This window comes from Micrasema longulum, unplaced genomic scaffold (genome assembly GCF_059751315.1).
Source record: "Micrasema longulum isolate JH-2025_06_02 unplaced genomic scaffold, ASM5975131v1 h1tg000952l, whole genome shotgun sequence".
Classification (NCBI taxonomy): domain Eukaryota; kingdom Metazoa; phylum Arthropoda; class Insecta; order Trichoptera; family Brachycentridae; genus Micrasema; species Micrasema longulum.
Window position 1 is genome coordinate 85,975 of NW_028278143.1, and position 52,642 is coordinate 138,616.

The 52,642-nt window shown below is 31.4% G+C and overlaps 3 protein-coding genes across 5 annotated transcripts; 2 read left to right on the forward strand and 1 right to left on the reverse strand.

Annotated features, from left to right (window-relative positions):
- Positions 1 to 6,406: 6,406 nt before the first annotated feature.
- LOC148277942 (glutathione S-transferase-like) lies at positions 6,407 to 39,852 on the reverse strand. Its single transcript, XM_088232141.1, has 4 exons — positions 39,293 to 39,852; positions 11,806 to 11,976; positions 8,955 to 9,073; positions 6,407 to 6,661 (listed from the first exon to the last, which is right to left on the reverse strand). The coding sequence occupies exons 1-4, from the start codon at positions 39,423 to 39,425 to the stop codon at positions 6,494 to 6,496; spliced, it is 591 nt and encodes a 196-aa protein (XP_088088267.1). The 5' UTR covers positions 39,426 to 39,852; the 3' UTR covers positions 6,407 to 6,493.
- On the forward strand, positions 19,512 to 24,605 carry LOC148277943 (hematopoietic prostaglandin D synthase-like). Of its 2 annotated transcripts, XM_088232143.1 has the most exons (5): positions 19,512 to 19,577; positions 19,835 to 19,990; positions 22,740 to 22,907; positions 22,992 to 23,113; positions 23,716 to 24,605. In XM_088232143.1, the coding sequence occupies exons 2-5, from the start codon at positions 19,855 to 19,857 to the stop codon at positions 23,878 to 23,880; spliced, it is 591 nt and encodes a 196-aa protein (XP_088088269.1). In that variant the 5' UTR covers positions 19,512 to 19,577; positions 19,835 to 19,854; the 3' UTR covers positions 23,881 to 24,605. The 2 variants fall into 2 exon arrangements, with proteins under 2 accessions (XP_088088269.1, XP_088088270.1); XM_088232144.1 differs by lacking the exon at positions 19,512 to 19,577 and having other exon boundaries at positions 19,680 to 19,990.
- Positions 29,853 to 35,475, forward strand: LOC148277944 (glutathione S-transferase-like). 2 transcript variants are annotated; one of them, XM_088232139.1, is made up of 5 exons: positions 29,853 to 29,996; positions 30,714 to 30,861; positions 33,545 to 33,712; positions 34,299 to 34,420; positions 34,818 to 35,475. In XM_088232139.1, the coding sequence occupies exons 2-5, from the start codon at positions 30,723 to 30,725 to the stop codon at positions 34,989 to 34,991; spliced, it is 603 nt and encodes a 200-aa protein (XP_088088265.1). In that variant the 5' UTR covers positions 29,853 to 29,996; positions 30,714 to 30,722; the 3' UTR covers positions 34,992 to 35,475. The 2 variants fall into 2 exon arrangements, with proteins under 2 accessions (XP_088088265.1, XP_088088266.1); XM_088232140.1 differs by lacking the exon at positions 29,853 to 29,996 and adding an exon at positions 30,430 to 30,588.
- Positions 39,853 to 52,642: the final 12,790 nt, after the last annotated feature.

Here is a 52,642-nt window from a genome sequence, read left to right on the forward strand (position 1 = left end):
TCAACAAACCACTCCAACACATCACCTTGGGAAAAAGGACGTTCCGTTAAGCTAAACGTAGGTTTTTTAATGATACCTTATTACGAATGGATAATTTATGTAGCGCCGTTTTTGTGAAAATCACCTCAAGGGCGCTGTAAAATAAATAAATATCCCAGCTTGCAGCTACAGAGCGCATAGACTATTGAGAGTATAGTTTTTCCTTTCCAATTGTGATATATTTCAATTATAACATATAGGATCTAGATTACAGCACGTCTTTCAGCTACAGAGCGCATGAAGGTTAAGCAATCTAGCCCACATTTACATCATTTTTTAATTTGACAGTGAAGTTTAGAGTTTGAATGATATGAAAATAAATATACTGAAAAACTCATTTTATAAAATAACAATTAGATTATAACAAGTCTTGCAGCTACTGAGCGTATGGACTGTTGAAATGCTAGACCCCATTTACAAAATTAAGTATTTTATGGTTGACAACATTTACACATGAAGAAATATTACCAATCGTCTTGCAGCTATAAAGCGCATGGACAAGTGAAATTCTAGCAACTTAAAATTATACCAATAAATTTACAAAAAAATAAACACTGAGCAGAGTAGACCATTAGTCAAGTTTTAATGCTAAAAACTAAACAATAAAAAATATAAAAAAAGCACCGGTTCAACATTATGGTTCACGAAATAAAGAAAGGTAACCGAAGGGTAGCTTTTGTAGATTGTAGGTAACATGTAGCTAACAGACTGCTTGCTGATTCCCGAAATTGCCGTTACCGAAGGATGGTGCGCATTATTCTAATGACTTGGTGTCTGTTTTGGTCTGAATTGTTTCGGTTTATGATAGGTACGTCACATTCCGGCTCAATTTATTTATTTACACTAATATTTTAGACAAATGCATGTATGAGAGTGGTATAAGGATTCATTTATCATTGTGTATGTTATAAGAACGTAGGTATTTAATAAATTATGTATTTAAAAAAAAACATAAGTTCATTTTAAGAAGCATTGTAATTTATTATGGACATAATGTTGTAGTTTATTATGGGGAGTAGTGTACCAGATAGAATTTAGGTACTTTCGATTCACAAATGAATACATTCTTAAACGGTTTCAATAATTTTATATACTTTTTTTGTAATTTTTAAGTAACAGGCGCACTGTTGTATGAAATTTACATTGTTCACTACTTGTCACATATTTTGGTTAGAATTAAGTGTAAAAAAATGCAATAAAATGAATAGTCTTACCTTAGTTAGCTGGCTCCTCTGGAATCTCGGAAATGTCTTAAGACACTACGGTTATTAAAATCATAAGATGCCACAAATACTTATTTTCACGTTAATATCAAAAACAATCATTTTTCAAACCTCGTATCCAACTTTGAAGTTTTATTTTAATACAACATAAGATCTCATATAGAATTTTTCCCGCTACTCAACTGTCAACCACTTTCATTCCCGCCTCAGAAACAGAAATAAACAAAGTTATCTCTAAAATCAGTAACATATCAAGAATTCAGTCCAGAATATTTTACAAATAAACAATTTATACACAAATTACATTGTAATATTATGATATTAACCAATCCATATAATTTGCTTATAAGATTCTAATTTGAACTTGTGGGTAGGTAGGTTAGTTATGCATGTAATATTTCATAGTTGTATGAGCATGAAATATTCTTAGGTTTTTGTGCACTGTTTCCTGTTTTCAGATCCGAAGTTATGGTTTGGAATTGCAAATACAGATACTTCGACATTTTTTTAAGATTGTCTCCTTTTTCAGTTTTTTTTTTTTAAAATAAATATTAATTATTTGCGTTCTCGTATTTCAAGTGAACATTTCATTTTCAGGTGCCATTTCAAAGAGTTATATTAGAAAATGAAATGAAGTTGTAGTTGAGTGACGTTTGAACCTCGGACTTCTGATCCGCATGTGGAGAGGAAACCACTCAAAACTCTTCAGGAAAAGCAGACTACTGTCAACAGGCCTTCCGCTCCACTTGAAGAGTGTTCGGCATTTCGTTCCCTACTTTAGTTTATTTTACCAATTGCCTGCACTATTTTGACCATGTATGATACTACCTCTGGGCCCCGATTACAATGGGAAGTTAACAGAGTTATCTTCGACTGTCTATAAATAAAAATCGGTATTTGTGTACGAAAATGAGAATATTTGCATTAACATTTGAAGTACCTTCATCGATAACATATAATTGAACATTTTTAGAAGAAAAAATTGTATGCATATTCTGCTTTTCATACAGAAAACTTCATTTTAATTTGTGGATAAAATTTAAGACAAACGTTAATTTCCCATTGAAATCAGGGCCCGGGTGTGAGTTCTTTACTACCTATCACAGATAGGATGTCACGTAGATAATATTAGGTGCGAATGTTAGGTAACTTCATTTTTTTTTATATATCGAAATCAGGACCAAAAGTTAAACAAAATGGTAAAGGTCTAAATAAGGGGGTGTTGAAAATGCTCACATTCGTTTACTTGACATTCCACTTTGAAGGCTTGCAGTCAAATAAAATAATAGAATGTGTAACGTAAAAAAAAATATCTTTTGGATAAGAAAATTTCCTTTTGAATGACGTATATATTAAACCTTCAATATTTTATTACCTTTAACACACAAAACTGTATGTACAACGTGCCACAAGGGCAGCGTTCTCGAAAAACACAATTTTTAAAAGGTCAAACCTTTGTTTTTTCACTTATAAACTCTTTTTTTTTTCAGAAGCGCGTAAAAATAGCTCTTCGGAAGAAAAACCACTTATATCGCTCTGAGACATTTTTAAACTTACGAAGATCACGAAGCGTGACCTCTCTGGACAAAAATTAAACTGCAAGTCAAAAAAATATTACCATATTACAACAGAAATGAAGAACATTTGAGAAAAGGTAATATGGAGTTCTAGGGCTTATGACCTGTCGTTGGCTGGTTTAAGTGGCCACTTTACACACTATGTAATATTTACCATTCTGCCCATATTTGAAAATCTATATTCCTTCAATTTTTGCATCTGTTGATGTTTGTGAAGTTATAAATCTGTTATAAGTTTGTTGATAAATCCGCCTGGTCTATGAAGAAGTATAAAAATTGAAAATCAAAAATTTCAGGCATTGCCTAGTATGCAGCTGAAATAATTTAATCACACGAATCTCAGCCGCATAAATAAAGGTTTCAGCAGAAGGAATGTACATGTCCAAATTTGGGCAGAATGGTGAATGTTACACAGTGTGTAAATTGGCCACTTTAACCGGCCAATGACAGGTCATAATCCCTGTAGATGCCTAGACTTCTAAATTACCTTCTCTCAAATTAATGTTCTTCACCTCTGTTGTAATATGTTAATATAAACAGCTCCCCAGGGAGTTGAATCCAATGCTTGTCTACAAAAATGGTTTGGTTCTACTTAGTCGGATGTCATAGACAATCGTCTTTTGCTATACTTCCGTCATCGGATGGAAATTTCTGCCATCCGAGCTCGGGTCGTACCGTAGACAAACGCTGTTATTGGATGCATTATCACAAAATTCCATATAGTTTATCCAAATATTTAGTTTCCACAAGCAACTTTGTTAGAATATTCAGAGGGTTATTAGTAAATGTTGTATTTGTAACATGATCCAGTTATGTTACAAAATAAGCGATACCGAAAACCAATGGATGCAATGTTATCAAATTTATGGTTCAAACCTGATATATTTAGATCTTAATTTGTTGCAACAGAGAGGGAAAACATTTTTGAAAAGGGAGAATGTGGAATTAAAGGTATTAACAGGACTTTCGCTTTAACATTTTGTAAATTAACCAACTAAATAACATAAATTTTTCACTAGCACTCTTTTAACATAAACGTCAACAATAAAAAAAATGGATTCTGAAATGGATGGCAGGATTCTCCTACTACTTTGACATGAGTCTCTTTCGTGTATTTTTTTTTCTTTTTTATAATATGCACGTATTAAATATATGTTTGTAATGTAAATTTTATATTTAAATAAATGAATTTAATTTAATTGAAAAAATTGGGTCTAGATTTTTAACTGTCTATGCGTTCTGTAGCTGCAGGATACATCGTAATCGAGATTTTATCTGTTATTTTGCTAAAAACATGCCAGTGACTTTATTCGTAAAATGTAAAAGGGGGCTGGATTTCAAACCGCAATCTAGCTTTTGTGTGTTACTAAAAATTTACACAATTGGAAACGGGGAACTGAATCCCAATCGCAAATATCCTCTGTAGCTGTAAGACATGTTAGGATGTTTATCGTAAAGCGCCCTTGGGGTCATTTTTTTACTAAAATGGTGCTATAGAAGTTATACAGAATAATTATTAATTACGACCTGTTATTGGCTGTTTTAAGTGGCCACTTTACACACTGTAACATTCACTATTTTGCCTATATATAAAGATCAATGTTCCATCTGTTGACGTTTTTAAGATCTAAGTTACTTCCTAGGGAGGAAATCCAGCCTGTCTAAAAACATTTGGACGTACTCAAAACATTGTTGATTAAACTAACTGCTATAAGAAGAGGCATAAAAAATGAAAAAAATGTTTTCAGGTGTTGCCTAGTAGGTGAAATGGTACAGCCGGATGAATCTCACCCACATGATAAAGGTTTCAGCTCTTTTACTTCACAAAAATCAATGGATGAAAGAGTTGAGGAAATGCGGATGTTTAAACACAGGCAGAATGTTGAATGTAACACGGTATGTAAAATTTCCACAAATGTTGACGTACTAATTTATGAATAAAAAATACGACGTAGTAAAGAAACGTCTCAATCGGGTTTCAAAAAAACGCTATAAATGCATTTCTTGAAGCTTGGCAATCGTGATGGTAATCTTTCCCCTGAAAAAGCGTCTATGAGTTATCAAACATTATTTGTTTTTAATATTGTTGATTCCCTTTGCTGCTGTAAATATCTTAAACAATCTTCTGAACATATCCTGTGGTTTTGTCCGATACCCTCTCTTTTTGAATACCGAATGGAACTTCCTGATAGTTATCTCCGACAGCGCCAGCACACTGTTTTACCTCCCCGCTTCCAAAATCAACCTGCCCCTGGCCATGCCGATTGGAAGAGCAGTCAGACAGCTGAACATTATCACTTTGGAAATCAACATCTTTCACATCAGTGAAACTATGTTTAAGAGGCAAATACTATTGTATACTTCTGAATTACATTCTTTCAGCACAAATATGGTAAGGCTACTACATTACAAAGAGCTCCTTTGGGCAGCTTTTCTCGTTTGGCAACGAGTAATATTTTCCGTGAATGTGGGCATCGCCCAGGAGACTTATGTCCTCAGATGCAGTGTGCGGTATGTGGTGGGCAAGTTGTCAGGCAAATACTCTTGCTATTCGAGAGTAGCATAGGTACCTTAGTAATGTCGAACCGTTGCTTACGTGTTCTTGGTTTGATATTTTTTTACCAATATATCGCCTCAAATATTTTGTTATTTGTAATGTTATTTTGATAAAACAAATTCATTTGAATTTGATTTTGAATATTCTAGCTACTATATATAGCCATTTTACAGGTCCTGTCGGATGTACATAAAACATTAACATTATTATTTTACTGTCAGCATCTTATGGTTCATAGATAATAGCGTTGGTAAACCAAATGTATATAAAGTTAATAAAAAGTACTAGCAAGTAACACCACCTTAATGTCAGTTTTATTTACGTCATAAACAAACTAACACAGAGTTATATAAACTTCAATATATTATATCGATACGGTATAAAGTAAAATTAAAATTTATATGTATTAAAGTATTTTCACCGGTAACTAACCTCAAAACGTTTGAAAACGTTTAACATGACAGCGAGAGAGACAGCAATCGGACGCAAGAGAAAGACAGCGCCTAAAAAAACAATTAAGGACGCTTGTGTATTCCTTTCCAAACGATGTATGTCTTTTGATACTACTGACGTGATAAACTTTGTCGAGAACGACGAAAGAGCATTGGGTGGATTCATTAAACATTATTATTTCAATTATTAATATATCAATAGGCAGATAAAAACACGAATCAGTTCACCATGAGGTCAACTAATCTCCAGTCGATTTCTTTTGGCGAAATTTTTAACCCCCCAAGAAGAAACTAATTAAATGAAACCAAAAAGGAAAAAAATAAATATTTGTCACCCACCCTAATTTTACCGGACCGAGTGAATTTGCGCGATACGTGTGAACGAGCCCGTACATAATAGACTCAATCAATCATTTTGAATATTATAGATAACATGATGGTAAGACAATCCATAGTTAAAGACTACTATTACCTTTAGTGAATTATTTTTTTTGATAATTCAGAGCATCATGAATGGTAGACAAACACTTCTCACTAAACTACAAATAAATAAATAAATCAAAGCGTACATCAATTCAGTTTATTTAAATTCAAGATGACATATTCAGGAATTCTTCCATGGATGTTGATGTAAAGGAGTTCTCTTTACATGTCGCAGTGCGGACGCTTCGCCAGGTAGTTTTGGATTGATGGTCTAGAGTTTATGGTCATCTTAATCTTGTTCAGGTTGGGGTACCCATCCAGAATTTCTTTCTTCATCCTTGTCTCCATGGTGTCCACGAAACCAGCGAAATAGGCGTCAGCCCAAGTTGGCTAGAAGATAGATTTTGAAATGAGTTTGTGTGAAGGTATAAAATAATAATACATATTATCCACTTTCCCCACATATGCTCAGTAGGAAGACACGTAGCTAGATGGTAAGCTGTATCAGAGGGCTAAAATAATTTCAAAAAATTTAAAAAGCTTTAAAAAAGTTTCTTTTTTTGTTAAATCTAAGTTAATTTTTTTTTTTAATTGATAGGTGTAATTTTTTTCTTATTCAAATTTATTTCAACAGAGAGGGAAATCATTATTGAGAAGGGAGAATATGGACGTCTAATCTGAGAGTTGAGAAAATGTGGATGTTTAAACGTGGGCAGAATGGTGAATGTCACACAGAGTGTAAAGTGACCACTTAAACCAGCCAATGACAGGTCATAAGCCCTGTAAATGCCTAGACGTCCATATTCTGCCTTCTCAATAATGATTTCCTTCTCTGTTGAAATAAATTTGAGGATGAATAACTCCCTAGAGAGGAAATCCAGCCAGTCTGCAAGCATTTGGACATAATCAAACATTGTTATCATTTTTTTCTTTAAAATCTTATTCTGAATAAAGTTGCAAACATTTTTGTGTAAAGTCTAATTTTTAAAGAATTCGGTAAATCGTACATTTTAAAATTATTTTTGAATTTTCTTATTGTTATCAATAAGAATATTCTACCCGATGGAAAATTGGATAATAAAAATGTATTCTAACGCGTAGTAAAAATTAAAGCATTAAATTGTACGTCAAATCTTTTTGAAAATATATGAAACCAATAAATTAAAATAATTTTAATAAAAACGAACTGCTTTGCAAGACGACATTTAAACATTGTTTTGCAGAAAGCAGCCAGCCATAGAAAAGTGAAACTGAGATAATAACATTTTTTATGAAAAGAGTGAATAATCGAATCTACACAACAGTTCGAATGCAATTGACTTTGACAAATGATAAGCAATAAGTACTTATTTTTAAAAAATATTACAAACAAGAATCTAATTATAAATTTGACCAGTTTCAATGATTTTTAAAGTACCGTAAACATTTTCTTGTATTGTGGGTGTTTTTTGCAAAATCGAGAAATATCGTTTTTGTGATCGACACAATTTTCAGTAGGTGATTATTACAGTTTTTTTTATATGAAAGCGGTCTGGTTGTTTTTAGCAAATAATAGAATCGACCTTACTGTACCCGATAACACCAATATCTCATTTTTTCACAATTGTGGACTGGCTGATTTCTGCATAACTACGTTCATTCGTTCTTCCGAATCAACCAATTGTAAGAGAGTTGTAGATTTCCGATTTACGGTAGGTCAACTGACCAATTAGCAGAACTCATCGAAAAGAAGTGGAAGAGAACCTCAAAAGAGACGTCACACGCGAAGTAATTTAAAAAATACAGAACCTTAAAAAAATCTCAGCGTTATGAATACGACAATTTTTTTTTTAACAAATTCATTTTTTTAAAAAGGCATTGAACTTCCTCATTAAATTTTTAGCTTGAATTTTTTCTGTAACATCAACTTTTCTAATAGTCATTAACTTACTGCATTATCTATTTTTAAAATCTTTTTGAAATCTTTTTAAAATCAAGGGGTATTTTATTTCATTGATTAATTTTTTATGTTAAATATTTTGCATTTTTTAAATTATTTTTATTATTATTTTATTTATTTTATATTATCAACATAAACGGCAAATCTGCCTTTTACGAAAATTTATAATACTAACATATTTGGCTTAATATTTTTTTTAAACTTGAATTTCCCTACGCAAGATTTATAAAAAAAAATAAACCTAAAAATTATACAGCATATTCAGTAGAAAGTTTAAACAATTCAAGTATAAATGTAAAAAACAAAACTAAATAATCAAAAATTCTACAGTAATACAACAAAAAAATCATAAGTACTGTTTCATACAGCTGGGCAAAGTGAACGAAAAACTGTATATATTTCGAAATGCATGAATAAATAAATATAATTACCATTCACCATCTTTGAAAAAGTTCAAAAGGTTTGTTCTTCAGGAACAATACCCTACACTAAATATATCAGATACGTGGGAATAACTATTGCTGAGTTCATGAAGTCTGTTTAATACGGCATTACAAGTATACACTGTCCGTGAATTGTTGCTACAAAACGGTGGCACCTGTCTAGTCATTCTTCCAGGCACCCTGAAGTTGATGAGAGATAATAGTTCAGGGCAATCCCATATTGAATTTACAATTTGAATAAATTTAACAGGTCTATAATTTTTCTTCTATCGTAATTCTATTTTATGCTAATTTTACTTACCATTGGTCCATAGAAGAAGCCTTCTTCAGCCATCATGTTGAACTTGTTCAAGTAGAAAGCGAGGGTGGTGTTTTCAAATGCATCAGTTGATTCTCCACTCTGTATTACTTGGTAAGCTTCTGAAAATTATAATCATTCATACTTAAATATTAACGTTGCCTATCGTAACTATTATAAAAAAGAGTAAGGTTTTAAAAAATACGTAAATTAATTAAGCGCCCGTGAGGTAATCTTTAATATGGAAACCTATTTATTTATTGATTTTTGTTTTTATGTTGTAATGATTAAAAAAATCTATAACCAAAGCTCTTTTAGTTAAACTTATAATATTAGAAATCAAACACTGATTTGAGTCTACTGAACACTATATTTTATTTTTACAAATATAAAAAATATAAACACAAAAATTTCGTGGCAATTTTTTCGCCTTGTTAGGGCATTTTCAAACGAATCAAAAGGTTAGATGGATTGAATGTCCTTATATAGTTATATAATCCAAGGTACTTAAGTAGAAAATAAAAATAATTACATTAATCAAAATTGTACATTAAGTACATTAATCAAAATTGAGGGAAAAACCAATGGTTAAGGGCAAGGCTAAGTGTTTAATAGGTAATGGGGAATGTGGGTATTTATATTTGAATTTCGGAAAAGAAATAACAAAGTAAGTATTTATTGACATACATGTATGTATTGTGAGATAATTAATGAAGCTTTATAGTCTTATTACTTTAGATAATTACTGTCAAAAATATATAAATAATATTATAATAGATTGCTGTTCATCATACTCTTTTAGTAACATGCAATATGACTTAGCGGTCAAGGCAAAGTTAGAAAATTATTTTGAGTTGGTTAACTCTTGAAAGGCTTTGCTATAAAATTATTTTACGCGCGGGAATGACCTCAAGCAAAATACAGAATATTCCGAAGCTAAGAGATTTGAAAAAAAAACACATACAAACTGTTTAAACATTCCCTCTTGCTTACTGTCAATAATTGACCGAACGAATTTCCTATTTTGTTTTGTCTATTGCACACAAACACCGGCCACAGAACAGCGTCACTGTCTTCTTTATTATAAGTTCTATTCTCGTGCTCTTTCTTATACTATTAAACAGATTTATTGTGGTATTGACATTACTTTTATTCGTACAATTATTCTTCGTATAGTAAGGATAAAAAATAAATGTTTTAAAATCCAGCATATTTATACAAATTTTACTTTCCAAATCCGATGTGAAAATGTCAATTTAAAGATAACAAATCAAACAACTAAATAATTTAAATTAATTAAAGAGATATATCAAGTCTTGGATCTATTGTAGACTCAAGATACACCACAGCCACACAACTAAACTACTATTCTCTAAAAAATACGTATAATGTTATAATTTATATTTTTACTTGAACCCGTCTGATTTGAGTTATTTTTTTAAGCAGGATTAAAGTTGATGTTGAGTTGAGAGAAAAATAATATACCGCACCTTTAGGACAAAAACGACTCAACTCAAGAAATCAACTTTTTGGAAACATGCAAAAGAAGAATATAAATTGTATTCTGTTCACATTCGTATTCTTTCGTCAATTGTTTCGTTTTTTTCAAAGTAAGCACCAAATTTTGAGTTCAAAATTATTTCGAAGGCATTCAACTATGAATCTATGAAAAAAAGGCGAAATAAAAATGAATGAATGAAGTTTGAATCGGGTTGTGGTCCTGTGGCTAGCATCTCAGACTCACGGACCAAAGGTCCGTGGTTTGAATCCCACTCTAACCCAACTTGATTCCCATTTTCTAATAGTGAGTTATTTACAACTCGTTGAAAATGGCCGTCATAATTAAATATTTGGGTAAATTATAAGAACGCAAATATTTATTTTACAAAAAAAATAAATTATCATGAGTTTAAACAAGATATTTATTTAATGAGTCATCATTAGATTGAAAAAAAAACGATTAAACGAATGCGCTTTGATAAATAAGGTAGTGAAATAATTTTTATTAGGTCAGATCAGATCACCAAACGCATGTTTTTATTTATTCACGAAATGACATAAACTTACATAAGTCACTAAGATTATCGGTAAGTCAGAACGAAATAATCACAAAGCTATTGGTCGTTATCATATTTAAAAAAATAAAGTTAACGTGCCATTTGTATCGAAATAAAATCGACTCAACCGGCTCTCGGTCACTGTATATCTGCGTTGCGTCCTTCACACAGCAATGCAAACACAACACTAATTGCGTTGCTTCCGTTCTGACACGGAATCTAAATTCTCTGCGTAACAAAGAGACCGATGTAACGGTTTTGTCCTATTCCCACCCGAATGTTGCATTTTTTTAAATGCAGAAAGATGGATAGTGTTCATTGAAGTCGTTTTATGATCTTTTATTCTTATTTAACTCATTTTAAGTTTTTTTTTAGTTAAGTCGTTTTCGTTCTAAAGGTGCGATATGTAATACAATATACGTACCTCCAATATACATATATATATATATGTTTGTATATTTTTTAAACCGGAAATCTATTAAAGTTTTCTATTCTAAACAGCTGTCGACTAGAACCTACGACTAAAGTAGTTCGTTTTTATCAAAACGTATTTTTATAATTTTTTTCATATGTTTTTGAGAAACACGCCGTAAAATGAAATGCTCTAATTTTTACCACGAATAAGAAATATTTTCATATGCAATTTCCCATAGCACTGAACTTCCTCATTGGTCTTATTGATTAAAGTTGTCATCTTACACTTTGTGTTTTTCTAAGGACTGTATAATTTGCAAAATAATAAATAAACAGATGGAATTCTTTAACAGCCAACACGAAATTTCAAAGGTTTAACTTACTTTGAGCGAGGTCAGCCATATGAGCGACCACAGCATCCAGCTGAGCATTCTTCACATCATCATCAGGAACCAAATTGAATGTTTTTCCAAGATATCTGGCTATGGCGGTGGACTGCGTGAGGAGGAAAGCGTCTCCAGTATCCAAGACTGGAAGCTGGCCAAAAGGTTGTTCTGAAAAGTAGTAAAAGTTGTTAGTGTAAATATAATATTTATGAATGTGGCATTATACACTTTTATATATTAAATAACATTTAGATCGTGCTTTCGTAAACGTATTATAATTCTATACCAAATACCAAACACAAGGAGTTGTATCTATTTTGCTGTGGTATTTCAAGATGCAAAAACTTATTCTTAGAGTTATGCTTCGGTGCCCTCCGACCTACTCATCTGAACCACTATTTCAATTGTTAAAAGTTCTTGATATTCGTCAAATCTTTATCAAGAATGTATTGACAATTTCCTGGTCAGGCGACTACGGAAGGAGGTCCCAACAGAATGCCCGTGCGAGGTTTTTGCGTAACCTTAACTTCTTAATACCGAGAACGCGTACGATGTTTGCTCGGAGACACTTTTCATATATAGCTCCAAGAGTGTTCAACGTCTTGGATGAACATATTAAGTTCTCCAAAACAACGTCTTTATTTAAGATGAAGATCCATTGTTGGATTGTATCGAGGGGTAGAGACCTCTGCATGAGATGGCTTCGGGAATAAATATATAACTACATTATTATTTTTATACGTATTATTTATACACGTATATCATCACTGTCATACGTATTATTATATAACTTTTTTATATTTCATTTTTCGACATGTATAAATTTTTATTATTTATATTTTTCTGTTGTTATTTTTTATATTATTTTGATTATTTTACAAATTGTTTTGATTGCTTGCATATTTTTTTAACAAGTAAATAAATATTGTTGATTTATATATCGAAGAGTCCCGACTTAACACGGAATTTTTTAACAAGTCGGAACATAAAAAATACATAATTGTGTCTATGTAAAATTGTGTATTTTGTGCATTAAATAAATAGAAAATAAAAAAAATAAATTTCGTTTCGTTTGTTTTTGTTTTACCTTTTGCCTTAATATTTATTTCTTATGTAAAATTTTATGTCTGCTTCAATAATGAAAAATACAAAAAAAAAAAAAACGGAAAATGTTACTTTAAAAAGAAGCCCAAAAAATATTTTTTTAAATTAAAAAATGAAGCAAAATACATACAATATTTTGTTTTTTTTTTTTATTTAATTAAATTATTCTGTTTTCAAAGCGTGTACAAAACTTGTTCTCATCGTTCATATCTATTCACTACTTGGTTTGGAATATTTAAAGATATACATAGGAGGAGTACGGATAAAATATAATAGGTCAAATGTCGGATCGCACTTTTTTCAAAATACGTGAGCCTTGGGGTACTAGTATTTATTGCATTGCATGACCTCAACGATACTTACCAACTTACCAAAACACCGGCGCACTTTGTTCATTCATGCTCATACAGTAATAAAGTGCGTATTTCTGTATTTTTAAAGTTTATATTTACCGTAGTATTTACTTACAAATAAATCTATGGAAAATTATAACATTTATATTATATTATATTATATTTATTTATATAGACGCCCAGTGAGCATTTTTAAGGACATATTTATAAATAAAAAAATATTATAAAGGAAAATTGAAAGACACAATAGTATACATGGTGTTCTTTAAACCCTGTCACATCTGAAACCACGATGATCAGTATGGACAAGAAGACATATTAGCATATTAAAAATAATATTTCCAACGCAGATTTTTTTTTAAAATTAAATATTTAAAAAACAAATGGTTGCACACTTCTGCAGGGGAGAAGCGAGGGGGGCGTGGCCATGTGGTTGGCGGTGTATCAGACTTCCCCCTCCCATCTCCTCGCTTAATCCTTGCAGAAGTAAGCAACCACTTTTTTATTCAATTTTATTCGTTCTAAAATTTATTTAATGTGCCAATATGTCTTCTTGGTCATACTGATCATCGGGGTTTCGGATGTGACAGGGTTTAAAGAACACCGGTATAGTAGACTTGGTGGGAGTGGAAGCGGGAGAGATATGTTTTACAATTGAATTTGATTTGTTATCAATGAAATCAAGACTGGTATGTCATATCAAGACACATTATAACAGATAGGAGCTAGATTACAGCACGTCTTGCAGTTATAGAGCGCATGGACGGTAAGAAATCAAGCTCCCATTTACATTATGTTTTAATTTGACTGATACCTTATACCTTGTATTATACCTTACGAAATATTGAATCAATATCAATATTAATGACGCATATTTAACAAAGAATAAATGTGACATGTATTACAAAACTACACATAAATAACAATAATATATATTTTTTTACATTATGTTTTAATTTGACAATGAAGTTTAGTGGTTGAACGACATCTAAATAAATAAAAAATCTTTTTCTTTTAAAGGCGTTATATTATATCAAGTCTTGCATGTACTGACCGCATGGACAGTTGAAATTCTAGACCCCATTTACAAAATTTAGATATTTGATAGTTGATAACATTTACACAATGAAGCTAGATTACCAATCATCTAGCAGCATTGAGCATTAAGCAGGGTAGATAATTTGTCAAGTGTACCTGCTAAAAGGTAAACAATAATAAACCTAAGTAAATAAATCACTCTTTAAACATTATGCCTAACAAAATACAAGCAAATATTCAAATGGTAGCTTTTGTAGATTGTAGATATTATAGTTACTGCCGGACATGTGGTTAACAGGCTGCTCGCAGGAAGTTACCTAGGGATGGTGTGTATTGTTCCAATGACTTGGTGCCCATTTTGGTCTGAATCATTTCGTTTTATGATCAGTACGCAACGGTCCCGTTCATTTTTTTTAAGTTAGTTGATTGATTACAATTGAGTTTTCATTTTTTGTGTTATTAAAAGAAAGGTATTTAATATATTTTGTTTATAACAAAATACATAAGTTGACTTTTTGTAGCACTGTTGTAATTTATTATGGGGCGTAGTGTTCCAGATAGTTGAATTCGGGTACTTTCGAGTCACAAATTAATACATTCTTAAACGGTTTAAATGGATTCATTTACTTTTTTATGATTTTTAAGTAACAGGCGCACTGCTGTTTGAAAGTTATCGTTGTCACAAATTTTGGTAAAAATAAAGTGTTAAAACGTTTTTTTCATTTTTGGTCCACACATTGACACCTTATAAATACTAACTCAATGTTTCAAACTTATTTTTAAAATTTTAAGTTACGATTAGAAAGAGTAACTATATTTCACGCCCAGCCGTAACGATGGCTGAGCGTGAAGTAGCTATTTTTTTTTTTGAATTTATGCCATATGTAAATAATAAACCATAGATGTGTATAAAAAAAAACTACTGCAATAAATTTCCATAAAAAAACTACTGTAATACTAGTGAGAGATCCTGAATGTACTTACGGGGAGCCCCGTCAGACGGCTGAACATATCCTATGGCATTGCCCGATTTTAGATACTGAAAGGGAAAACATGCTGAACGGCTTGACGGAGGTGACGAGGCCGATGTGGAATCCAAGCTTATTGGTTAGCCAAACTAACGTTAAAGTATTTTTTCATTTTGTGAGCGAATGGGTGAAAAATTGGGAGGTACTGGGTAAAGGCCTAACCTGAGTACTAAATCAGTTTATGATAAAAGGATAGATACTGGGTACTAGCATCGGTTGTCTGAACTGAACTCTTGTCTCTCGTGTGTTGTTCTTGTCCCATAGAAGGGAAGTGGTAAATTACAAATCTAAATAGTAGACTAACTCAAGAGAACCACGCGCCGACCATTCTCTAGGACCCGTTTCGTCTGCTCTAAGGTCTGAGAGATTGTTAGGACGATTAAGGTCTTTGCATAGGATTGTTTCTACTGTTGGTATTAGGATACTGTTTTTTTCGAGGGATTTAGTATTATGACGAGAAGTAATTTCACCTGAATTCGATAGGGATCATGTTAGGATCTGTGTTAAGATTTTGCCAGTAGTATCTTGATAATTTGATGTTCCTCTGTGATTTGGTATTGTATGATACGTATTGTTTTTCTTCTGTTGCTTGAGCGCATGTTGTATAGGGCAAATTATTCTAATGTTCCCTATACGTATTTGGGTTTTGTGTCATTGTTTGATTTGTTTGTATTACTACGTTCTTCTTCCTTTCCGAGGCGGGATCTGGAGCATGCGGCCGCGGTCTCAATTAGGAACTAACACTGTATTACTTCACTGTCATACTGGGAAATTATAAAAAGGTGACATGTGTATTTGATTGATCACAAATTGACAACACTGCAGTGAGAGGTACAGTGAAAGTTTCTTTGTTTTGTTATTTTCGCGGTTTGATTGTAAAGAAATATTAAAACTTCGCTTAGTTAGTTTTTTAAAAATTGATAGTGATATGCGAAACTAAAGAAAGACACTTTAAAAGCTTTCACTGTACCCCTCACTGCAGTATTGTCAATTTATGAACAGTTTCGGGAAAGGGGGGGATGCTTTCGTCGTAATAATTTTCATAATTAAAAATCATTAATCAAAATAATTCTGTCCGTGTTTTCATAATTCAAATATTGTCAAATACAAACGTGAAATTAAGTCATATTATATTCATAATAATTATTACATAGATTTTATACATAATCGGTTAGTAATAATACATTTCCACCAAAAAAATACTTCTGATATTTAATAATTAGCGACAGACATTTTGTCTAATGTCATCCATTAGTAACTTCTATTCTAAATTCAGTGAAGGTTTTTATTATACCTTACGGAATACTGAATCAATAATCGATATCAGCCCTTAATGACGCATATTTAACGAAGAAGACAAGTGACATGCATCACAAACTACAGGTAAATAAACATTTTTATTATTTATATTTAAAACATTAGATTTATGATTAAACATTATACTAAATGTTTTTAAATATTTGTGTAAAACTGTATATGAAAAAAGGTTTTTGATTTATTTTTATAGCCTTAACAGTGCAACAACAACTACAACCAACCATCACGCCGTTTCCCCGTAAGGGTAAGCAGAGAGGATAAAACGCCACGTCACTCTATCTTTGCATACATATCTCGCTTCCTCTACATTCATACATCTTCTCATCCTCTCGCGACGATTATTCCGACTTTTAACATGTCCATCTTCAAGCATTTGTTGGATTTGGTCATGCCATGTCTTTCTCGGTCTTCCTCTATTTCTGCATCCATCAACGTTCGCATTCTTTATATTTTTAGCCGTTCTTTCGCAGTCCATTCGCTCTACATGTACAAACCAGCGCAGAGCTCTTTTCTTGATTTTGTCAGTAATGCCTTTCTCAGCCTTACATAATGTACGGATCTCGACATTTGTGCATCATGTTTGTCCTTATCAGTGCATGTGCTTATTTAAATGCATGTCGTGTTGGTTTTATATTTTTAGGCAACAGCTATGGTGAAGGTATATGGTGGGTTTTGCATGTTGGTTTAATCGGTGTCCTGACGAAGTGACGGGTACGTCTCGAAACCAGTAGACATATATAAGTCGGTGTGCGGTTTTACACATATATTTAATAACATTTAGTAAACATTGTTTTTGTCATTTGATATATATATTTTCCTTTTTTCAATCGAGAAGATGGTCCACGTTTTTTTTTTAATGAAAAAATCAAATGGAAACTTGTGATAAAATAAACATGTGATATTGACGGAAAGGTGTGCTTGACCGTTTTAACTCTTAAAAGACTGTGGTAAATAATCTCTTTGCGCGCGGTGATGTAACATCGTATTAGTAAAAGACGGAATATCCTAAAGTTCAGACATTAAAAAAAAAATAACGTGGAAACATTCTGTTTAATAATTTATTTTCCATAATTAAGGTGTATAAACATATAATTTAGATTTGTTACAGCAAAATAAATTTAAAATCACAATACGCCGCTCATGCTACGCGCGTGCGTCCCTTATCACTGACATCAACCGACTGAAGACTGAATCTGTTTTAGACAACACCTGCCTCAGAACAGCGTCTCTTTCTTCCTTGTTATGATTTCTGTATTCGTGCTCTCTCTTGTATAAGGTATCTGTATAGATGTGTTGCTGAATTAGCGGACATTCATTCTTCGAGTAGCACGGATAAATATTTTTTGTATTAATATTTAGCATAGTTTTATAAATTTTACTTTCCAAATCGGGTTTGAAAATGTCCATTTGAAGATCACAAAAAATCACGAATTCATTATTATTAAAAATAAGAGACATATATCAAGTCTTGTGTCCTTTGTCGACTAGTGTGATATCACAGCCACATAAGAGTTAAGAAACAATGCGTTTTCTCGGTTATCATTTAAAGACAAAAAAAACTAATGTGACCAGCGAAGGAAACTATTTGGTAAGATTTGTTACTTTTATTATTTAAAACGAGCTTTTTTTTACTGCCTACCCTAGTTAAAAACTCTGCGTTCACAAACACAAACAGGCATTTTCGTGTCGATTCTAAACGTCACACATTACTATTAATAATAACTATTCTTACAGTCTTCCACTGTTCTATTGTTTTGGGTGGACCTAACTGAGCCAATTCGTCAGCCAGCCGCTTCCACATCCTATTATTTTGTCGAAATCTAAGTGGACCTGTAAAACGGCCAGCAGCAAATTCTGAGTGGCCACCCATGAAAGACAAAAGCGCTTCCATTTGAGCTGGTTTAGTGCGCAATCTCTTACTGAAATTTAAATTTAACATGTAAAATGGCTCTTCCACCAAATGCCTTAAGATATATGAATGTTATATACTATAAAAAACTGCCCAGTAAAATCAAAGAAAATAAAACGTTGTGTTTGTTGTTTATCATGTACATACCTTCTTCAACATTTTTTTCGTTCAATTGCTTTCTCAATTTGATTCAAAACAAATAAATAGCATGATAAATTGTGAACAAAAAAATAAAACGAAATTATTTTACTTACAGTTTAGGAATATTCTCCATAATTACACCGGTAAAATTCAAATATGTGACGGATTGAGCGTTGCGAAAAGTAAATATTTTGAATTTTGACATAAGATATTAGGTGTTGCCAAGCATCAGGTTGAAGTATGACAATATTAAAAAATATAATAATCCCGATCGATAACTTTCGCGTATGTTTCATTTGTGACCGCGCATACGATAAACAATCACGGCGAGAAGTTGTTATCACGCCGCTAATTAGCACGTCGATAGCCATCTGTGATTGAGCTCCTGGCTGGCGGTTTAAGAACGACTAAATACGCCTTGAACATCTCTGAGTTAAGTGTCATCATCTTCGAGGGCTCGGGGCGCGTCTTTGTATTAATTGATCGATAGTGTGGAGGATATGGATAATCCACTAATCAAATGGTTCATTTTAATAAATTCCATAATTGGATTAACAATTTGGTATCGGTAACATGGTGGAATTAATTATATCATGGAAAATATAAAATAAAGGGTAGGTACATCTGTTATCCATCTATGACACTGCTTATTTTTTCATCTATATACATTATTTTTTAGTTCAATTAATTTATTTTTATTTGTATGCAAATCAACAAAATGTTTGTGATACCTGCTATGCAATTACCTCGCCAGAAATGCCGAATTTTGGTTATAAATACGCCAACTGGGGGAAATATTTTTTATTGATGCAGTTTACGGCTCCTTGTAATTTAAATACAATAAAATCATAGGGGTTTGCACACATTATCCTCGATCAAGTAAGTGAACTAACATATATTTTCAACGAGAAAAATCCAATTAAAATTTTAATAAACTTTTTCAAACGTGAAAATTTTGCTAAATCCAAATATTTAATTAATTAACAACTTGTAACATTAGACCACTGAAAAATTTATTTTACAAGTTTTGTGTTATATTTTCTTTTTTTCGGTCCCCTTTGCTAGCTAAATTTATTAAATATTTTTTAAAAAATGTAAAAAAAAACACATATTTAAGTCGTTGATTTTGATTATAGGATTTGCGCAGACAGTCAAAATGTCCCCTAAATACAAACTAACATACTTCTCTATGAGAGGAAGGGCGGAATCCATCAGGTATATATTTGCTTATGCTGGAGTGGATTTCGAAGACATAAGAATCCCCTTAGCCGAATGGCCATCCCTTATGAACTGTAAGTTTTTTTATTATTAATATTAAAAACATTCACTTCGTAGTAGAACATTTTTAGATATAACTAAATAATTTTAAACATCCACCTACCAACTTTTCTATATCTACCGGTTTCGAGACGTACCCGGCTCTTCGTCAGGACACTAATTAAACTAACATGCAAATCCCACTTTATCATAGTAGTAGGATTTGCACGTTAGTGGTTACCGATTTCAAGACGTACCTACCCATCTCTTGATCAGGACACCAAGTGATTTAACATGCAAATCAGATTTGCATGTTATTTAAATCGGAGTCCTGATGCAGAGACGGGTACGTCTCGTAACTGGTAGACACATCAAATTCAGTAAGTGGTTTTATACAATTATTTTGAAACATTCCATGTAAGCTTTTCGTATTTTTTTTGCTTTATTATTTTTTTATGTGATATTTTTATATTCTACGTTTTCACTTTTCTAATGAAGCAAAATGTTCGTATTCAGAGTTTGAAAACGTTTTTTTTTTAACCTCTTAACCCTTACATAAAAATTAAATACAATAAATATTATGGAATGCAGATATTTTAAAGGGCATTTTTAGAAATAAAACTTTTTTTTTGTAACTGCAAACATGTTTTAATCATGCAAAATGTTAAATTATTAAAGAAGGTATTAATCACACTTTTTAAAAGAATTCCAATATAGTGCTTTGACGAGTGTTTTAGCGACATAAAAAACGTTTTCTGGTCGATTAACTAGAGCTGGCGCGTTCGCAAAACTTACACAAACGCGTTTAAAATCTACATGATGTTGATTTTAAAAAGGTTACATTCAATTTCAACCAATCGTGCTATCTTTTTTTAAACCCGTGTTGGATTAAAGGGTAGTGTATATAAAAAAAACATACAACGGGTTATGAAAATGCAGTACATGAATTTATGTTTGCACATTTTAAAATATAATAACATTTCGCACTCATAATTTTCAACAAACGAAATAATAAAAAGCCAGATTATTTTTGGGAACAACACGTTATTAAATAAATATACGAAATTTCCTTAACAGATTATTTTTTTTTTGCTATAATTCAGAAGGGATTTAAAAATAATACATAGCACATTTGACTTAAATTTAATATGAAAGTTGTGAAATCACGTACATATAAATTAAAAATGTGTTATGTAAGTTTTGCAAACGGGGCAGGATTAGGTAACCAACCTATACATGATTAGATTAAATGAAAATATTTTTTCAAACCAGTGTTTTTAATCCCAATTGAAAATATATAATGATATTCTTACTATTAAAAATCCCAGCAAAATTCAGACGAACCCATAAGCATCCTGTGTATAGTTTTTTACCATAATATTGGCAACTTACAAAGCCTCATGTCACGCTCATAAGAGCGTCTGAGTGCGAGAGAGACAGAGATTATTTTCAAAATGCGTATGCCGTGCGATGTCATACCATACGCTTATTCACAGATACTACACAATGCGTTTGTGTAAGTTTTGCGAACGTGCCAACTTTAAATAATCGACTGGTAAGTAAATGTTTTTTTTCTGGAATTGAGATGTTGACTTCATCTGCCCATTCCATGCAAGTATTCAAGGTATGCAAAGTATGCAAGGTAAGCAAGCTATGCAAGGTATGCAAGGTATGCGAGGTATGCAAGGTATGCAAGTTATGCAAGGTTTGCAAGGTACGCAAGGTACGCAAGGTATGCAAGGTAAGCAAAGCTTGAGTATGTGGCATCCCTGCAACTGGTTCTGATGCCTCCAATTCTTTTTCGTTTTCGCTTTCGTGATCAATTCTCACTTTTCTTATTATGTCTTCATCAGTTGAAGGCTCCAGACAATCAATATCAGCATTGTTTATCAAGAAATTGTTAATGACTACTCCTGAAAAGCCTCTATTTCGAAAAAGGCTCTAAGACCATCGAGGCCCTGCTGTAATGCTTTTTTCAAACATTTTTGTGTATAAGTTTCCCAGATTTACATTCAGTTCTAATTTTATTATTTGCAACCCTTAAACATGGATTTATCTGAGACATCGCATTTTCTTCATTTAGATAGATTAAATGTATGTACATATATTATATAACTAGCGGACCCGACAGACGTTATCCTGCCCGAACGTTGGCAAAATACTTTTCATTGATAATTAGGTACTCAGGTTCTTGTTTGTGATTGAATTCCAAAACTAAAAATTATTTATTTAGAATTCCAGTAGGTACCTAGGTACTTGTTTATGGTTGAATTCCAAAACATTAAACAAATATTTTTTTTAATATGGCATTCTTTTTGCAAACGTCAAACTCCGATCGTCTCACCAACAAATGAATGTACTAATGTAGGAATACGATTTTTAAAAATGTATTGAATATAATATTATTTTAGTATTACCAAAAATCCAGTAAAAAGAAATAAATGGGTAGAAATTATAAGGAATTTAAGGAAAGAATCTGGTTGAGATCCACAATAAACGCTGTTAGTAAACATACACCAAAAACCAACATCTTTCCATTTTTTTGTAAATGCATTATCCTCGAATGCAACCCTGGAAGAATGATGAATAAAACATTTATGCTCTTTACTTCTTTTTTACATATTAGATTTTAAAAAATTAAAATCTACGAACCGCACAGTGCAAAGATCTATATTTTTCTGAATACCGCACGTAAATCAGTTAAGCCGTCTAGGAAGAGTACGGTGACATCACACGTACAGAGGAATTATATATATTAAGATAACTGGCCTGTTCTATTTATAGCCTATCCATATCGTAAGTTACCAGTATTAGAAATTGATGGTAAGCCTCTAAATCAATCAGTGGCCATCTGCAGATATCTTGGAAAGAAGTATGGTCTGGTGCTGGATTGCCCAATAAGGGAAGCTCATCTGGAGGCTTTTGTGGACAATCTCAAAGATGTTCAAGCAAGTGAGTGCTTATTCTATGCTAATGTTACTCGATGTTTCTTTTCGGAAAAAAATATGTCATTAACAAATATAATCTTCATTCCAGAAATAGTTGAAGCGTCGTCTTTAAAGACCCCAGAAGCCAAAAAGGATATGGATGAGGTCCTGGAGTATTTTTTAAAAAAAGCTGAAGAAATCGCTTCGAAAGGATATTTTTACGGATCCAAGGTTAATTTTATTTTTCGTACGATGTGAAGAGTGGAATCTTTTATAAATAATTCAATAGTATCTAAAACTTATATAGTAACAATACAATCGCTCGTTAGATCTTTAATTTTACTTAAAAATAAATAAAATTATTAACAAATTTCTTACTTATTGAATAATATCGTATTTGTTTATGTATTTTATAGTTTCATGTACATATTTTTTTTCATATGCTGAATTCATTTTTATAATTGTTTTTTTTTTAATTCACAGTAGATTCTTTCAAAAAAAGATAAAAACTTTATGCTTGGAAAGGGCTATTCACAAAGTATTATTTGGTAAAACATTTTTTTTTTTTAATTTTACAACGTAACAAACCTTGTCAAAAGTCAGCATATGCTTAAAATATTAATTTTATGTAATAAACATTATGTTTTGAGGATAGTCTTGAACTTATCTACTATTTATGTGCACCTATAAGAGTTTTAATTTTGTTTTGTATTTAATTGTTTCCATATCTGGCATGAGATCGTTTTAGACTTAGATAATGTATTGCTTTTAAAATAACTATTTTGTGGATTCTTGGTATTCGTAGTTAGTTTTACATTCGTGTATTTTTAAAGGTTACTTGGGTGGATCTCTTCTTTGTTGGAACAGCAGAATGGATGGAAAGCTATATCGGAGAGTTCTTATCCCCTTATCCTAATCTCACCACTCTTGTCAACAACATTAAGAATAAGGAGACTGTCAAAAAGTGGATTCAAAACAGACCGGAAGATGTTTACTAAGAAATTGGAAGCAGAAAAGTAGTCTTAATATGTTATTATAAAAATATTGCATCGATCGCCATGGTCTGAATATATCGTATGAATAAAATAACTTAACCCTAGTTGTATATTTTTTGCAATTTTCGTTTTTTTTCTTTTTAATTATTGTTTTTTTATTTCAAAGGAATAACCCGCTAAGTCTCTATTTTGAGGCTTGTCAGCAGGTAGGATAGAGGGGATATGGAAGGAGGTAACGAAAAATACGCCACAAAACCCAGACCAATTGAGAAAAAAATATTTCTTGGATTTTTTTCTTGCAACTGGCGGTAATCAAACCGGCGACGCCAGTTTCACAGTTGGCCGTCTAACCAACTGCGCCACGGCGCCTGTCGACAACATAAAGTTGCCTCACTGGGGTGTCCCGTGCCTTGGGAAACATTTTACCAACATAATATTATGATACATGCCCTAAATACAAAGCAAATAAAAAAAATACTTTTAAATTTATCCCATAAGTAATCTAATTAATATTTTTTATAATGTTCCCGTGTGTTGATTTTTTGTGAAATTAAAATGCTGATAAAGGTGTAACCTAAGTTAAAATGTGTCTGAATTTATCTTATCACTATATTGACCAAATCATTCCATCATCAAAAATACATTAAAACTAAATACAATGATTGTCTTTATGATAACATTACTGTTTTATGAATAGTAGATTTATTTCTAAATTCACCCAATCATATATCCTAATGAGTACTAGGTAGGTTCATAATCTAAATAATGAAGGGTAAAAAAGATTAATTAACACATGTCGAAAATTAAATATCTGATCTGAGGAATATGTTTCATATATAAGAATATAATATTAGTTTCTTGAAAATCCTTTTTCGTTTTATTGATGTAGGTACGTTTTAATTTTTACACAATTGATGTGAAATTATGTACAATTATGTATAAATAAATAATACACTGACATAAAAAAAAAAAAATATATATATATTGAATGTACCTACCTATTCTATAAACATTTTTGTTACCTATGTATTTGTATTTTATATTTGATTAAATAAATAAATAAAGATTTCAGCAATTGTAATAATAATTTCGAAGTGCAATTATAAACAACTTTTGACATTTATCGCAACAGACAAAGAAAACATTTTTGAAAACAAAGAACTAAAGGCATGTACAGGGCTGTTCTGTCATTGGCTAGTTTATGTGGTTACTTTACACAATGTGTAAAATACTATTTACTATTCCGACTGTTTTTATTCGCGAATTTTCATGAGCGGCCAAAACTTTAAAATGCTTTTAAATCATCATATATTATCAAAAAAAAGGTTTACTTTTTACGAATTGTCAAATTTTAAAAAAGCCAACAAATACTTACGTATTTAGGTCGTTTACGTAAATATCCTAATATCGACTAAAATACAAGTTTACCGATGATTAAACCACTTGAAATTTCCAGCGACGCGATGGCGACGGTATATTTAGTGTACAATACCTGTCGTCAGGAATAAACAGTTGTTATACAAATAAAAAATTTATTTACTTGGCGAAGTAAATACTTATATCGATTTTTTTAATCCACGAACCCAGTCTGACGATTGTGTTTTGACGATTCGGTGCTAAAAGACCGAATCGGCTTATTTTCTTTGGCAATCAAAAATTTGGAGTGATTTTCATTGAATTTAGTAAAAAGCACAACGCGTAATAATTATTTATTTATATATACGCCCAATAGGCATTTTTAAGGACATATTTATACAAATTAAATTATTATAAAGGAAATTGGAAAGACACAATAGTATATAGTAGAATCGATGGGAGTGGAACATAAAAATAAAAGTGGTTACTGTTTTAAAAAAACCTAAATAGGTATAGGTTGTCGGTCTCGTGGTGTAATGGTCAGCGCGTTTTTCCTAGCATACGAGAGGTCTCTGGTTCGATTCTCGGTATGGTTAATATTAATTTGAAATGGTGTTTTCACACCAGAATATTTCATAGTCCCTGGACTGGTACCTGAAGCGTAAGACATATCATCTTACCTTCATATAACAAGAAAAATGATCAAAATACGCTGCGATTGGTGTACTAATGCAGTGCCCTATGTACCACTACTCTCTTATGATAGAGAAAGTCTAAAAGAAGTTTCCGAGATATCTCTACATGAGAGAGTGCGTAAATTATCCTTGGCTCTACCCGACCGAGTTTCTCCAGGGTATGCTTGGCTACAAAAGTTTAGAGACCAGAAGGAATGTGTATTTGGCCACACATTTTTATCGATTGTTGCGCGGTATGATCGATAATTCTGAGATTATGATGAGCGTTGGTTTATATGTTCCTGATAATTACCTAAGACAGGGTCAGCGTAGATTGTTTTATATTCCGATATTCAGGACCGACCTGCCTATGGTTATGCCTGTTGGAAGGGCTACCGCTATGCTGAACAACATTGCTCTGGATATTGATCTGTTTCATGTATCCGAGGGGGTTTTCCGGAGCAAGATTCTCCTACTACTTTGACATGAGTCTCTTTCGTGTATTTTTTTTCTTCTTTATAATATGAACGTATTGAATGTTTGTAATGAATATGTTATATTTACAATTAATTTATTGAATTGAATTGAATTAGGTGCGAAAAGGGAATTATAATGATTATGATATAGGTATACCTATCTATCTCTACTTACCAGTCGCTCAGAAAATACATGTCAAATTTATTATATAAATCGATTCAAATGTCACGAGTTATTTTGCTAGATTTTATTTTGTATCTACCAACTAGAAATTGTGTATTTACTTATTGTTACTGGCTGAAAATTAATACCTTTTACACGCCTATACAATATTTATGATTGATTGGTGCTGTCAGTAGGTAGGTACGACATTTTTTTATTAGGGGCATTCCGTGTGTAGTGGGAAAACGACGTAAATTTTGAATTTCCATTTATCACGACTAATTTAATAATACGACATCCTGTAGCTCAATCACAAATAACTATCGACGTGCTTAAAATCATGCTAAGCATTTGAGCGATCACAATGAACAATAATAAACGTGCTTATGCTATCGCGGTCATAAGTCAACGCGTGTGTAATCTATTAGTCAACGCTCGTGTCGGTTTGTTTTTTGTTTTCCTCGTAAATAAATACAGTTCATTGGCGAAAAATCGACGTTTACTATAAAAAATAATACAATACCTATATATCGTTCGCAAAATAGTAAGAAGTATCTAATGAGATGGACCTTATATGCATTTTCAAAATACTTAACGCTTTAAGTGATGTCCTATCTCTGTTGCAATCAATTTCTTTTCATGTTCCCAACCGTGTCACCAGAAGTCAAAATCTGCTATTTATAAAATCTTCTAAGAGCAACTTTGGTTTTTATGCCCCAATGTCCAGAATGTATAGATTAGTCAATTCATCACACGAATTGGAATTTTTTGGGATAGATCTTCCGGCTTTTCGTAGATCTCTTCGTGACTGAACAGTGTGGGATGAAGTTGGATTGGCATGGTTTTGCTCAAAGTTTTACGTCTTTCGTTTTTTAAATATATTGTATACAATTATTGTTTTGCCCTTGTTTGTCTTTGCTAAATAGTTTTATGTTCTTTTTGTTCAGTTTCTTGCATTTATGTTTTTTCATGTAACTGTTGTAATTGGCTTAGGCCGTATATATAATAAATAAATACATACAAAAAAGTGAAAATTAAATTACATTTACAATGGCGACTGCTTTTCTTGACATTTGGCTTGCCAACCGCCGCCGCCGGTTAATTGCATGATCAATTATAAATAAATAAACAAAAATGGCAGTTTTGGAATATTTCCCATATTTACACCGGTGAAATTCAAACATGTGATTGCGCAGCAGGATTATACGTCGCGAAACGTAAATATTTTGACATTTAATACTAGGTGTTCACGGATGCATTGTGATCACGAATACGATATGGTGAGAAATTGTTAACACGTCGCTTATTAGCATGTCGATAGTTATTTGTGATACTGGGGTGCAATTATGAATATTCTCTATTTCTTAGGCCTTAGAGAGTGGTTATTTGAGGATATTTATTTTTTCCATGCGGCTTTTTGCTTCATATATGGCCAAACTAACGCTAAAACGTTAAATCAAACATGATGATTTTCATATTTAAATTTATTTCAACAGAGAGGGAAATTTTTTTTTGAGAAGGGAATATGGGCAGAATAGTAAAATGTTACACAGTGTGTAAAGTGGCCACTTAAACCAGCCAATGACAGGTCATAAGCCCTGTAAATGCCTAGACTTACATATTCCCTTCTCAAAAATGGTTTTCCTCTCTGTTGAAATAAATTTAAATATGAACTAGGGAGGAAATCCAGCCAGTCTGCAAGCATTTGGACATAATCAAACATTGATGATGATTTTCATTTAAAACATTATTGCGACCTTAAACATTAGGTATCCAAAACACTTAATTGTGTTAAATTGACCAAACTGCATAAGTTTTCATTCCGTTTTTAAAACAGTATTTATACCATTTGAGGTTTAATCATCAGTGTGGCTATTATATAAAGCAAAGATACATACAAAATACCCGAGAAAAACTGTTTTCTCGTGCCTCGAGAGCAGTTCAGAATAGCACCCCTGGACGTCCACAGCTGACTATTCGTCTGCAGTTTATATTAGAACTTAGGAACGAGAACCTGACATGGGAGGAAGCAAAGAGACGACAGCCGACAGAGATGCATGAAGGCTTTTGTGGATACCGTATGCTCCAACTAAGGAGCGGACATGGAATGATGATGATATCGACTGTTTGGCAATTTCTTGAAAGCGGTATAATAAAATTGTTATTTATCTAGTTTAATAATAATAATAATAATCATAGTTTATTAGCAAAATAACAATTACTTTATCTACTACATAAACACTTAGGTAAGAGATTTTTCTGGTTCATGTCTAGTCTGCCTAACTAGGTACAACCTGTTTTAAGGCAGACATTTGTATGCAAAAATAAACAATAACATTACTACCCACTAGTTAATTTACTAAACAGTTATACAATATTAATTTATACCATTTATTATTTAAGAATGTATTTTGAGTAAATTTTCCGATTTTTCTCGACCTAAACCCAGTAACTAAATTTAACAAATGTTTATAATTGAATCCGGGTCATGGTTTTACAATGTTCGGGTAACATATCAAATATTTTGGGGCTCAGAAACCTGAAATTTCTTTGCCCGAATTCAGAGTTTGTAATAGACCCCATGACCCATCCTCTAGTTTGACTTCTGGTAGTATGGAAGTGTTCCTTTTGGGATTTGATAGAATAATTTGCTTTCACAAACATTATTATTGTATAAACATATAATTGCCTTATATCTAAAATCACAAATTCCTCAAATAACTTGATGCTGGGGTACCTGAAGGTATTTTTAAAAATTATTTTAACAATTAATTTTTGAGAAGATTCGAAAGGTTTTAATTCTGATTTATTAGTGCCTCCCCATCCTATTATGCCATAAGTTATAATTGAGTTACATAAAATATAATATAGTTGTTTGAGTTTAATTAGAGATAAGATGTTACAGACTTGAAGATATGGAAAGTTTCCTAATTTTTTGTGTTATGTATTCTAAAGTTTGAAAAAGTATATTTAACCACTGTATGAATTTTAATGACATGGTTACAACTCACAGTTGCTCAAATTCTGGACACCAGTCATATTAGAATGCCTCGTATGTATGTACCTACTTATATTACGCATTTACTAAACATGCAGGCATATTAACATTTCTGCTTAGCGCTAACAAAATGTATTTTAATATATTATGTTTGATATATGTTTGATTGGTTAGCAACATAGCAACGTCTTTTTACATCAACGATGACGCATTTTACCTAATTACTTAGTACCTAGTTACTTCGTCAACACGATGTAAGCGGTAGGTACAAAGCATCGAATCCCTTCGAATCCGGCGGGCGTAAGTTGTGCGTGAAGTTAGTAGCAAGTTGCGAGCGACCAGTGAGGGGTGACGTGTGCGTAGTTCTGTAATTTAGTCGTTTTGGGTCGGGCGGGTAAACGTCAAATCTTTCTAGTTTGGACATAACATTTAATATTACATCAAAGTCTCAAGTGAGTAATTGTATTTTTGCAATTAATCATATTGTATGAACAAAAATTACTATCCCTGTTTTTATTAATTTACTGACCAACAATTAACTCAACTTCACCGGTTTACATGGAATGGAATGTGAAGTGTCAAGTGATGATCGCATAACTTGGGTCTCTTCATCCGGATGAAATAATATTGCGTATTCCATTTTATTACTGTATATTGGATTATAGAATGTTATAAAAAAGTGTAGCATCTTACTTGAAGCCAGATTATAATATATACAGGTCATTAAATCACCTCATGTATTTATAAACAAAACTTTGAGTAGGTAGGCGGTAGGTAATTCAAAATCATTTTTGCGCAGAATCTCAACGGATTCTATTTTCAAGTTAAACTAATTAACTTTAGAAAACATGTTTTTTCCCTATGGAAAAAGCCTATGCTTTTGCCTGTAAATTTATAATAAGTATAAAATATAAAAGCAGTATATTTTTTTATACCTATGCACTTCATAAGTTTAAAAAAATAATCATACAATTGAATTTTTCCTTTATTCAAAGTTAATGTTTATTGACTATTTTTTCTTGCAATTGTAGATTTATAGTTTGTGTAAGATATGTAAAACAATTTTAAAATACTCATTCAGTTTACCATCTTCACTATTAGGGAGGCTCTGAGCTTCTCTATTTTGAGAATTTGGATTGTTGAAATGTACGTACTTTGAAATATTACAGGTATTGAAAATGGCAGACTCTAAAATGAAGCTTACGTATTTCAACGTAAAAGGTTTAGCAGAGTCCATAAGATTCATATTTGCCTATGCAGATGTGGAGTTTGAAGATAATAGGATTACTAAAGCTGATTGGCCGACCTTAAAGGAATGTGAGTAATCTTTATATTAATTTCACTAAAAGATTGTAACAAGGAGCATAGAATATAGTGGGTCACATATTTTTAGACTTCCGTAGCTCTGAAGTTTATTGTTAAATTGTTGTCTCTGATAAAATCAAAAGAAGCATGTCTTGAAAGCAATGGTTCCAGTTTGCCATTTTATAGCTTATTTAATTATTATATATTCCTTGGTTTGAGATAATTTATCCACAGTGACCCCGAAGTAGGACACAGTGGATCAACCTTAAGGTTACAGCTGTCCACTGTTACCTATGTAAAATGTTTTAGTTTGAATTAAATTTATTGAAAGTACAAGGCTGAGAGAATGACAGAGTAAATATAATAAATTAGGACAATATAAGAATACAATAGTTTCAAATCCTGAGAACCTACGGCTCGTTGTATTGCTGTAAACTGTAGCTAACTTCATGATGGATTATCATGGAATGGCCGAATGGGCGACTATAAGTCGGTTCTTTTAATAGTGGTGTTTTATTAGAAAACTTCCTAATCGCTATTGAATTTATTATATAAGTACAGATTGGGAAAAAAATTTTTGGACCCTATAAAATTTTTCTACATACTTGTCATATTTGTTGCGCGGCACAAGCTTTTGTAATCCCTCTTCATAAAAAGGAACGCCTGCTTCGTTTGTCGTCGTGCACATTATCACTTCATTGAACCGTCTCACCCATCTCCTTACCGTTAAATCACTTATAATAAGTTCTCCGTACACACAAATCTGTCAATAAATGTGGACTAGCCTAATGTTTTTCGCATTGAGTAAACAGTTTTCAGGCCTTGTCTCACAAGCGGCGGGATTTTCAATTTTATTTGGCATTTCAAACAAGCACAAAGAAGCGTATGCAACACTCAGCTTACTTATAATGGCGTCAACTCCTTTTCAATAAATCAGGGAGTACAAAAAGAAGAATAAAAACCTTCTTTGTGGCACTCTGGGTTCATTCAATAAAATATGTTTTTAATTAATCTAATATAAATATATGACAATAAAACAAAAAAACAAATGCCCCATAAAACTTAACCTAATAATTAAAGATGAGCAAATCAAACAAACCGAAAATGTCAAGTACTTGGGTTTGAAAGTGGATGAAAAATTAGCGTGGACAAAACATATCAGAGCAGTTATAAAAAAACTAGGTCCAATTTTTGTAATAATGAGAAGAACAGATATCTTTGACAAAAGTACAAAATTAATGACATACAATGCTTTTATACTTCGACACTTTGTATATGGATTAATAATATGGTCGCAATCTAGTAAACAGATGCAAGAATCAATACAAAGAACAATGAATAAAGCACTTAAAGTAACATTTAATTTTAATTAATATACTTGAACCATAGATTTTTTTAGAATAACAAAAATGCTCAATCTAGAGGAATTGACCTACACAGAAAAAATATAAATGATATTTAAGATGAAAAAGAATAAAATAAAGACAAATATTAAATTAAATTTTAACTACAACATACATAAAATAAATACAAGAGTATCAAATAATTTAACTTGCGAACAACCTAGGACCAACTGAAAAAGAAACAGTTTTTTGTATACAGTAATCAATTTTTACAATTCACTTTCTAATGATCTAAAAATATACAAAACATGCACGTACTTAAAAAACACCTAAAAAAGAAGTTCTTACAGCTTGTGTGACGAGTGATATGTGATGTTATTTTATCGAATTTTTATTTAAACTATTGTGTTATTAAATCTAATATCCCCTCATACCAGCATTTTTGCTAATTGGGAATATTTCGTACAAATAAAATATGTAATATAATGTAATACGTAAAGTTTAAAAACCTTGTATTTTGTCATATATAAATAAATAAATAATAATAAATAAAATATACTGTACATACAATCAAAGAAAAGAACAAACAAAAATGTCTACTTTTTATTATTAAAAAACTTTTTTTTTTGAACTGACAATAACGAACTTGTTGCAGTAATCGTCTTATGTTAGCTGTTTTTTTCCACAGCCAGGGAGCCACATTTTGTTAGTTTTGAATATTCCTTTTTATTGAACTTGTTCGGGAGAAGAAAATGGCATTACTATCTCAAAAATTGAATAAATGCAACGAGCCTATTTTAGCCTTGTACTCTTCAAATAATGTCTACATGTGCTCATTAAAATTGCAAAAACTATTCTCACCATCTTAGAATGGGAGGCATATTCGTAAATACCTGACGCGTTATCCTTCCAGTTTTTTGGTATCCATCGGAAATTCGTCTCCCGTTTTATTTTGTAATGCCACAAAATCACCCCTGAGTAGCCCCTACTAACGTCACTCTACGTAAACATTTTTGCTGTAGTATCTCGACGTAAATGTCTTATAAATCAATGTATTTTATTTGGGTTACTATGCATCCGGTATCCCTATCCGACACGTCTGCTATTTATGAAGCCACTTCGGGTAGGTTTTGAAACAACCCGAACGGATGACGCGCCGAGTATTTACGAATATGCAAACGGGCTGAGTCTTGTTAGATAGAAACTGACCTGACCAGATGACACTATTTACATATTTATAATACATTTTTAAATGCTTTTGTATTGTACAGATTCCCCGGTAATTAATAAATTTATATAAGCAATAAATGGATATTTAATTTGAGAGTTAAACTTCATATTCTCATTTCCAGCCTACCCATTCCACAAGCTGCCCGTCCTGGAGGTGGATGGAAAGGTTCTCAACCAATCTGTAGCCATTGCCAGATACCTTGGCAAGAAGTTTAATTTGGTTACGGAAGACCCTTTTAAAGAAGCTCTTTTGGAAGCTCTCATAGACAACCTCAGGGATCTTCAAGGAAGTATGTTCACATTAATCCTCTGTTTTACTTAATTTTATTTTTTTACTATACGATTTGGTTATCTTGTAATTTAAAAATAATTATGGAATTTTAAAAACAGTTCAGTATGTTATGATAAACCAGAACTCCGCAAGAATGTTTTCAACTCTGTAACTATACTTTATTATAAAAATCTAAATATAAGAACATCAGGTGGAGATTAGTTTGTCTCTTGGTGTACTGGTAAGCATTCCACGCCTATGTCCTGGGTTCAATTCCCGGCAAGGTTGAAATAAAATATAAGCGTGATTTTCATTTCATAGTCCTTGGTCTGAATCTAAAGCATAAAACTGATAATTTTTCCTTATGTGAGAAATGATCTTAATACCCTTTAATTCGAGTACCAATGCCATCCCCTATGCAGCACTGGGTGGGGATAGAAAAATGATCAATGAGAAAGATAAAATGTATGGTTGTTATTATTTATTTTAACTTTTCAACACTGAAAAGATGCCTGATCTATTAAAAATGTTAAATGAATTTTTTTTTGTGAAAGAATTGTGGAAAATTTACCGTGGTTTATTTAGCATTGTTTGCTTATTTTCAGAATTCCGTGATCTAATGCAATTGAAGACACCAGAAGCCAAAAAAGATTGTGATGAAGCTCTTGAATTCTTCTTGAATAGAATTGAGCCTGTAGCTGCTGAAGGATATTTGTATGGATCCACAGTAAGTCATATCAAATTTTCAAATACATATATAAACAATAAAAAAGCCATTTTCCTAAATACTATAATGAGACATGTCTCTATCTTGGCATACAATACTAAATTCCTTCTATCTACAACTAAGTAATCAAATTATGGAATTCATTATTCTATCTTAAAATAAAACCATACAGGAGTAAAAAATAAATGTTAAAGAATTAGTATTGTGGTATAACTTTGTTTATTTTAATTCAAGACTGGTTGAATAGTGGAAATCCACTGAACCACTAAAAACAAAAGTTAGGTGATGTTTGATCAGAACTGTGGAAACTTTTTTAAACTGTACTTTTATGTAAATATAATAAAGTAGCTAATTTTCTTATTTTATTTGTCTCTAACTTTGTGTGAATGTTCTTTAGCCAACCTGGGTTGACGTTTACTTTGCCGGATTTTACGATACTGTGGAATCATTCATCGGAGAATTTCTTAAACCATTCCCAAATCTGAATGCTCTTGTGGAGAAGGTAAAGAGTAAAGACAGCGTCAAGAACTACCTGGACAAGAGACCAGAAACAGTAATGCCAGGAAACTAAATGCACAACATTTCGTTCAATATAAGCCCTTATAAAATAACTCACACAACGTGTCACAAATCAAATTGAACAAGTTAAGCTTTAAACTTACTTTTGAAATGAAAATAACATTTCTTAATATATTTTTTTATTATGCAGCATTTATTTACATATTTTTTTAATATGATTTTATTAAATTGTTAATATTTTATAAAAGTATTATTTCAACTGTCATTGTATTCTTTACACTTATACTTTTTTATAAGGTTTGAATGTTATGTCACTTAAAATTCAATTTTGCAGTGTGTAATTTCTACTTTAGGCTTTATTTAAATTGCACTCTTAATGGGTTGCTTAATGTTGTATAATTTTTTTAAAACACATTTTCTATCATGCGCACCTCAAAAATTTGGTTTGAAACAAATATACTTACGATTTTATTGTTTTTTTTTTAAATATTTTAGTTTATATTTTTTGTTAAAATAGATTGTTAGTCTATATAAAACAATTTGTCTTATTTAAATCCTTTTATTCCTAATAAATTCAGCAAATTATTAAATGTTCTAAAATCTGGAAGCATCCCAATACACCTGGAGAAAAAGTGTTTGACACATGTGTACGCCTCATGGTAAAATGAGCATCAAAAGTAGGACAATTTAAGATGTTGGTGTACAGTCGTGTGACTTCGATTCATCTGCTTAGTCAATTCTGTGGTGGTTTGAAGGGGATCTTCATGAATAATATGGTTTAAGCGGTCCTTATCGATGTCCACTGGTCGTCCGGAACGCTCCATGTCTTTCAGGTCAAAATTACCATCTTTGAAACACAAAAACTACCAATGAGCTGTCTTTACATTCATAGCATCTTTGCCGTACACTGCGTAAATATCGCAAGCAGCTTTGGCAGCATTGTTCCTCAATTGAACGCAAACAGAAGGTGTTGAAAATGCTCACTTTCCTCTACTCGACAATCCGTTTTGAAGGCTTTTATTCAAATAAAAAAACGTATTGAACGTAGAAGCAAACACAATACCTTGTATATTAAAAAAAAATAATTCAAATAACGTATAACCCATAGAATGAGGAACTTCAGCCCTATGGGAAATTGGATACAGAAAATGTTTTCTTGCGCGCGGTAAAAATTAGAGCATTAAATTGTCAAGTAAAATTTCTTAAAAATGTATGAAAAAAATTTTTAAAAAAATGCACTACTTTGAATGACGTCACTGGTTCATATGAACCATCCAATGATATGAGAACTTTGAAGGATATCCGGTTTGGTCACCGTAAATGAACCAATCGGAAGAACTGTCATAGAACAACCTCTGACGTCACACGCGGAGTTATTTCAGAAATACAAAACCTTAAAAAATGATAGCGTTGATAATATGATATATAAAAATAAAAAAATAAAACTTTTTGGCTTAGTAAAATATTCTATTAACAAATAAAAAAAGACGCTGGACTTCCTCATTAAGAATAGTCCAGAAAGAGCGTAGAATCATATTTGAATACATCGGACTGTGTCCAATAATTCCCCCACTATACCTTGCTTTTGCCACGCGCTTTCGTGATGCCGCCGGGTAATGTTGCACGATGGGAAAAAATATAATTATAACACAAATGTAAGGTAAACAAAGCAATCTGTTAATTTCTCTAAAATTTAATTTTGCACGTGGAAATATTGATTGATACAACAAAAGAGATAAGTAAAGGGTCATTTAATAAGAGTAATTGAATTAATGAACTTTAAACTTAAATATAAAACAAAGTTTATTTGACGTAAAATGGATATTTTTATATCATGTTAAATAATATTTGATGTTTTAAAGATAATGTCACCCAAATGTCCACGATAGAGTTGATTAATCCGAGATCCAATTTTCATTAGTTCTCTCATTAGGTGAGCAAAATAGGGTAAAAAAATTTACTACCTTGGCAACACTAACGAAATGTTTGACGACACATAGAAAAATATTTTAATTTTTAAGTAATACATTTGTTACATACACATTCATTTGCTAATTGCACATGAAATGTGATTGCATCCTGTTTCTTTAAGATCCTAGCAGTATTTCTACACTTTAAAAGGACACAACACGGCATAGTTGAATTCAAATCAGGAGTAGCATACTGAGCGACGTCTACAAAGAAACTAATGGGTCCAAACGTAAACCTACTCATTTATGAGTAGTTTCGTCGCCTTCTGTTTGATGTGCGCATGCAGTTTATGGACTATTCTTAATTCTACGGTATAACCTTTACCGTTTTACTTTTGTAATTTGGAAAAAACGGACACAGCTTATGTTAACAACCAATATTATATGTATTTTATTGTTTCACACTTTATAAAAAAATATTCGAGTATTTTAAATTTCATGTTCATTTGTCTCAAAAAGAATTAAGGTAAACATTTATTTTTAATGTTTTCCTTTCAGCTTACTGCTTCATCTTGTAATATTGTGTTGTTTTATATGTGTACATAATATGATTTTATTTAAATGGTTGTGGCATTTAAAATGCCTTTACCAATTCTTAATATTCAATTGATTAATGAATTTTGATAATATTTTCTTATTTGCCGATGTAATAATTTCATAATTTATTATAAAAATCATAGTGTTGTGTATGTCAGGCTATTTTGGTTTTGTGTACAGTTTGGTTGCTATGGAAATCAAATTTAGATGTATTGAAATATTCCCCCTGCGTACTAATGGTGTTTTGATTGCTATTGGAAAATAATATTTGACAGCTTGTTATATACAAACAATATATAGATACATGCCCATTTAAACATAATATATAAATGGGATGTATTAGACTTATATTTGTTTACTTTTTCTTGAAGTATCTGAAATAATGATGTATTTTTTAGTTTATATAAGGACTATATTTTCTATGTTGTGATTAAATAAAACAAATAATTAAATCAATTCCCCACTGTACCTTGGACCCATAGAATTAAGAATATTCTTAATTCTATGCTTGGACTTTTCGGTCTGTTGTGTATTTTTGTGGTCTATTGATTAATGCGTTTGAACCATAAGATAATAAGATTTCCTGGTTCTTTGTTGATTAGAACATAAGATTTCTGGTTCTTTGTTGATTACCTTCATGTGACAAATTATAATATTTTTTTGACAATTATCAAGATGCTCTTCTATTGATGTACCAGTCAAAAACGGTTTCTAAGTATTTTTAATGCATTCTTAAATACTAAAACAACAATTTTCTAACATAAAAAGACCAATTTAGTTTTCGTAAATTATCCAAGAGATGTAAACATTAAATGTTATAAAAAATTAAATAAACTCAAGTGATGATCAAAAATCCCCAAATTAGCCACTCTCTTAAGCAGTAGAGAAGTTTTAGAATACCGCCTCTTGTTAAAAATAACTCATTTATCTCTTATATGAGAATGCATTTAATGTTAATAATAATGCGCCAAGCTATAGAGGCGCCAAAACGTAGGAAAACCATTACGTGACTATTGGGTATTAAGTTAGCTACAGTTCGCAGCAAAACAATGGGCCGTACTCGAGAATTGCCAAATGGATATTTATTTGCATTATAATTACTTTTAAATATGTACCTGTGTATTTATCATTGCAGGGTTACGCCAATCTATTTTTCTATAATTCGTCTATATTTATTTCATAAAACTAAAAATATATGTTTGTGTTTATTTATTTATTCATTTTATTCACAATATACTTTTGTTACATTTATTAAGACATAAATCCCACCTCATAAAACAAATTTTATTTGACATGAAACAAATATTTTTATATCCTGTTAAATAATATTTTATGTTTTGAAGATAATGTCGATCAAATGTCCACCACGGCGTTATTCAATCCGAGGTTCAATTTTCATTTTTTTACTTATTATATGAGCAAAGTAAGGTAAAAAAATTTACTACCCTGGCAACACTAACGAAATTTCCATTTCGTTTCTTCGACAATCTGACAGATGGAAAAATAATTCAATTTTTAAGTAATGCATTTGTGACATACACATTTATTTGATAATTACACATGAAATGTGATTGCATCCTGTTTCTTTAAGATCCTAGCAGTATTTCTACACTTTAAAAGGACACAACACGGCATGGTTAAATTCGAATCAGAAGTTGCATACTGAGCGACGTCCTCAAAGAATCTAGTGGGTCAAAACGTAAACCTACTCATTTATGAGTAGTTTAGTCTCCTTCTGTTTGATGTGCGTATCCGGTTTCTGGACTATTCTTAATTCTATGGTAACAGGTGTATAAAGTAAACCAGTCAATAAAAAAATATAATATGAAGTTTGAAAATCGCTTACCATCTTTGTGGGAAGACCATTCGTCCTTGGACAACCTGATGTCTTCAAACTCGACTCCGGCGAAAGCGAAAATGTACCTTATAGGCTCTGAAAGTCCCTTGACGTTGAAGTATTTCAGCTTATAGTTGGGCATGATGGTTTTTTGTGAGTACCGTAGCGAACAAATTTCTAGGTATAACTAAATGTTACATGCGGCACCAATCTTTAACATGCAAAGATTAGATATCGGATATTATATAACTATAACTTTTTATCTGTAATATTTAGAAAAGGTGCGTCAAAAATTAATCATGAAAACCCTACAAAAATAATAATTAATAAGCAAGTCTGATCGCCACATTGCATGTGTTATGTGCCGATATGGTGTAGCACACAGAGAATAAATATTCGAATTCCAACAGATCAATTGAGAAGACACGAAGTTGGATATTAATTTATTTATTTAAAAGACATTACAAGAACCATTTTACTGTTACACTTGAAAAATACCGTGTACCTACATTAAAACTAAGTATTACGTCAGAGCGACGTAGTAACTACAAGAGATTACATTTCTAATTCCTCCTAAAAAGACTGCGTATGGATTTATATAATACAAGTTTTGGTCTTTTGGAGGGGTAAGTTTGTTACAAAAAATAGATACATTTTTTATTCCCACGCTATATCCTGAGATTTACGCAAAATAATATTTCACACGCGTTGAAACATATGGTTTTCAAGAGCATACGATAAACGACCCTTTTCAATAAAAATATATGATTTTTGCATTCCGTAAGATGTTAATATTGGTCTCAAGGGCTTTACCAGATGGTTAAGTGCCAAATGCATCATAAATCTGGGTATATTTCATTCTGTGGAGAACGCAATTTCTACCACCAGCTTACTAAATACAATTCGTACTATGTAGGTAGGTACATAACACATGTAACGGAAATAGCCAGTGCCTCAATAATAAACGCTATCTTCATCGGTATATATCGAGACGGTATACTTAACTTCTGTACTATCTGTGCCTACTTGTCATATCGACATCATATGATCGAAACAAACCAATAAATAACCGCAACAATTTAGTCCGCTGTCCTTACGTCATTAACATTTAAAATAGTTCTCATTTATATTTTAAATAGGCTTCTGTGATAAAAAGTGTTCACTTCAAAGCAATTATAAACTGTAATGAGTCTTAATTCAAACCAAAAATGCTCGCTTGAACATGATTTTTATATAGCTTTTGACAATTACCAAGACACTATGCTTAACTATCGTCTGTATTTATCTACCGAGCGATTACAAAGCCGGCTCCTTTAACGTCTCGATACGTACTCTCCGGAAGCTAGTAAAACAGACGGAAAAATATAATAACTAATTATTTTTTTATAGTGGCTACTTCCTTACGCCTAGATACTATTATATGTTAATAAGGCAGAATCTAGCGACATATTTTTTGCATCTAGCCACTCGTTTTGGAAACTTATGCCAGAATTTAATTCGACTTTAAATTAATTTATTTCTCTCTCATATTTTAAATAGGCTTTTAAGAAAAAAAGTGCCAACCTCAAAATGACTTAAAATTTAAGTAAAAACGTAATTAAAGGAAAAATTGCTCGGTGGAAATTTTTTTTTGTCTCTTTCAATGCTTAGATAAACGTACCGAGGGGTTCTAGACCCGTTGATACAAACCGATGTACTTACATCAAAACTTGATGGTGGAGGATCGGTAGCGTATCTTAGTAATCGGTCAGGAGAGTATTATCTTCAACTATGACGTCATACTGAAGCGATGTCATTTTAGTGCGTAGATATATGTACCGTGACGTACGCTTCCCCTTGTTTCATATCAATGTACCTACCCAAAACTCGAAAGTGGGGGGCCGGTAGTGTATCTTCGTAATCGCTAGAGAGAATTAATCTTCAACTATACCGTCAGGATGAAGGTATAACGTCTTTATTTCCCTATCATAATCGATGCCCAAACGCTGTAATTTGATGTTTTTTAAAACAATTTTTTTGATAATTATTAGTAGCATAAAAATATTTTTTAATTTGTAATTTTGAATTCCCGCAAAAACGGTCATTCCATTATCCACGCCCCTAATACATCACGATTCATATTTATTTGTTCCTGGGCGTTGAAATTTGTTTAGAACATTATCACGAATATTGACATCACAACAACCATGGCCAAACACGTCGCGTTTTTCTAGCAATTTATTTTTATTAAATTAATTTTTTACATTTATCTATGTTAACATTTCTTCACAATATCTTTATTGATTTTCAAAATACAATGAATTACTCTAAATCCATTTCATATATTTTATTGGTATTCGTAGTATGTGATATTTCCCTGTTAGGTGCGGATACAAAAATGGTAAGTAAAATATTTTTTTTATTCATATAACTACCGATATATTTTTTTTTCATAAATTGGTTATGGTTATTTTACTACCTAAAAATTGGAGTACGTACTTTTCTGATACAAACAAGATTATTTTAACCGTGACACCCTTTTTAATTACAAATAAAAGATTTTTTTTCCAATCGCTGAATCAGTATTATTTTTTTTTCTAGACAACTACCGTATTTATCTGCTTGTTTTTTCGAGTATCTTAACTAAACAATTTTAAATGATAAGATAAGAAAAGCGTAGTTTTATTGATTACATAGATAACAAAAATCCACATATTGAAATCAGAAATAATTCATTACCGTTAAAGTAGGTGACAATATTATGTGATTTATTTCACATTTTTTTACAATGCAAGGAGGTTATTTGTTCTAGCATGGAATTTCCTGTGTTTAAACATGTTTTTTTTTCACTTACATGTGTTTTTTCATTGGATGATGCCAAAAAAATTCAAATAAATACAAATAATAATAAAAATTGAAATCGAATTATAAATTAGGTACAACATATTAAAAACTTATAAAAAAACGATAGCTTGCCCACCACGTACCGCATACCGCATCTGTAGCTCAATTACAAATAACTATCGACGTGCTTAAAAACATGCTAAGCGTTTGAGCAATCACAATGAACAATAATGAACATGCTTAAGTTATCGCAGTCATAATATAAGTCAACGCGTGTGTAATCTCTAAGTCAACGCTCGTGTTGGTTTGTTTTTTGTTTTACTCATAAATAAATACAGTTCACAGGCAAAAAATCGGCGTTTATTATGAAAAAAAATACAATACATTGCATTTGCAAAATAGTAAAGAGTATCTAATACAAAAAAGTGAAAATTAAATTATAATTATTTTGGTGACTGCTTTTCTTGAAATTTGGCTTGCCAACCGCCTGCTAAATGAAATAAATAGCATGATAAATAATAAATAAATGAAAATAGCTGTTTTGAAGTATTTTCCATATTTACACCGGTGAAATTCAAATATGTGATTGCGCAGCAGGATTATACGTCGCGAAACGTAAATATTTTGACATTCAATATTAGGTGTTAACGGATGTTGCATTGTGATCGCGAATACGATAAACAACCATGGTGAGAAATTGTTATCACGTTGCTTATTCGCACGTCGATAGTTATTTGTGATTGAGCTACAGGTATAAGCCAAGAAGATTTTAAGCATTGACGGATTGAGGGCAAAAAATAATTGTAGGTGGATTTTTTATTTATTTATAACTGAAAGTATAACTGATGAAACATTACGTCAAAAAAGCAATTCACGCATTTAATTCTCAAAAATTCACACTAATTCCCTGTAGGGGTAGGCAGAGAGGATATAACGCCACATCACTCAGTCTATGCATACAGACATCGCTTCCTCTACATTCATACATCTTCTCATGCACGCACGCCGATTATTCCTACTCTTAACATGTCCATCTTCAAGTATTTGATGGACTTGACCGTGCCATGTCTTTTTCGGTCTTCCTCGTTTTCTGCATCCATCCACATTCGCATCGAAGATCCTTTATTACGTAAAATATAAAAAAACAAAAAAGTAAAAAAGAAATATAACATCTCTAAATAAAAGATAACAATTAACATGAGAAAATGTTATGTTCTAAATAAAAATATTCCAAACTAAATATAACAAATAGTCGGCCTCGTGGTGGAATGGTCAGCGCCTTTGTCCACCATGTAAGAGGTCTCGGGTTCGATTCCCGAAATGGTTTATATAAAATATTTATTTAAAAGGGTGTTTTCACACTAGAATATTTCATAGTCCCTTGACTGGTACCTGAAGCGTAGAACTGATCACCTTACCTTCATGTATGATCAAGATATGATGATCATGAAAGTTGAGAATAATTTAAGATAAAAATAAAGTGATTAGTATTCAACTAGTTGAATTCAACATGTTTGACGGTACCTAGGTACCGTCAAACATGACAATTTTGCCCAGCCATGACAATTTGGTCCACTGCCGAAATCCTTAACAAAATCATGTATTATTGTAAGAAATGTTACTGGTATCATTAGAATTACATTTGGTAAGTATATTTTGATAGTTCCATGGTAAAACTAATACCCGTATGCAGAGACAAAACTTAAGGTGAGGAAAGAACATTCTAATCTCATATGCAGGAAATAACCCGAAGGTGAAGACAATAGAATGTACTTTCCTCACCTTAAGTTTTGTCTCTGCGTACGGGTATGAGAGACGTAAGTTAATAAAGATAACCGGTAAACTTCAAAAAATGATACCATCTTCATTATTCTACTATTAACGTTTTACTCGCCAACATTGGAGGGTTGAATTTTTAACTAACATTTAAAGAGGACAACGTCTGTCGGGTCCGCTAGTTATTTATAACGTACCAATATTTTAAAACTATGAAAAGGGAGTCCAACATACATCAATAATTATTAGCAAATTCAGTATCAGAAATAATTCAGTCAGATGATTCTATTCACAACAATAAAGGTTTTAGCTCTTTGACTTCACTAAAATCAAAAATGGAATAATTGAATAAATATGGATGTTCAAAGATAGGCAAAATGGTTCATGTTACATAGTGTGTAAAGTGGCCACTTAAACCAGCCAATGACAGGTCATAAGCCCTGTAAATGCATAGACTTTCATATTCACTTTCTTAAGATATTCTCCATCCCTGTTGTAATTTGTTAATTGTTTAGTTTTGTAAATATTTATTCTGAAGGTTAGAACAATAAATTATTATACATTGAAAAAAAACACAAAATTGGTAAATATCGGCGCTGTGTAAACTATCACTGGTGGACCTAAGTTATATTTTATTTTTTCTCTGCGTATGAAATCTCTTTTTTTTAATTATGCAGGAATCACGCCAAAATAATAAATAATTTTTTTCTTTAATCGGCTTTTCTGTAAAGCTGCTATATGACGCTTAGGAACTTTTCCTTTTTCCCTTCGGCTTCGATGTTAACTTTCCAGGGCACCCAATAAATGTCGTTTAAACGTGATAATTACAGGCGTAACTTTTTTAATATCATAAAATACGCACGAAGCTTACTAAATCATGGAATCTCTTATTCAAATAAATGTATTTAATAACGGCCAATTAGCTTTTTTAATCAGAGCCCCTATTCTGTAACTCCTTAGATTTAGATTTATTTATTAATGACAAAATACATTGTTTTTAACTTTTCATTTATCATTACATATTTTATTTTAACGTAGTTATGCAAAAAGCACTCGCCAGTCCACAACTTTGACAAAATGAGTTATTGATGTTATCAGGTGTCGTGAGGTTAATTCTATGTTCTGCTAAAAACAGCTATACAGCTTTTATACAAAAAAAAAACTATTTTAATAATCTTCTGAAAATGGTTTCGATCACAAAAACGCCATTTCTCAATTTGCAGAAAACAACCACAGCACTAGAAAAATCTTACGGTACTTAAATAATCATTACAACTAGTCAAATACATAATTAGATTATTGGTTGCAGTATAAAAAATGACTAATGTATTTATTGTTTATCATTTGTTAAAGTCAAACATATTCAAACAGTTGTGTAGATTTGATTATTCACTCTTTTCACAAAAGTGCTGTTATCTCAGTTTCACTTTTCTATGACTGACTGCTTTCTGCATAACTACGTTTATTTGTACGAAGTATTCCCAATCAGCAAAACTGCTGGTATGAGGGGATATAACTAACTAACTAACTAACCATCACGCCATTTCCCCAGAGGGGTAGGCAGAGAGGATAGAACGCCACACCACTCTGTCCTGGCACACTTCCTTTGCTTCCTTCACATTCATACATCTTCTCATGCACGCACGTCGATTATTCCGACTTTTCACATGACCACTTTCAAGAATTTGTTGTACTTGATCATGCCATGTCTTTCTCGGCCTTCCTCGACTTCTACAACCAGACACATTCGCATCATAAATCTTTTTAGCCGTTCTTTCATCATTCATTCGCTCCACATGACCGAACCATCGCAAAAGACCTTTCTTAATTTTGTCGATAATGCTTAACTCAGCCTTGCATTCTGCTCTAATTTCGACATATAATATACGAATATATTATATATTATATAATATATAATATATTCGGGATATAATATATTATTTATTTATTTACTTAAGTTAGTTAACATTACATTGTATATTAACTAATATATTTACAATTATAACAAATACTTATTAAATATTTCTTACATAACTACATTATTACAATAAACATAACATTTTTTTTTTTAAATCCGTAAGTTTTCTTTCATTCTTCATACTTTCAGGCATCTCATCATACAGTTTTAACCCTTTATACATTAAGCTATTTTGTGATTTTGTTTTTTTCTTAAGTGGTAGTCTTATCCTATTTCTATTTCTTGTCCTATATTTATGTACATTTCTATTTAATATAATTTCACTTATAAAATACTTTGGCATGAGATTATTAAACACTTTATATATAAATACAAATACATTATACAATAGTCTTTTCTTTATTCCTATCCAGTTCAATTGTTTTCTCATTTTTTCAACACTATTATATTATGACACAATGGTTTTATTAAAAAGTCGATAAAATAACATCACATATCATTCGTCACACGGGGTGTAAGAACTGTTTTCTTTAGGTGTTTTTTTTGTTTCATATATTTTATATGTCATTAGAAAGTGAATTGTAGAAATTTATTGCTGTATACACTGTATACAGCAAATTTCTGTTGGTCCTAGGTTGTTCGCAAGTTAAATTATTTGACGCTCTTGTATTTATTTTATGTATTTATTATATAAATAAAAGACGAGTAATCCACAAATTTGGAATATCCAGTGATCGGTTTCATCGCTTTCGCGACATCTTCGAGACTGGTATCTTTGATATTCCAAATTTGTGGATCACTCGTCTTTTATTTGTATAATAAATTACAATGAACTTACATTAAGAATTTTCACTTACAAACATAAATGTTTTATTTTATGTATGTTGTAGTTAAAATTTAATTTAATTTTAGTCTTTATTTTATTATTCTTCATTTTAAATATCATCTTTACCTAAATTGAGTATTTTTGTTATTCTTTATAAATCTATGGTTCTACTATATTTTTTTAATTAAATGTTACTTTTAGTGCTTTATTCATTGTTCTTTGTGTTGATTCTTGCAATTGTTTGCTACATTGCGACCATATTATTAATCTATTTACAAAGTGTAGAAGTACGAAAGCATTGCTTATAATTAATTTTGTACTTTTTTCAAAGATTTCTGTTCTATTCATTATTACAATAATTGGACCCAGTTTTTTTATAACTGCTTTGATATGTTTTCTCCACGCTAATTTGTCATCGACTTCCAAACCCAAGTACTTTACATTTTCTGTTTGTTTAATTTGCTCATCTTTAATTTTTGGTTTTGTTTTATGGGGCATTTGTTTTTTGTTTTATTATCATATATAATATCTTATTTGTATTTATTGTTAATGAGTTTTTTTTATTTATTATTTTATTTTTGAAACCAACACAGTCATTTTAATAGATAAAAGATAAAGAATAACAACAAATAACAAGACTAATTATAGGAACAAAAATATAAAACAACAAAACGTATAGTTCGCTAGGGGCGAAAGGAAATAGGATAGGAAAATAGGGAAGGAAGAGAATAAGAATAAATAGTAAGTAAATATGAAAAAAGAAATAAAAATGTATGTAAATGTACACGTACAACAAACATACATATACATTATACATATACACACACATCCATATATATATAAATATACATACATAAATATATATATATACATACATACATACATACATACATACATACATACACATACATACATACATACACATACATACATACACATACATACATACACACTCATAACATTATTATTATTATTATTATTATCTAACCAGTACATACATTTTTTCAGATCCTCATTGATGTTGTTTTGCAGTTGGGTTTCATTATACATCAATAGAGTATCATCTGCACGAAATACCTCCCCGATACATTTGAATGTCTAAGGTAATTAATATACAATGAATACGATACTTCGTTTCGTAAATTAATTCGTATCGCATGAACGGGAACGAGAGCGAAAATAAATTTTGATTGTATTAGAGTGAAATGGTCACATGAGAAAAGAACGAACTTACTAAATGAAATTGCGACAGAATTAGGTCTCTGCTCTCCTGAATAGTTCATGTTTTCGACGAACGATCGTTTATATTGTATATGCAACTAGTCGTTGAACAAGAAAGAAACACGTAAATTTAGAATAATTGTCTTAGCAATACTGCTTTATTCAAAAAGGGATATTTGTTAATTCTTCGAATGAAAGTAGCGATGAAAGTTTTTAAAATAGAATCTCGTAAGGTCTTTAACCTTTACTCCGCTTCGAAGTTGTCTGTTCTCACGCACCGCCAAAACTTACCCCCGTAGCCACTAAACCGTCGCTATTTCTCACCCCTAACTTGACAGATTTCCTGATAACATTACATACACATACCTACCCCATTACTCCAAACAGGAACACATGACTCTCAGAGTCAAATCTTTTTAACCTCTTGAATCCGGGTGTAACAAATTTAAATATGGACTTGCGAACATTGGTTTTCTACTGGCTATACGAGTATGAATGACTTTTCTCCCAGGGAATCATTTATCATTTATCATTTATTTATTCATATATATGTACATTACAAAATAAAATATCTTAATTCATACATATAGAAATAATTAGGTAAATTAGGTATATGTAAAAAAAACACATTAGTATACATAGCCAAAGATTTTAATTCACTTAAAGTAATAAATATTTTGTATGTAGCACTAGTTCGCAGTCAGTTAGAATATAATTCCATTGTGTGGTCTCCTCTGTATAAATTACACATTAAGAACATAGAGAGAATTCAAAAAAAGTATTTGAGATTTGTAAATTTTAAATTAAATATTCCCTTAGATAACATAAATTACACGTATTACGAAGATCGTAGAAAAATAAATGACCTCCTTTTTTTATTTAAAATTTTAAATTCGGAGCTCGATTGTTGTGAACTCCTGAATCTCATTAACTTCAAAATACCTAATCGAGTCACTAGAAGTACGGAGTTGTTTGCAACTACGAGTACATACGTGGGTACTAACTATGCACGACACTCTCCGATTCCGCGTTTACATTCCTTAGCCAACAAATTTACTTGTGAAATAGACATTTTTAATACGACAATTATTAATTTTAAAACGTTCTTAAATGCACTGTTTGAAGCAAATTATTAATGTCGTAATAAAACTTTCTTTTTCATACAATTCTTTCTCTGTTTTTGATGTGTATTATTATTATCTTATCTCTTTCTGATATTAATTTATCAAATATTTTTGTGTACCGTATATTATATTATTTTCACATATATACTTACTGTTAACTAATTTTCATTATTTGTTTTTAACAATAATTTGTTGATACCATTTTTTTATACTTATAAGTATATAAAAATGTATTTATATTTTTGTTTGAATTCTTTAGAAGATATTTACAATTTGCTTTTTAATTCAATTACTTTTATTATATCCATATAAAATAATTTTTTTCTTTTTTACTATGTAAAGTTTCACTTTTTATTTTGCATTTCAGTATGCTTCTTATTGTTTCTAAATGTATACAAAAAAACATTGTTTATCTTTTAATTTTTTACGCACTATGTTTGTACTTAACTGTATATTTTTTGTAAATGCCCCTTGGGCGTATTGTAAAATTAAATAAATAAAATAAATAAATAAATATCCAAAGAATAATATGTTAAAAAAGTAAGAGAATATTGTAACGAAAAACTCCCTCAGAGACGTGAAAAATGTCAATGTCCAAAGTGATATTGTTCAACATAGAGATAGCCCTTCCAACAGGAATGTCGACTGTTGCCTGCTAGTACATACTAATATTAATAATAACAACCAGACTCCCATTAACCCTCCCTCCCTCCCCGGTGGTGTGAAGCTAGTATACATTACGTCTAATAACTATAATATCTTTATAAATATAATAAATATTGGATTTTCAGTATTCCTCCATTACACATTTACGTATCGACTGAAATAATTTGTCATTAAATAATAACTACTTATTAGGCACAAAAAAGCATTTTATCGAAAATCGGGGATAAATTATAAAAATCATCAAAAGTATACTCACAGTATACCAATAACACCTGGCGTTACACGTCCATTACATGTTCAGTCTAGTAGTCCAGTACTAGCTACTTAGTAGCTTTCAGGAAGTTGGCGCAGGTACACGTTTCGCCCGAGTTGTTAGCGATACCCAATGGTTTTTTCATGTTTTCAGCAGTTAGATTTGAAATATTATCCATCTTGGAATTTAATTATGGTTAATTAAAGCCATTCACTATAAATATTCAATTTATCCCTTTTTAAATCTCTTATTTTTTTAATGTGTAGTGACTACACAAGGCCGTAACGCCGGGTGTATGTAGGACAGTAAGGGAAAGGTTAAGAAAGTCACAGAACTCAATTTTATAGAAGGCGATTAAAAAAGTATTATGAAATCGGAAAAACGTTCATGATAATAAAAATAAAAAAAATGAACTTAGTGTTAAGGGATATATCACGCATTTTATGAATGATGTATTTAACTAAATGTTATTAAATATTTGTATATAACTACTTACCGACTTTTCTATGTCTATCGGTTTCGAGGCGTACCCGTCTCTTTGTCAGGACACCAATTAAACCAACATGCAAACCAACATGTAAAACCCACTATACACCTTACACAAAGTTAGTGCTTCAAACAATAAATAAAATACATTTTCACACTTGTGGTTTGTGGTCACGGGTTTCTAGGATGATCGACGTGAAATATTGATTAAAAATGTGGTTCATGATCGTGGACCGGCACCTGTAGTGTAAGGCTGATGATCGATACTCGCTGCATTACTGCAGTGCCTTATTTATTTTATTTATTTATACTTTTAAAATGTTCGTATTATTTTTTTATACAAAATAATGTTCCCTCACTGTGGTGTCCCGTGCCGAGGGAAACATTTTACAATAAGTAAAACATGCCTTAAATTAGTTATTTAACTTAAAAAGCATAACCAATTTATAAAGACCTGTATATACCAAATTTCATAAACAGTACAGTTTTTTTTTTTACCTATTTGGCTTGATCCACTCATCGATCCGTGCGCAACCCACTTCCACTATCCATTTCTTAATAGCCATTTTTTATTGTGAGTACTTATAAATTGTCCTTATGGATAATGGAAGTAGATTGTACACTTTAACCGAGTAGTAGGCCAATCCTCTTTGACCGAGAGTTGTATTAATTTTAATTGTTTTTGCAGCATCAGGGTGGAGTATCTAGTAACTATTGTATTTGTGGAAGGAGTTATGGAAGGTAGATAATAATGTTCGTGCGCGTAGAGTAACAGAGCTTTTACATAAAGTGGTTTTCCAGATGTTACATTAAGATTTACGAATATACGGGGGGAGCTAGTTCTGATTGGGATTCTTAGGATAATTTTTATCAAAGCTTTTTGTACAATTATTATTTGTTTGATCAATGTGTCATTTGCACATCCCCATCCAATTAATCCATATTGCAAAAAAGATTAACTTATTGCGTTATATATTTTTACAAGTTCTTTTAGGCTAATTATATTTCTTATAGTTTTAAAAAAGTAAATTTGTTTTTCCAATTTATTTTTAACATATTCGATTTGATTAGTCCACCTTAAATTCCCATCTACATAAATGCCTAAATATTTCATTGAGTCTACTCTGTCCAACGATTTACAAATACATTTAATATTTGTAATTTGGTTATTGTAATTACAGCGGTGAATGGTTAAGAAAAGATTAGGATCATACGTAGTTTGATTATTAATTTGAAATGTAATGTATTTTGTTTTCGAGTGCATCTATGCACAATCAGGTGCGCACAGGGGTATAATGATGAATAAAAGTTTTAAGATATCTTGTGACAAAGTTTGTCTAGGTATCAAGAGGTTGAACGTCATATTTCTCTTCTGATATCACTCCAAGATTGCAGAGAAAACGAATAAAAGTCGTCAGAAGGGCGCCAGATCAGCGACAGATAACTTTGTCGCCACACGTCACGTCCTCATCAAGTCACCACACAGAGAGTGTGGCAACTTTTCACGGAAGAGCTATCTGTGATGTTGACAAATCGCTGGTGCTTGAGCTGATGAATAGAGGGCTCCTTTTGTATCATAAGACAACTCAAATGATTGAACCATTAAAATTCCGTAAAGGTTTTTTTTTTTACCGCAAAGCGACACGTTCGTATTCAACTCTTTGGAAAAAGTGCTTAGATAACACTAAAAATGGGCCAAATATCCGTTGAATATATGATATTTTATACATATTTTCTTTATTTATTTACTATACTTTTACAATAAAAAAATATTACAATATAATGAGGAAGCTAGATATACAAAAAATAAAAACTAAAAAACAATATTAAAACATGGGTATAAAAAGAAAAAAAAAATAACAAAAAATATGTACATATTTATTTTATTTATTTATTTTATTTTATTTATTTGGATAACCAACAGCTATAATTATCTCATATTTATATAACAAAACAAATAAGCCAATTACAGGTTTTCACAAGTAGCATCACAGTAAGTCAAAAAAAGATTCTCGAACATAAAATATATAGTAATTAAATGTAAATTTAAAAGAAAAGAAAAAAATAATACGAGTTATTTCGAAAGCAAACGCCGCACGTTATTAAGATTATTTTCAAATAAATCTATGTTAAATGATTTATTTATTACATTAAAATTATTAAAAGTTCGCCATAAATATGAATTTTGCCTATAATTAGATGAAACGAGAGGTATGTGAAGAAGAGGGTTATTTCTTAAAACTTTGGAAGGAACATTGATAGAAAG

Excerpts from the sequence above, each read along its gene's own strand:
- LOC148277943 (XM_088232143.1), top strand. The coding sequence starts at position 19,855 with ATGTCCCCTAAATACAAACTAACATACTTCTCTATGAGAGGAAGGGCG. Across the intron at positions 22,908-22,991 it reads TCTCAAAGATGTTCAAGCAA|AAATAGTTGAAGCGTCGTCT; the intron begins GTGAGTGCTTAT and ends TCTTCATTCCAG. Across the intron at positions 23,114-23,715 it reads GATATTTTTACGGATCCAAG|GTTACTTGGGTGGATCTCTT; the intron begins GTTAATTTTATT and ends GTATTTTTAAAG.
- LOC148277944 (XM_088232139.1), top strand. The coding sequence starts at position 30,723 with ATGGCAGACTCTAAAATGAAGCTTACGTATTTCAACGTAAAAGGTTTA. Across the intron at positions 30,862-33,544 it reads TTGGCCGACCTTAAAGGAAT|CCTACCCATTCCACAAGCTG; the intron begins GTGAGTAATCTT and ends TCTCATTTCCAG. Across the intron at positions 33,713-34,298 it reads CCTCAGGGATCTTCAAGGAA|AATTCCGTGATCTAATGCAA; the intron begins GTATGTTCACAT and ends GCTTATTTTCAG.
- LOC148277942 (XM_088232141.1), bottom strand. The coding sequence starts at position 39,425 with ATGCCCAACTATAAGCTGAAATACTTCAACGTCAAGGGACTTTCAGAG. Across the intron at positions 9,074-11,805 it reads TATGGCTGACCTCGCTCAAA|AAGCTTACCAAGTAATACAG; the intron begins GTAAGTTAAACC and ends TATAATTTTCAG. Across the intron at positions 6,662-8,954 it reads GCTTCTTCTATGGACCAATG|CCAACTTGGGCTGACGCCTA; the intron begins GTAAGTAAAATT and ends TCTATCTTCTAG.